Source organism: Ixodes scapularis, unplaced genomic scaffold (genome assembly GCF_016920785.2).
Source record: "Ixodes scapularis isolate PalLabHiFi unplaced genomic scaffold, ASM1692078v2 PGA_scaffold10__122_contigs__length_95168666, whole genome shotgun sequence".
Taxonomy (NCBI): Eukaryota; Metazoa; Arthropoda; class Arachnida; order Ixodida; family Ixodidae; genus Ixodes; species Ixodes scapularis.
Window position 1 is genome coordinate 43,425,925 of NW_024609836.1, and position 61,539 is coordinate 43,487,463.

The window sequence follows — 61,539 nt, forward strand, 5'->3', positions numbered from 1 at the left end:
TTCGCGCTGTTTCCTACGCTCTTATCAGTTTCGGTTTAAACATGGGATGGGTCGGCCGCGCGCCCTTTCGGGGAAAGGGCTGCGGAAGGAGCGGCGACGTACGCAGCAGCGCGAATGGGGCCGCAACCGCCGCAAAGCCGCTGTCGCCTGGACTTCCACTGCGCCGAGCGCTTCAGATTCCCTTGCCAAAGAAGAGCACATCGCTCGCCTGGAAAGCCTCCGCCGAGAACAGAACCAGCGATGTAAACGGCGCCGGCGGGCCAACGCCACGGACGACGGTCGTGCCGCGGATGCCAAGCGCAAGCGCGAGGCCCGGCGACGACTGCACTCCACGCTGGTTGAACAGTTCCCGGGCGCGACGGCGAGGTTCCGGGGGGAGTTTGTGAATTGCCCGTTTGGCGTCACGTGTGTTGCGTGCGTTTCATGGGACCAAGGAGGATAGAAGGGTAGGAGAGGGCATGACGTCGGCCGCGTAGCCTCCACAAGCAATGCTCCCTTGACGCGTCGCCTCTTTCTCATTTTCCCCCTTACTCTCCTCACTTACCGTGCCAACGTGACCACATCACGTGACCGTAGCTAGACTTCGTCTTGCTATGGGGTACTAGAATTCACCACAGTCTAGCCTTCGATCTGATAGAACCTACCGGACGGAGCGCGCGCAAGCCTGCAAGGAGTCCTTCTACAATCAACCATCCATCTCACACGTGACATGTCACGCGCACCAATCGCCAGAGAGATCTGCGGTCACGCTGGGCACAAAATCGTTTAAACTTTTTATGACTAGGCTTCACCAATATTGCAACGTGCCCCCTCCTAGTACTTATAACCTCCTTGCATGAGACTCTGGTTCACCAAAGACGTATCCATGATCGGCGGAGCGTCGGACAAGAGGAAACGGGGAACGGGTGCGTGCACGTTGCGGCAGTGTATCCAGAAAAAATAAGAAGAAATTTTTTTTCTAACAGACAGATGTGGAGTTGAACTTTTCCGTAACAAACTGCAAACACGCTCGTTCATTGCATTCATTCATTAGTTCACTTTATTTGATCTTATTTTATCTCGCGAGAGTACACAATCAGTGATTGAACCCCTAGCGATAAAAAAACATGGGTCCAAAAGTTGTTGCGGGTCAAAACGTTGTTGTGGGCTAATTGAACATTTTCCTTAATAAAACCAGAAGCTGGATGGAACAACAAAAACCGTTCCGACTTCTCTCCCGCCTCCTATGCTGCATATTTAATGCCCCAATGACCTGCAAGTTAATTTCACTTTAAAATGAGTGATACTTAGCTTGATGCGTGCGGACTGATGAATTTGTTTACTTCGTTATTTTCATAAACCAAATGCACCGTTTTGGTACAACTTGCTAGTAGATTGGTGTCGTAGAATGCGCAAAATAGTTTCTTAATTTATTTAAAATTGGTTAATTAATATGACAAGGGAGTGCAAGCAAACAACGACAAAAATCACGGTTATACTTACTGTCTGTCGGATGTTTCTCTGAATTTCGGTATAACAAACGAAAGAAAGAAAGGAAGAGAAGAAAATCGAATTTGGTTTGATGCAGAAAGACCTATCTCAAACAGTGGCAAGTTCACAACTTACTTATAATAAAACTACCATACGAGGTTTCATCTGAACCGATTTGGTGTCATCATACTGTAGAAAATGCCCGTCCTTCACTTTTGATAAAGAGCGATGTTGATGTGTAAAAGTTGTGCAAAAGTACATGCCATACAATCCCGAATAAACGCCCACTTCCAAAAAATCGCCCACCTCGTATTTTATCTTGATTTCTTCTATAATATTATTTTACCTCAATTTCCTCTATATTATATTATATTTTATTTTTCATATCTTCACCGTGGGTGGGCGTTCATACGGAATTTTACGGTACTCAAGAGAACATTCAATATTCTTTGTTCAGACGCCGATTACTTGTTCTTTTTTTTCGATTCCTTTTATTTTAAAATTTCCCGTTCAATAAAAAAAACAAAAAAAAATCTTTGTTTCAGCGTAAGTTTAGACGAGCCGATGCTACAAGAGCGAGCTCCGGGCTTTCAGCATCCCTGCCAAGCACGCGCGCTCGTGCGCTGCGAACACTGTTCATGGCCCCATTCTCGCGCTCGTAGCATTTGCTGCGTCTGGACTTAAACTGAAACGAAGAATTGACATCCAATATGAATTTTAATGCATTAATAAGAATTAAAGAAAATGTTAAACTGTATTGGCGACGTGACCGCTGGAAAGCGTCGCGGTGGTCGGCCCTCCACGATTGGCCGAACGCTGACTTTGACGTCAGCAAAGGATTCCTCATTGACGGAAATAAGAGTAAAATAAGAACTTCGATTTTGACGGTGTTGGCAGTATTGGTTTAAAAGCGCAATGATTTCCAACTTCCACCATGCTCATTACAGACACCGTCGACTTTGTTGTTCACAGGGTAATGACGTCACGAGAGGTAACCATAGAGGGCGCCACCCAAACAGAGTAAAAGGTGGCATTCCGTGTACCTCACATTCCCGCTAAATTTGGTGGGAAAGCGCTTCCACGCAAAAACTAGCTAAAAATATTCGATTGGTGTATAACTATAGACTTCTTGTTCCTGACGTAACTTTCGGTTAGCGTCAAAATCGAAACCAACATTGTCGTCTGCCGCCAGTGCCTTGACGCCATGTTGGGGGCGTTGGAGGCAACAGTAGTGGTACTGTGTGTGCATGGCTAAGCAAAAGCGAAAAAAAAAAGTGAAAGCCGTTTACAACTCCCTGTAACGCCGAATTGGAGCGCAGCTCTTGAGGAGGAGGAGGGAAGGGTACAGAGGGGAGGGTAGACCCCTCCTTCTCCTCCTCCTCCGCTCATTCTCAAATATGCTCCGGGGGGGGGGGGGGGGGGTCACCTGACCTCTGGGGGAGGGAGTCACGTGACCTCGGGGGTGTCATGTGACTTTGGGGGGAGGGGGGGTCACGTGATCTCGGGGAGGGGGCCACGTGACCTTGGGGGTTACGTGACCTTGGGGGGTCACGTGACCTTGAGGTGACCTTGAAAACATCGCTCCCCTGGCGTCTGCCTCGCCCGCGTTTGATGATAAAACAAATTGGTGGCGAGCAGCCGATGGAACACAGGTCAGAATAAGCGTTGTTCGTGTTGAACATCCTCGGACGGCACTTGAACTCCTAACAAGAATGCCGTCGGACGGCAAACAAATGCGACTGCTAATCATTTGCGGTGACTTTAAAAAAAAAATAGTGCCGCTATCTATACGCTAAATCATTGAGGGATATAGTGAAAAACTTGTCAGCACTGTAGCCGGCCCTTGCTACTTTTTTACTAGCTACACAGATGAAGACTGGAGCTGCCGCGCAAGTCATTTTGTCTACTTTACTTGTCCTGGTCAATAGAAAAGAGGTTCCTCACAGGACACGAGGGTCAGTCCACAAACGCTTAGTTGTCAGATAGTTTTTCTGTCGAGATAGCGCCAGCGTATCCGTCGGAGCCATTCATGACGCCGGCTAACCGATTGCTCGAGCGTCACCTTGTCCTGTTTCCAAATGATTGTCGGAACTCTAAAGAAAGAAGCAATACTGCTGGCCGTAGCTCTATTTTGTCGAGACTTTTACGGCTGGAACAATTAATTATGTCGCAACTGACCATTTTAAACCCCGATTGAGCGCACGAAATACAGCGCGAACACGGCCCCAAAGCCCACAAAACATAGCATAACAGGGACGAATGTCTCCAACATGGATTCCGGCGGGTTCCGGCGAGATTGCCGAACCGGAAGTAGCGTTGCATCCTGGTCTCGTGCAAGAGCCCTATACACCAATTCAAGTTTCCCATCTAAATCTAGCGAGTATATATACGTCTTACACTTTTGCGTTGCCCTTTTTGGATTTGTTTTATATGAAACTTTAGGTTTAAACACATGTGTAAAAACAAAAAAAAATTATCCATGGAGAACTTTTATGTAAAACATGGCGCACTAACCGAAGATGGGAATGGAAGTATTCGAAGCGCCGTGTCCAGTTCCGGGGCCGTGCCCACCTCCGGAGCCTGTAACCAAAGATATCCTCGCCATTTTGTGCTCGGAACAAGGTGTAAAATGTCCATCAGACCTTCGTCCTAAGGCTGATTCACAAATTTGTATTTCAGTGTACTAAAGTGCGTCGGGTTCCTTTGCCTATGACGAGAGAACGCACAGGCACGCTGGCGCCATCTATATGTCATGGTATTATCCTGGAAACACTTCCGATACCTTCATAAGTATAGACTGAAAGTTTTGCAGTAATGGCGCGATTAAATCTACGCACTATATATAAAAAATAGACGCTGATAACATAGTCAGATTTATTTCAAATTCATTGTTAAAGAACGGTGCTTCAAATATATGTATAAAAAATACACACGCAGGTCGGAAGAGTTCCAGTGCTATCCGATAGGTGGCGTCAGTGTGCCGGTCTGTTCTCTCGTCGATGGCGGTCGCAAAAAAACGCAAAAACAATCGAGCATACTCAAAAACAAATGTGTGAACCAGCTTATAGACTCCAGCAAAGCCAACTGGTCATTTTGCGTGTTAATCGAGTTTTTCGATCAGATCGATAGCTTGCCTTGTCGCAAATTGGAAAACAGCAAGTTTAACAACCTCCGAGGAAACGCTCGACGTAATCTTCCAGCTGTGCATTCAGTCGAGTTTTTTTTTTTTTTTTTTTTTTTTTACCAGTAAATATCATGTTTGTAAATACCTCTTTAAGAACTAAAAAGAGCACTAACATGATGAAGGACCAGAGAAGACGTACATGGACAGAGTGCTAACTTTCGGCTGACTTAATAAAAAATCACATGCATCGAAGTTAAAAAATAGGATAATTTTTCTTTCACCGAGTCAGCTATCAGTTGAAAGTCATCGTTCAGTCCGTGTACGTTTTCTCTTGTTTTTCGTCTTGTTTGTGTTGTTTTTAGTATTTAAAGGTGCATCTTTAGCTCGCCAAATTTTCTAGCATTTTTCAGTAAATATATCTTCTTTGATTATCGGCTTCTCTAAAGTCATTTTGTGTGCGTTTCTGGGCTCAAACTTTTCTTAAAACGAAAGTGTATGCAAAATATTATATTTTTTTTAGATAAGTATTTAGTACTATACGACTGCCGAGACTAGAACGAGAAACGTAGGACATACATGTGTTCAAATTTTGTTACATGGTACTCGTAATGATCCGCTTACATGTCAAAATGTGACGGAGTGTATTACCGACTCATTCGGTGCTGTGCGTGCGGGCACGTGTGTGTGGGTGTGTGTCCCACCGTGGCGTTCGTGCCAGATTACAAAGAATCCTCGCCTCGCGGCTATGGGAAGAAAAGAGGAAAAAGAGGAAAAAACAGCAAAAAAGGGCGGTTAGCCATCGCAAGCCTTCGGACGGAGAACGTCGTAGCAGTTGTCTGTGTCGCGAACTCAAGCCGAGTTTAGATAAAGTTATATGTGCCGGAGCTAGCGCTGGGTACTGTCTCTCCTCGACGTCGGGCCCCGACGACGGTGTGTATGCAGCTCCTAACCAGAGTCTTCACAAAAAGTACAATTTGTGTGATTTATCGAGCAAGGATGTTAAGGTTCATGGGAGCGAAATGCTGCAGGGTGTCAAGTAACTCACCCTTGGCATCTCCATTTGGGGGATGAGGTCCTGTAAAAGAGAAAAAAATCGCCTGGCCTTGGAAATTCTGTCAAATGCATCGAAAGTACGATAGATAGATAGATAGATATATACGTGCGAATATTCGAAATTTCGAATAGTAGTTTCGAATAATACACTATTCGATATTCGCTTCGAGAAGAACTGCACTATTCGCGCTTTTTGAAATGTTGATTGCGGCGAGCTAGCTTCGTTAAGTGCGCTTCTTACCAAGCACCGGTACACTGCGGAGAAGCAATACCCGCGGAAGCGAGCTCCGCGGGTGTTGCTTCTCTGCATTACATTGGTGCTCGGTAAGAATATCGTAATTGCGTGCTTGGAAGAAAAACATACATGGAAAGCGGGATGGTGCACGCGTGCCGGCTGTATTTGAAAATAAATGGAAACTTTGTGAATGTGTATATCTACATTGTAGTAAAAGTTTCAAAATTAAACTGACTGTTATGCAGGAGCATACTATGTTAGGCGGAGGTGCCCTTACAATCTGCGTTCATCATGCGCGATTCATTCTTTTTTGACTTGCGATTAAAGAAAGAATATTTTATATAGCAAAATTTGTAAATTCACTCAATGGGGTATAGTTGGCCCTTTCTATAGGATTCCTTTATGTCAAATCCGTCGTTTACTTACCATCCCAAGACATCAGACCTTCTGAGGTCACAGTACATAAATATCTATAGATTAAACTTAGCTTTTAAATGAACAAGCGGAACAACCTTCACAAGGTTAGCTGGGTTTTCGTCTAAGCGTTATGCATTGGTAGTGAAAGGCGGGAATAAACTGTTCGATATTGGAATCGAAAATATTCGGCCAAAACCACTATTCGCACAAGACTACTGTATATATATATATATATATATTATATATATGTATATATATATATATATATATATATATATATATATATATATATATATATATATATATATATATATTCTTTTTTTATTGCGAAAGCATAAACTTTTTTATAGAGCGGAGTTGGCGGCGTCTGTAACCGCGAAAAAACGCGAAAGAAATGCCCATTCTCCCATTGGCTGAACAAAACGGCTCCTAGATAGCCATTGGCAGCCGCCTCACGAGAGTGCGTGCTTGGCTGCCGCTCTCGTGTCAAGCGTTGCCGGAAGGGGGAAAGGGGGACGGGGGGGGGGGGGGGGGGGGGGCTGCGGCCATTTCTTCTCCTCTCGGCGCCGAGGAACATGGCGGCGACTGAGGCATTTATATCGTATGCGGCCGCAACCTCGGCAGGAGCGAGACGTGGCCGTCCACCCAAGTACACCGCAGACGAACTAAAGGAGCGAAAGAACGACTCTCATGCTTTTGCATTCACAACTGATAAGAAGTGCTTAGGTGTCCTCGGATTTGTTTTATCAATCACCACTTGCTATCGGAATAATGCGCAATGTGAAACGTGGCGAAGGAATTGCGAATGCATAAAGGTCTTCTTCCTTATCCATGCATCTATATATTCATTGGGGGCATGGCATCATTTTTCCAGGAATGCCACCGCGCATACAATAAAAATGCCTCCGTGCCTACTAAACAACACAGTTCTAACCCTACCCCGCAGCCTCCACAGAGAGGGGAGTGTTAGCACACTGGCTATACCCTTCCCCCTCACTTTCGACGCGACACTACGACATTCGAAACCCGCGCTACGATGCCGAACCACGGGTGAGTGAGTCAGCCATGGAAGAGCGTCAAACCATGGCAGAGGGCAACAGTAACGAAAGGTGCGCTCCGTTGTTGACATCCTCCGGTGGCTTTGTTTGTTGCCCGACCAAAGTGAGTACGGAAGGTATGTGTATACATGGGTTGCACGCGACGTCGTTCAAAGAGCACTCCGATGGACACCAGACAGGAGGGCAAGAAGGAGCTCCCGTCTTATCAGGACCCTCGTTTGCGCCTCCCGGATTTGCGCAGGCGTTGCTGTTCTATAGAAGATGACCCGTCACTCAAAATTCTTATAACACTAGCTTCCCTCTCCTTCTCTCACATGGTGGTCAAAAGTATGCGATGTGGCGTCAGTGTAACCCATGTATGGTTTCCATATACATGGATTGCACACGACGATATCCAAAGAGCTCTCTGACGGGAACTACCCTCCGGGCAGTCAAGTTTGGTGTGACACGTTGCGCCATCTAGCTCAAAATATTTGCAACACTGGGAAGGTCCTTTCGCCAGCCTGCTTGCTCGTGGGGCTGTTCACGCATCAATTTGAAAGTGTTGATTCAAGCGTTTTTTTTTTTTTCTTTTTTTTTTTTTTTTTAACATTTCTATCGAGTGTCGCAGAAGAGTAAACGCCGAAGCAGTAGGCACTGTTGCGTACCGGACTGTCGAAACCCTGGAAGCTTAGCAGGCGTGAAGCTCCGCAGGTTTCCGTCGGGCCGTGGAAAATACAACGCCGTCGGAAATGAATAATTACCATAAAACGTGTAAAATGAGCGGTAAAATAAGCGTTCCATTCACATTGCCTGACTTGAGATGGATTTCTGGAGGCGCTATTTGACTCGATATTTGGAATTAATGCGCTCGAAGCCCGGCATTGACTTTGGATTCGATGCGATGACTCTAGAATCAGATCAGTCATTTGGCTCTCTCATTGCTCTCTGCTCCGCGGACACATCTTCAACCAACGACGTTTTGTAAAGTTTGATCGTAGTTACCGAAAAGCGAAGTAATCGTTTCCTGCGCTTCGCCGATTTCAGAACGAACTGCCGTTTGCGCCTTTAACATGATTGCGCAGCTGTCCAAGATGGTTGCTCTATTTTGACTAGTGTCTATACGGTTTTAACTTCGTCCCCGCTGCGAGAGAAGTCTACCCAAGAAATAATGAAAAAAACGTACTAACCCCACGAGAAAAGGTTACAACTACGGCGTTTATTTGTGTTCGTGCAAAAGTGAACAGCATATTCAATGGACGAGAAAGAGCATCAGCTTGCACCAAGAAACTGCGTACAAACCCGTCCAAATTACAGACAGCTTGCACGAAAAACTTTCCTCGAACACGATAATCCTCTTTAAAAGAAAGAAAAAGAAAAAATATCTCTTAAGGCTTGTTTACACAGTTGCGACTGCTTACGACCGAGTGCGTTACGACCTTTTGTGATCTCTTACGACGAGAGAACACACTGGCGCCATCTATGGGGCAGCCGTGAAACATTTGCTAGCTCTGTACATTTTTGTTTTTGCAATTTTTTTTTATTTTTTTTACAGTAGATCTGAAAAGCGTTTGACAATGTTATAAACGACTATTTCTTATAAATGGCATGTACATTTGATCCCGCAAAATGCCACGAAACATTCGCTCTACAGGTCACATGGTATTCACGTCTCCAGCTCATTGCTCGCCCTGTCGCGGCAGAAACGGGGACCGCTCTATAGTGAGGGTCCGCCGGTTTTCCTGCTCAGCAGGCACGGCGGAACGACTCGCGATCATGGCTCGCGAAATGTCATTCCTGAATGCAAACAACACTCTCCACGGTTCCAATGTTCTGCTGCAGCCAGTATGGAATTTTGCCTTAGTAGCTAGAGAGTTTTAGTATTACATACTAAAGCAAACGCCGTACGTTTGCGTTAGAGTTCCGTGCTCCCCGCTTCGCATGCGCGCCGTCGCCATGCGCCAATCAAAGACCGCAATTTCGGGCTCCGCGCATGGGCAGTGTGAAACGCGCAACGTTAACGCAAGCAGATAGTGCTGGCGTTCGCTTGCGTACGCAATAATAAAACTCCCTATTGTTTTACCGGTCTTCCAACGCCAACGAAACGTGCTGCAGTGAGCAGACTTGCAAGCGGTTAGGCGTTCCTTCGAATTGGAAAGGCTGAGATTGGCACGACGGTTTGAGATTGACACGACGGTGCGTTAAAATTAAAGAAAATAGATGTTCTGAGAGGCTTTGTAATTACGAAAAAATAAAAGCAGAACTCCTCTTTTGTATTTTGGGGCATTTGGTTCGGGAGAATTGGCGGCGACTTTGGAAGTTCTGCCAATTGTCAAACGTCACTACCTTGATAGCACCATATGCTTTACTCACAATTATTGCCATTTTGTACGAATTTCTTTGAGTATCTGGAATTTTTTCCATTTATTTTAGACAATTTTATTTCTTTATAACTGATAAATGAAACTGCTGCAATTGGCGCCAGTGATGATAATTCTCCAACTTTGAATTGTCATAGTTGTCTGCGCGTTTGAAATTAGATCATAAGCAACAAATTATATTAGAGCTTGAAAAACTACGTATTGAAATATCTTAGCTGTATTATAATTATTACAACATGCGGTAATGTAGGCCACACCACAATCAAAATAATACGCTGTTTAGCCATAATAGTCTTTACAGAAAGGTCTCACTGCTTTCTTTTTAGCCTGTGAAAAACTCTGAAATAATTATTAAGATAGAAATTAATACAAAGCCCTATGCCTCACGCGTTGTCTTAAAAAGCGCATATTCACCTTTGTTCCCTAACTCGGATTCCGTTTTTAGGATTTTGTAGTGAAAACAGCGTTTCTTAATTTATACGTTTTGTGAACATATTTTAAACTCACCACCCTTGGCTTAGAATAAATTCTAAAGCAATTAATCATCTAAGTGCCCAAAAACCGATTAAAAAGTCCGCAGTTCATTATTTTACGTGACAATTACCTGAGTAAATAAAAAAAGCAGCAAGAACACAAATATTAGCGCTTCTTTTTTTAAACAAATACAACATTCTGATTCCTCTAAGGTGTATGAAAGACCTTCTCTTTAAAGGGACACTGAACTCTGCAAAATATTCTGAAGTGTCTCGATCGTACACGTATGGTGCAAAGTAGAGTTTCCGGGAACAACTAAGTCATATTTGGGGGTTTTACGTGCCAAACCAACGACGGGCATCTGGCACGCCCCAGCGGAGGACTGAGGATTTATTTGTACCACCTGGGGATCTTTTTACGTGCAACCGAAAGCTCGGTTACACGGCGCCTTCTCCGCAATAAGCCTCCGTCATATTGCGGGCACCTCGGTCGGGATTCGAACCCGCCACCTGGGGATCCGTAGGCCGGCGCTCTCGCCTCGGAGCCACCGAAGCGGCTTCCGGGAACAACTGATTTAACTAAATAATTACAATGTGAGATACATCTTGAGTTATGAAAGAATCCGAAATTAAGACGTATACGGAGAAATTAAATCCAAAATAGAGGTTGGTTTTGGTTTCGTTCCAGAATTAAAAACTGCCTCCCGGCATAAATATTATGCTAAACACCATTTTTGTTTTCAGGATAAAGAGGTGACCTGCAGGCCTAACAGCCTAGTTTCCTCGTATAAGCGGGCATAATTTGTGTCACTCAGTGAAGCCAGCACACTAGACAGGCTCAGCAACTGGTATACCAGCACGCCTCTCCGACCCTCGCTATACACGAACTCAACTCTCCTACGTCACGCCGCGGTGGTGGCGCGTCGGTCGCACTTCCGGTCTGCGGCGGTGGGCAGAAGTCGCCGTGCTAGACATGCATTCTTGGGTTCTTTTCGGATAAACCAGGCAAAAAACCTGCGTCCTCGTCAAAATGCTGCGACGGGGGCTGTAGCAAAAGAGTGTGGAAAGGTTTGAAAATCTGTTTGCATGTGTTTCTGTCCGCTCCGTTCGTCCGAGTACGTGGATAGTAGCCGTGACACGGGCAAACCAGACGCTGTCGAACTACGATTGTTTGTGCGGGCAACACTTTGTGGTCGCCAGATGTATTTGTTTTATTCCAACATGAACGAGAGAAAACCGTCAAGTTGCCCGGGCCACCCACGGGTCTCCCCCCCCCCCCCCCCAGTGCGTTTTCAAATTCACACGGCCGCATGATCGTTCGAACCTTCGTCTGCTCTTTCGAGCCTGCTTTTTGTCGTCTGCTCGTTCAAACAAAAGCGGCCCGTAGACCAAAATTTGACCGGGTGATTGCGACAAGAAGTAATTGCAGGCCTCAAAAGACTTATGTAGGCTCGGTGTAAACAGTAGATACAGGATGTTGATCATTGGTACTAGTGGCCATCACCGACTTTTTACGCTTGGTCTGTTCCCGCTTCCGAATTTCAGTATCGACGTCGATCATCGCTGCTACCTTCTACACTTTTGTAGCACGAGTGACGTCGCGACCGAAAATATCTAGAAGAATCTCATCATTGTTTTGGCGTCCATTCTTCGGCATTCACGCGAATGAATCGCCGCACGTCAAATTATTTACGCAAAGTTTAGAGGTGTGACGAGCCTTGATAATTTCGCTCAGATGATTAAAGTGATAAGACGTTGCTATGAGAACGTAGAATAGGCAATTCTAACGCGAAAAAGAGTATGCACACTCACACAGACGCCGACAATGTGACATTACAATGGTTTGTTGACGCGGGACGCGGTGCTTCTTGCCCGTACTCAATTCCGCAGGCGTTCGAACTGTCGTCTGCTCTTGCAAACTTGCCTGCTTTTTGTCGTCAGCTCGTTCAAACGACAGCGGCCCGTAAACCAAACGTTGACCCGGTAATTGCGATAAGAACTAAGTGCAGGCCTCAAAACACTCTTGAAGGTCGGTTGGGGTAAGTAGGCTAAGTGTAAACAGTAGATACAAAAAGATATTGATCATTGTTTCCAGTAACCATCACCGATTTGTAATGCCCGATTCTACTTGCGGTTTTCAGCATCGACGTCCACCATCTCAGCTACGGTCCACGCTTTTGCAGCCTGAGCGACGTCGCGACTGAAAATAGCGAGCAGAATCTCATCGTGCGAGTCAGGCTTTAGCGCCCATTCTGCGGCGTCCACGTGAAATGAATCGCCACAAGTCACATTACTCACGGACAGTTTTGCCTCAATAATTTTGCTGAAGCCGCTCAAATAGTCAGACATTGTTAGAAGGACGTAGAATCAACAATTCCAACGCGAAAAAGAGCACGGAGACTCCCACCGACGACGAAAACAACGTAATTCAATGGTTTGTTTATGGGCGACGGCGGGCTTCTTGCCCACCATCCACCGCGCATGCGCGGCGCCGGTGGCGTCCACTAGGGGCGCTTCGGTTTGTTTGTAAACATGAGTTGGTGTTAACCGCCATTTTAGAAAACGAGTGGCGCCACCTGTAGACAGTTGGAGTCGCGAATACAAGGCGCCAACGTCCCAGTGTGTCTTCTAGAGAGCCTAGGTTGTGGAGAGGGTTCAACTCAAACCGCGGGCAGCGCTTGCAATTTGATGGCGGACGCCTCCTGCGATCATTGGTTTAGAGCGCGCATGAGCTGCGTTGTAGCATGGCGAGGAGGAAAGCAGACGGAAAGGCGGAGACGTTTGCAGACAATCAAGGCTTTCGTCACCTCCTCGCAGCTCGTATTACAAATGCAACCCATAAACTACGTGACCCGATCAAGCAGTTGGTAGCTCTCTGTAATACAGGCTCTCTATACTCTATACGCTCCGTGCGGGGGCGCTTTGCAAAACGCGCGTAGCGCCGCTAGCGGAGGAGCTGGCGTTCGACAATGAGGCGCGTTCAATAGCCTGCGGCGCCTTTTCACATGGGAAGCTGTGGCGGCGGAAGCGCACGGACGAATCTTTCGCTTTTTGAGCCGATACGTTGAGGCTGACGTAGCATGGGTGTTGGGGCAAATTTAAGAAGGGCATCTAGCTGTGCTCCACTTCTTATATATAGAGTTTGAGTCGTTATTATGGGTAATTGCTTTAGTTGCGGCCGAAAAAGGGGTTGGAGCAATTTTCCGAAAAGCAAGACGGCCGCCACTATAATTGCTCTGAGTGGGAAATTTGTTTCGCTCGTCACTGTAAACGGGACTGCTGGAACGGTGATATTTGGAGGTGAGTGAGATGTTCACTAAGTTTGTGCACGAAGTGTGCCAAGTTTCATTAACAGGTGTGAAAGTTATGTTTCTAACGAATAAAGAAATAAAGCTGTACGGGATACCCAATATTGAACCCAAAATGTTGTGTTATAACCGGGCTGTGCGAAGTGCATATTTGGGCACAAAGGTGCTTGTACTTTACAGTAACATGATGCAGCACTTTTTTTATTATACAAAAAATAGGTGGCGTAGGGGAACCAGGTGGAAATTTGGTTTGGGCGGCGTAACTCAATGGTAACCGGTTTTGACCATGAAATGACTGTCAAGAAAATACCACTCGTCGTGGGAGGTGGAGACTTTACAGGTAGGAAGGGACTAGTGGGGCTGTACTCCCAATTGAAACAACTTTACGAAAGGTGGTTTTAAAGCCGAGAAAACAGAGTTGTCGGCCAACACACGGTTTGACCGTCAAAGGCTTTTGCGGTCAGCTGTTGTGCAATAACCTGTGGCGCGAGGTGCTGATTTTCAGGAAACAGGTACTTTGACATGACCGTAACTTGACACAACACTTGTTCTACCAAAAGAGGTGGCATAGCGAAACCAAGTGGAAATTTAGTTTGGGCGGCGTAACTAAATGGGAACCAGTGTTGACCGTCAAAGGCTGTGAGATAATACCACTCATCGTGGGAGGTGCACACTTTACAGGTAGGAAGGGACCAGTGGACGGTACTTCCAGTTCGAACAACTTTGTGATAGGTGGCTCTAAAGCCGAGAAATAAAATTGTTGTCTACAGAACTCGGGGTGTCAGCGTTTCCACATCCAAAAGGAGGCTGATCAAAAAAGAAAGCACACTACATAAACTTCCATACTCAATCGTCGATTCTCCAGTGATTCCGAGTTTTATTGTAGTTTTCCTGAAATTCATATTTGTCACTTTTTTTTTTCTTTTTCTTGTTCGAATCTTTCTAAATGAAGTACAGATTGCGTGCCATACTAGTCCGGAGATATCATCGACACGTACGATGGGGACGAAACGTCTTTGGAGGGCATTCCTCGAACGAAATTGGCACTGCATACCCGCGAGTGTGGGGTGACATTTCAGTTCGTCCCATCGGCGCTATAACATGTAGGCGTCACTGGTACGAAAACAAACGCAGAGCGCAAAGCGGCAGTGTAGAATACGTCAGCCGTGCCGACACAGTGGCAGATATGATCGGGAGACTAAATGTTTCGCGTCGTACGGCACGGGTCCATCGTTGTCGCTCTCCCACAAAACATTGGCGAGGTGAAAAACTGTGAAACTTTGTCCCCACGAGATACGACGCATAACTATTGAAGTATTTAACGACGCAGCACCGGCAGCACGTCATGCTGTGAACCCAGCGCAACCGCACCGCTTAGACTTCAATGTGTACCAACGTACGTGGCGTGGTTTCGGTTTCGTTTTCTCTGGGGTTCTCACTGCCTACCTTCGGTAACGGCCGCGCGGCGGCGCGCCAGTCGCGTCGCACGGAGTGTATACAGTGTTCACTCGTCTTAAGTCCGCCACATAAGATGCCTCTAGTCAATTAAGCTTTCTTAGTCTTTTCTGTTAATAAACGTATTCTAATAGTGCTCGTCGTAGCATATCATAAGAAGTCGTAAATCGTCCGGTCGTAAGCAGGCGCAAGTACGCGAACCAACTTTTAAAATCAGAGCTTTGTCATCATATGCAAGTGCCAGATTTTAGTAATTTAACGACATCGTCATAGACGCTTCTGCAGATCAAGGAGCACTCCTCACGTTCGTGTCGCTGGACGGTCCAGGACAGCAAGATGGCAGACGCCACCAGCACCAGCATCAAAGCGAGCAGGAAGCAGATGACGGTCACCTCCGGTATAATGGCGACCACCTTGGTTGACCTTGACACGCTGTCAGACAGTGTACGAGACTTGTCAGTTCCTCGTTTTTTCGTGCATTGTTCAAACTAAAGCCACTAAGTAAGCTACGTCTAGACTACCGGCACTCCGGTTACCCGATCGTGTTGTGGGCGCCTTGAAAGTGGCGCAACAAAAAAACCCATCAAAGGAATCATATAAAAAATAGGACAACGTTTAGAAAAATTAACAATCTCGTTGGGACTATCGCTCACTTGCTTGTGGTCTCAATTGAAGATCTTCGCTTCGTGTCCTCAACAGCATCCGGCCTGAAGATACCACCGCCAGCGAAAAACGCACCACCACCGCCGTCGCCAGATGATGCCAGATCCTGCGAACCGCTGTCGAGTTCCATGGACCCCGATCCCATGGCCAGTGCCCCGCCCATGTGCTCCTCATAGTATGACTCTGTATTCACTCCTGCGGACTCTTGCCCCGATGTCCCGGGAGACACCCCCGGTGACCCTTCTGTCGGCCCTCGAAAAATGTCCCCGATCAGTTCTATCCGCTGCTCAACCACGCGTTCCTCTTGCCATTTGTTCACCAAGCGAGATGACGCAGAGTAGGGCAGTGGGGACAGCGCAGAGGGACTCAAACGATCCTGCCCGGTCTGGAACATTTGGACCAGGTGGCAACAAGGGTAGATCTCTGGAGATGCCCGTACTCCGGCGGGATAAGATGGCATTTGCCATGGTGCACCCGGTGGTTGGGACCATGGACCCGGTGACGGGTATCTGTCGGGCTCTGAGATGGAGTCGCCGAAGACGCCTTCTGTGGGTAGTTGACCGTAGTGTCCTGATACTGGACCTGCAAACGAGCGTGAATACTGGAGTGCTTTGCAACAGACCCTTTTCAAAACTCCATCAAGCAACGTCGGCGGGCGTCATTTTTGAACGCAGCTCTTAGGCGCCCGTTTCCAGTTTGAGAGGCGTCACCGTCGTCGTCAGCGTAACCGCGCGTTGCATTATGGGACGGTACCCATAACTAAATCTTGCTCAAAGCATTTCTACTCTCTAACCCCCCCCCCCCCCCCCCCCCCCGAGATAACCAAACCCAGATAATGTCAGAGCTAATGTATGACAAATAACGTAATATCTTATTCACATGTAAAACAAGTGGTCGGCATTGAACACGAATGCACCATTTTCCCACCTTAAGTTTTGTGTGTTTTTTCTGGGTAATGTTGCGTGAGCGTGGCACACGCGAGTGCAAAAGTTCCTTGGGGCGACGAAGCAGAGGTGGCAAAATAACTTTCAAGAAGTAATTAAATTACACTGCTTACTTTTTGAGAAACTGCGAAAATGCAATTAAATTACATTACAAGTTACCCCAGACTACAAATAATGACATGACATTACAATTACTTTAACGTTACTTGTCAAATACCTTGAGGCAGAAATTGGTGCTTATTTTATTTATAGAATAGGTACTAAAACTTGAACTTCCTGTTTACACCGTAGCAGCCCCATACGCCTCGAATTTAACCATACTGAACAGTCGTTCCGCTGGCTCCCACGACGGAAGTGTTAAACATGATGAATGGCTTTTGTAGATGCGACTCAAGGACAGTCGACGCACCGGTATCGCTCTTCATTCAACGGTGAAGGATTCCGTCTTCCTGGTTTTGAAGGGGTTATAGTCCGTGTCAGTAACTTTAGTCCTGCCACGGGAGCTCATTCCTACGAGAAGTCGTCATGTGAAACGTTTTCCTTCCGACTCGGGCGCAGTCTAATCCGACGCATACTCGCGCATCCTCTCGAGGATTATTGTTCCAAGACACCCGAAGAGCCCCAGTTCTTGCGCGTTGTCAGACAAGGGGCTGGGCGTTGGATGGGTAGAAGCGTCGCCAGTCGTGGAAAGGGATGGCGCGAGCTTCCGACAATCTGTACTTATCCAACAAACGGGTGGCGATATTCTCTCGTTTGCTTATTCCCGACTGAACTCCCCCAAGGAAAGGCAGGGGCGCATACCACGAGAGGCACCAGCTTTGCTCGCTTCCCGTCTTTTCAGACCAAAAGCATCTTCAGTTACCAAGGCTAAGGCTACGCACAAAACATTCTGAGGCCTTGACAAGGCATTTGGGTATTTATTCCGGTGCTTTTTGTTTACGATGGTTGAATCTTACGGTTTGACCTTGTTCTCCTCTTCACGTAACCACGCTCTCGTTTTATACCCACGCGCACAGAAGGGGTCAGGGGATGAAAAGAAGGTGGTTGATTGATTCCTGTGAGCCCGTTGCTTCGACCGCACTGTCAGCTTAAGGGTGCACGAAGCACGTCGTGATGACGTGGCGCCGTGGATCTGTCTTGACTAAAGTTCGTAAGTGGCTTTCCAGAGTTTTCTTCCCACGAAAGCTTTTCTCCATCTCCTTCGACTCTCGAGCCCGCCGTTGTGCGTCTGACCTGTACAGAGCGCGACACTGTTAGCGCGAACAAGCGATCGCCGGTTTTTGCAGTTTTTCTCTTTGAAACCAAGGGATGTCATCCAAGTTATTATTGCTACGGAAAGAGCTAATTTAGTTCTATATTGTAAGCGATAAAATTTCGCGCTCGCTTAAACTAAATGTCAAGTGCGAAAATGCGCCGATGTCGTGTTCGCGCTAACAGTGTAGCGATGTGTATCTCGTACGAGGCTTTGCTCTCAGATGACCGTCGTTTATTTGAGCTGATGTCTGTTTCATGACATTTCGCTATGGAAAATAATGTTGGTATTTTCCTCTCTTAAGGCTTGCAAACTAACTGTTTCATTTGGAAGAAAACGCAATTTGAAAAGTAATGAGAAATTTTCTCGAAATCACTGCCTGAAAGTAATTCATTACATTACTAAATTACCAACCTAGAAATGAAATTCATTGCATTACTCATTACTACAGAAAGTAATGCCATTACTGCCATCTCTGAGACGTAGCTAGGTCCTGTAAGCTCCATTTAGCCACTGTGACCTAGACTGAACTCCCGAAGCATCGCTTCTCTGGCCATTGTTGCTTATCTTTCACCCCTTAGTTGGTACGAAGAAGTGGTGCCCTTCATATCCTTCATGTTCCCTAATGGTGCCCTTCATGTCCGCAAGTTTTCTACCATGGAATCATTTAACCAAGTCTCCAACAGGGATATATCGTCTACCAAAAGGGGTGGATTAAAAATATGAGTAGCTTGTCATCCTGTGATTATAACCCAATATTAGTAGGTATTCACTGGACGTAATATTTGAGGGCAATGGTTTAGAGCGCATGCTCAAAACGAGCTCAGATAAGAATGCCGGTCCTAAGGCCGGCATTCTCGATAGTGCGAAATGCACGTTTCAAAATAACTGTGGAAGCTCGCCGTGAGCACGGGCTCACGAGTCACCAGTCGTGCACACAGCTATGGCCGCCAGTGAATACTCGCTAAAAACAGTACAAAAGGCTTGCTTTCAACCCGGCAGAAAAATCTGCAGTTTTGGAAATTTGAAATGATCGAGAAAATAATGGTTACTTTTTCAAGTAATGGCAAATGACTTTTTCTCTCAAGGAATCATAGTAAAAGACTCAAGAGGACGCTTAAGACTCTTTACGTGTAGGAATGCGAAAGCATTCCTACACGCAGCGCATTCCTACAAGCAGCTCGCCACGTCTTCCTTTTTTTCACACAGCGCTTTGGCGGTGGCATCGCGCCCCCCCATTGCGCAGACGCCGCGAAACCCCACGGTCTCCACGGCTTCCGTGACGATGCATCTGCGTTGCTGCGCTTTTCTGTGTGTTTTATTTCTGAGGCGCGTCCGCTTTGACCTTGAGCGGCCCCGCCGTCTTCGTGACAATCCATCGCGTTGCTGTGCTTATCTTTGTAATATTTTTTTAGACGCGTTTGTTTTGATTTTGAGCGGCCTCGCCGGATTACGCGACTAAGCATCCGCGTTGCTGTGCCTTTGTCCAATGGGAATTTAACTGCGGTTGCGCTGGCCAATGGGAATTTAAGGGACCTTTTCCGAGAAGCGTTCTGCGCAGGCGCGAGCGCCCGATGCCAAGCGGCGGAAGTCGGAACGAAAAATCGAGGAAATTCGGAAGGAGACTGTATATCAGCGAGTAGAACACGTAACTGCAGCATATATATAATTCTGTTACACAAAAAAAGAACGTGGACGGAAAGGAAAGCACGACGCTTGGGTGAACGCCACGGATGCCCCTCTTTCAAGTCGCGTTGGGCAGGCGCCGCTGCTCAGAGAGCGAAGAAACTGGTAGCGTAGCTCCCATTATCGACTGGTAGCGCAGGTAGGTTACTTCCTCTATTTTTAGTTCGTACAGCCACCGCCTGGTGCCGTCGGTATGTGGAAATGGTCCATTGCCGTTTCGCTGCTACAGATGGTTACAGACAACACCGGCTTCGCTCCATGGGACAGTTGATTCTTTCGCATTAATAATTTCTAACAAAGAGTAATTGTAATTGTAATCGTAACCGATTTTATTTCTTTTTAAGTAACGTGTACGAGACCGGATTTTGAGCATAAAGGTCGCTGTCAATTATTTGAGTGTGGGCCAACCACACTGCCCCAAGGCTTGGTTTACCTCCTGTCCCCTTACCTGTCTTCCACGGAGTGTGCACCGGAAGCGCCCACGGTTCCGCCGGAGGTGTGTGACCGAAGATCAAAGAAAACGGTGCTAAACCAACATCCGTCTGCAACGCCGCATCTTTCGTCGGAGTCGTCTTTGGCAGGACATCCCTCAGGAGGCCCGGCTCAAAAGATGATGAAGGTGACACGGTCGAAATGGGAGGCAACGGAGAACGCACTTGCCCCCTAGTATCCCCGTCAGCGAGAATTTGAGAAGCTGCGTTTTTTGTCTGAGTCCCCATTGAGACGCTGATCTGACAGCCGCCCCTCGTCGCGTACTGCTGCTGCCATACGTCTTTCTTTGAACTAATTGCTGCGCAAGGTTGCGGTGACCCTTCCTGTCGCACAGCACCCATCAAGAACGTGGGTGACGTCGGGCGCTGCTCCGGGGTCTCTGGACGTCCAAAACGTCCTGGTATAGTCGCCTGGGTGGTCGAAGTCATCATGGTTGGAGACGGAGAACGACGCTCCAGACGATCCAGACGCTCCAAGATAGTGGCGGCCTGCATGGTGATGTTCAACAGTGAGGGAAAGATGGCACTCCTTGGGCGATCCTGATGGCACGAAATTCCAGTCGGCATTGCCAGATCCTGCATAGCAGTATGCCCTAAACCACGCTCCAAACCAGTCTGCCGCTCCAATACAGAACCTTGCACGGTGACGTCAGCCCCCGTACGATCAACCGTAAGTCGCGACTGGGATCTACACGCAGGATGTCGAGGAGGACCCCGGGGATCCCCAACCGAGATGTTCAACATTTTTGGCATTGCAGACGACGCGACGACAGGCCGAATTTGTTTGGAGTCGTGAATAGAAGCAAAGACGCCATCATACTGGGTACTGTGGCTTTCAGCATACTGAGTTTCAGTTTGGTTGACCGCTCTTGTTGACCATTGATTGTTGTCACACGCAACGTCCATCTTTTGTGATACAGCTAACAGGTGTGGGAGAGCATCGCCCTCACATAGCATTCCTGTGTCACCTACGAGCGTAGCTTCCCACGGTGGCTGCTGCTGCGGCCGTTTACTACCATCCCTTCCTGCAGATGTCTGCAAACCACGGCATGGCCAGGAAGCTTGTGTCAATGACCCTGCGCTTGATGATTCAGCTATAATTGTCATTTGAGTTGTCCCGGCTCTGTCACTCACTTTGGGAGCACTGGAGGCGTCAATCGATTGAGTAGCTCGAGTCATCTGAGACGCTTTAGACGTTTGGGTTTGACTATGGCACACGCTGTCATGGGACGGAGGTAGGGTAGAAAAGCCAACTTGAAGGGATTCTTTTCGGCTACTGTTTTCTTTGATGTCAAGATGCACAACCGGTACTGTTTCCGTGATGCCAGACGGTGCGGAAGCGCCCTGTGCTACGCCATGTAAGGAACAGGTCCTGCGGACAGACCCGGAACGGGGATCAAGCAAGACAAACTCAGCCCGGACAGAAGAGTGTTGTACATCAGTAGTGTTGTCGTCGGAATCGAATTTTTTTGCTCCTGGTGTTTCAACTGAATACCGTCCACGCGGATGCGACTGTATAAAACCTTCTTGCCCGTACAACTCCTCCTGAGTCTGCCACACCTGAGGGAGAGGTATCGTAGACTGCATCATGGTCTGCTGTTGCCAAGTGTCTTGTGGAGAGTCGGGATGATAACTTTGGTACTGGTACTGTTGCGCCTGAGGCTGTGAAACTGGCATAAGCGGTGGCATAAGCCACCGTTGCCCGTAAGACGACGGTGAAGGCACCTGCTGTGGCACTTGATCCCACGTGTACGGTTTCTGACCCTCGGGGGGTAACTGCATTCTTATCGTCACCTCTTGTTCGAACATCGCTCGCACAGGTTCCTGTTGATCCTCTTGTCCCTGCTTAGGAACTTCAGGTTCCGTTTTTTCTTCCGCGACATCGCCCTGCATCTGAACGAAGGTCGGCAGGTAGGTACCTTCGGGTAAGATTTTGAAAACACCAGCGACGGCAATTTTCTCCTCCATTTGCTCCGCGTTGCGGGGGGTGCTGCTGCTGGACTCTTCCTCGGTAACAGCGTCGGGCATCCAACAGGTTGCCGGCGTGGAAGACGCGCTTACGGGAGCGTTGAAGCCCGGTATCTGGATGCCGTGACCTGTGAACACCACGGGCACGGTGCGTCCCACGGGCATGTAGAAATTGAACCCAGGTGGCGGCTGCTGGCCGTACATCGGGCCCGCCTGTGGCACCGACTGCACAAAATCGATCTGGATGTCGGAGGTCGACTTGCAGGTGACCTGCACGCACAAATGATACAATGCGGTTATTCACGCTTTCAAGAACAACGACAACGATTAGGGGGATCGGTGGTCGTGTGTGCTAAAGACCGACGACCAGTTCGCGCTTTCCACTTTTCCCTCTCTTCTTCCTCTCCCCCCTTCTACCCTGTTCACCGTTGTTTGTTTCCTCCTCTCCCATGGTGAGGAGGATCTTCTGCCTTGCAAAATCTCGAGTCTGGTCGTCGGCCTTTAACGCATCGCAGCTTAGAACAAGTGCAGCGAAGGCTCGCGCTTCAAAACACAGGGATCCTGGGTTCAATCCTTACCCCTGCCCATTTCGATCTGAATTAGCATCGTATCGGCGTGCGGTCGTGCGCATCAATACTGCATGAGACACGTAGAAGACCCCAGGCTAATAGTGGTACTGCGCTGGCTAGATTTCTCATACAACGGTAACACCAGGACACCAGGAGCCCATGGGGCTGGCTATAACTTCGCCGCTTAAGCATACACTCAACACAATTATTGCAAGAACGGTTAGAGGACTGGCCCGAGCTCATAGCACTGGAGCATGGTGTAAGATATACATAAGTCTAGACACTGCTCGCGCCATCTATAGGCCTTTCCAGCGGCAGTTTCGAACGAAGCGATTTCCAGCGCGCGTCCCTGGTTCTGAGAGGGTACGTCAGTGTTGCCCGACTGCGCTGGGCTGTGGGTTTTCTCGTCAGTAGACTGTGGCAGCCTGCGTAGGCGCAATTCCGAAAGCTGGTAGCGGCAGAATCGCCTCTTTTTTTTTTCTGTTTGTTTTTTTGTTGTTTTGTGTTCTATGGCGAAGAGAACTTCTCGAAGTTTTTAAGAAAGCATTGCATTATTTTTGGTAACAAAAACAAACAAATGAAAGCTATTTTCGGCGAGTCCGTGCGGAACAGAACAAATGCAACTGGAATGTTTGTTTCATTTTATGCTGATCTTTTTAACGGCACCATACAGTCAGCCGTGTCGATCTACAAAGATCTTAGCTGCCTAAAATATTTGACCACACCAGAGGATAGCCGAACTGCGTGGGTATTCCCCGCTCAATATATGAAATTCAACAAGTCCCGCCAATCGAACAACGTATACTGTACGTACCCCACGGTGCCGCGTTATCCGAGCAGGATTTGAGATAGGTCTCAAATAACACAGCATATCAAATGTACAGTGTCGACGATAGTCACTTTACGACGATCGGACGGAATCTGGCTTGTCTTGGGGTACGTTTTGCAGAGTGATGTTTTTTTACACAGCACTAAGGCAAATGAACGAACGTGTCTATTCAGTTCCCCCCCGCACCCTATCAGCTACTTCTCGCCAAGACCGTCAACATAGTAGGGAAGGCTTTTCGGAGATTATCTCAACGGAAATAATCCTCGGAGAATGTCGAATGGCCCGCGTCGCTGGCTACTTGACGTTCGCTTTCTTCGTTCGTCTCCTGCGAAGGTCGAGCAGGCTACGAGCCCTGGTATTCCCTAATTCTCACAGTGGATGATAACACAAAACACGCATGCATCCTGAACTGGCAAATAAAGCAAACACTTTCAAGGAAAGCCGGCGAACTCTAAATGCACAATGCAGGTGGGGAGTCACGCTGACTGGGTTTCCACAGCTCAGGCGGGTGGCGCGAAATTTTTGGCAGGTAGGGGTCGCTCGAGTTGCAAGATGGCGGCGGCCAGCGAGCTCTTCTTGCAAAGGTCTATAGCTAACGTCCTCTCCTCGCCTTGGTTTCAAGCGGCGCCACCATTTGACTCTTCGATGATCTGCCAGCGGCAGCATGCCCCGGACCCGGTTTCCCACGATTCTCTATACGACATGCTTGTTTTTTCAGTAGTTTTCTGTGTGTGCCGCGTCATGCACAACTCAGCACTGGCACTACGCGTGTTGCTTTGACACAGCTTCGTTATTGACCCTAGTTCCGTGCCTCAGCGGCGGCAAGAACAGTTTTACACGCGTAACGAAGCCGAGAGATCTCTGGAGCGGTGTTCAGGTCAGCGTCCGTCTGTCGAGGTCAGGGCAGACGCGCCGAGCTGAAAGCGCACGCGCAAAAATGCCATGGCAAATATACTTTTTTGGGGGGCTTATTTAGTTGCGCCGTTTGGCCGGCGGAGACGCTGTCGGAATAGGCTACTGGGGCGCACTCCAAAAAGACTTTATCTGGTTGATCGCATCGCAACGTTTTTACACCGGGCACAGAAGGCAATGCTCACCTTGTGGCAGCTGCTTTCGTCGTCTTCTGACGTCGTGGTCTGCGGCATGTTCTTGCTGACGTTGAACATTGTTGTCGAAGTGCTGCTCGGCGTGCTAGACGATGACGTCGACGATGTCGTTGTCATGTTTGGATCTTGCCGGCGGTTGAACGGAGTCGACGAAGCCATGTCCGACGTGCAATCGGGCCAGCGGGTAATCCCAGCTGGGAGACCACGGGCACGTCTCTACTGCATCCGGCCGCACGCACCCTGGTCTGAGCCGGCATTCGTGGTGACGCCGCACTTCGTCGAACCGTCGGGGGACATCGGTTTCTTCTGGGAAGCGAAGCACTTTGTTGTAGACAGAGGTCAAAGACGCGGCCGAGAGCGAATCGAAAGTGCGTGCCAGACAATTTTCGTCGTCATCGCTTTTGTCTTAGGGGGCGCGAACAGCTTGCTGACAATCTCAGCCATTTTCCGAACCACCATTGTTTACGTGTCTACGAAGTGCACGCGCTTTGGCATGTATCGGCGCGAGCATGTACTTTGGTTATAATCTGACAGAACTTTCTGTGGCATTTCCAAATAGAGGAGGAGTGCACGTGCCCGACTTTAACCTGCGTTCAAGTATCAGCGCTCTTGCGCCTTTGACTCAACGCTTGTAGATCACTCTGCAATCCTAATCTATAAACGTCGCACAGACAGTCCCCGAGTTTACTGCTTCTATGCCCCGAGGTTCATTTGTATTCAACTTACAAACGAACCTCGGGACACAGGTCCCGACTGCTAGAATTCGTCCTGTAACCCAAAAACCCTTGCTTGTTTGTTTGATTGTGTGTTTGTTTGTTTGTGTGTTTGTTTGCTTGTTTTATTAAAAATATCTAAACTTTTTCTCTTTTTTTTTTTTTTGAGTCAGTGGCAGAATATGCTAACGCTTCGCAGCTCGGAGCACGTGGAGCGAAAGTTCGCACTGCAGAGCTGGCAGAACCTGCAGGGATCTTGGGTTCCCCTGGCCGTTTTTATCTGTGTGAGCATTGTACCGGCATGCGGTCGTGTATCAGCGGTGTTGGGAACTTGGAAGTACTTTAAGTATATTGTGCTTATAGCGCTACTTCAAGTAAGTTTCTCGTACTTTACTTGAAGTACACATCGCGACACTGTTAGCGGGAACACGACATCGACGCAGTTTCGCATTTTACTTCTAAATCGTATTAGCGCGCACGAAATTTTATCGCTCCTTGATTCACCCAGTAGTCGCAGAGACCCGAGTCAAAATAAAAGGGAGCTTTGTGACCTTTCAACGCACGCGCGGCGGGCCACGCGTGTGTGGCGATGAAAACCTTGGCCACCGCGAGGGGCGCAGCAGTTTTTAGGCGAGTCGTTTTCACAAGGAGGCTAGAAGGGTAGAGGAGGGCATGACGCCAGCCGCGTAGCCTCCACAAGCCATGCTCCCTTGACGCCTCGCCTCTTTCTCATTTTCCTCCTTACTCTCCTCACTTACCAGGCCAACGTGACCACATCACGTGACCGTAGCTAGCCTTCGTCTAGCTATGGCATGGATAATAGAAGGGTAGGAGAGGGCATGACGTTAGCCGCGTAGCCTCCACAAGCCATGCTCACTTGACGCCTCGCCTCTTTCTCATTTTCCTCCTTACTCTCCTCACTTACCAGGCCTACGTGACCACATCACGTGACCGTAGCTAGCCTTCGTCTAGCTATGGCATGGAGAATAGAAGGGTAGGAGGGCATGACGTCAGCCGCGTAGCCTCCACAAGCCATGCTCCCTTGACGTTTCGCCTCTTTCTCATTTTCCTCCTTACTCTCCTCACTTACCAGGCCTACGTGACCACATCACGTGACCTTAGCTAGCCTTCGTCTAGCTATAGCATGGAGAATAGAAGGGTAGGAGAGGGCATGACGTCAGCCACGTAGCCTCCACAAGCCATGCTCCCTTGACGCCTCGCCTCTTTCTCCTTCTCCTCCTTACTCTCCTCACTTACCAGGCCTACGCGACCACATCACGTGACCGTAGCTAGCCTTCGTCTAGCTATGGCATGGAGAATAGAAGGGTAGGAGGGCATGACGTCAGCCGCATAGCCTCCACAAGCCATGCTCCCTTGACGCCTCGCCTCTTTCTCATTCTCCTCCTTACTCTCCTCACTTACCAGGCCAACGTGAGCACATCACGTGACCGTAGCTAGCCTTCGTCTAGCTATGGCATGGAGAATAGAAGCGTAGGAGACGGCATGACGTCAGCCGCGTAGCCTCCACAAGCCATGCTCCCTTGACGCCTCGCCTCTTTCTCATTTTCCTTCTTACTTTCCTCACTTACCAGGCCTACGTGACCACATCACGTGACCGTAGCTAGCCTTCGTCTAGCTATGGCATGGAGAATAGAAGGGCAGGAGAGGGCATGACGTCAGCCACGTAGCCTCCACAATCCATGCTCCCTTGACGCCTCGCCTCTTTCTTATTTTCCTCCTTACTCTCCTCACTTACCAGGCCAACGTGACCACATCACGTGAGCGTAGCTAGCCTTCGTCTAGCTATGGCATGGAGAATAGAAGCGTAGGAGAGGGCATGACGTCAGCCGCGTAGCCTCCACAAGCCATGCTCCCTTGACGACTCGCCTCTTTCTCATTTTCCTCCTTACTCTCCTCACTTACCAGGCCAGCGTGACCACATCACGTGACCGTAGCTAGCCTTCGTCTAGCTATGGCATGGAGAATAGAAGGGTAGGAGAGGGCATGACGTCAGCCGCGTAGCCTCCACAAGCCATGCTCCTTTGACGCCTCGCCTCTTTCTCATTTTCCTCCTTACTCTCCTCACTTTCCAGGCCAACGTGACCACATCACGCGACCGTAGCTAGCCTTCGTCTAGCTATGGCATGGAGAATAGAAGCGTAGGAGAGGGCATGACGTCAGCCGCGTAGCCTCCACAATCCATGCTCCCTTGACGCCTCGCCTCTCTCATTTTCCTTCTTACTCTCCTCACTTATGAGCCCAACATGACCACATCACGTGACCGTCGCTAGACTTCGTCTTGCCTTCGATCTGATAAAACCTACCGGACGGACGCGAGCAAGCCTGCAAGGAATCCTCCTACAATTAAAATCCATCTCGCACGTGACATGTCACGAGCACCAATCGCCAGAGAGATCTGCGGTCACGCTCGGCACAAAATCGGTTAAACTTTTTATGACTATGCTTCACCACTATTGCAACGTGCCCCCTTCTATACTCTGTTTCACGTTGTGTTGTACCGCAGGAAGGGCTACAAGCGCGAGCTCCTTGCTCTATGGCACATCTCCGCGGCACAAGATCTCGTGCACCAAGGGCAACAGCCAACGCTATGAGCTCGCGCATCTAGCCTTCGCTGCGGTACAACATAAGGTGAAACGGAGTATAGTACTTTTAACCTACTTGAGCTATGGGGTACTAGAGTACACCACAGTGTACCCTTCGATCTGATAAAACCTACCGGACGGAGCGCGCACGAGCCTGCAAGGAATCCTTCTACAATCAACCATCCAACTCACACGTGACATGTCACGCGCACCAATTGCCAGAGAGATCTACGGTCCCGTTGGCCATAACATCATTTAAGTTTTTTGTGACTAGGCTTCACCAATATTGCAACGTGCCCCCTCCTAGTACTTCTAACCTCCTTGCGTTTTCATCGCAACTCTGTGCAGCTATAGTGTAGCCTTTCGCTCCCGCCCGTCACACTTCCCCTTCCAGCCGCCATAGCGAAAGGCACCGAGCGCATGCTGGAGGCGGTGGCGCCCTCTTGCGGATTTTCTCCGTGACGTCACGACCATGATTTGCCTCGTCATGACGCCACGAGTTGTGATTCTGGCTACTTATCATCAGTTGCGAACTACAAGTTAGATGACGTTGTTGTTGTTTTTAGAGCGCAGCTCTTAGGGGCCCGTTCCCGGCTTGAGCGGCGTCGGCGTCGCCGTTGGCGTCGCCGTCAGCGTCGCCGTCGGCGTAACCAAGGTCACCCCAAGGTCACGCGACCCTCCAAGGTCATCCCAAGGTCACGTGACCCCAAGGTCACCCCAAGGTCACGTGACCCCAATGATGATGGATAAACCTTTATTTATCGAGCATCAAGTGCAGATGTTAGGGCACCCGCCCGGTGGAGGGCATCCTTAGTCCGGGATACCCTGGCTACGGCTGGCTATCCGGGCCCTTGTCACCAAGTCTTGCTGGATCCCAGGGTCCGGGCTGGTCAGACAGGCCATCCACTGCTCGTAGGATGGGGTGGGTTTGGAAGTGAGGTCTGGGGTTTGTTGGCATTCCCATACCTGATGGTAAAGGTTGCCATTTTTGCCTTTTTTTTGTAATTTTTGTCCTTCCCCCGGCAACGTGACCCCCAAGGTCACGTGACACCCAAAGTCACGCGACCCCCCCCCCCGTCATGTGACACCCCCGAGGTCACGTGACCCCCCCCCCGAAGTCACGTGACACCCCCCCCCCCGAGGTCACGTGACCTCCCCGATGACGTCATCGTCACTGATGACGTCACCGGCATCCGCATCATCACTGATGACGTCATCAGTGACGTCACAGATGACCTCACCGGCATCCGCATCGTCATCGTCATCATCACTGATGACGTCATCAGTGATGTCAATGATGACGTCACCGGCATCCGCATCGTCATCATCACGGATGACGTCATCAGTGACGTCACTGATGACGTCAGCGACATCCGCATCGTCATCGTTATCATCGCTGATGACATCATCGCAGTCCGCATCGTCATTGTCACTGATGACATCATCGGCATCGTCACGTGACCCGCAAGGTCACGACCCCCCAAGGTCACTTCACCCCCCCCCCCCCAGTACCCTTCCCTCCTCCTCCTCAAGAGCTGCGCTCTAATCCGGTGTTACAGGGAGTTGTAAACGGCTTTCACTTTTTGTTGTTTTTTTTAATTTAAATTTCGGTTCATTATTCCTTTTGGGACTAGTTTCCCCAGGATCGTGTCCCCCGCAAATAAATGTCGCCTCAAACCTCTGGACAGCTACCGCCATCTGAATACGAATATCCGCATGATTGCGGATATTCGTATCGCCCCGGAAGTTGTTCGAGAATCTCTGTAGTGACACTGAGAACAAAATGCGAGTCATATCGCAAAGCTTGGAAGTGCCCCACCTGCCGAGCTTCGAAACTGAAAGGCGAAGCGTCCAATAAGCAAACACCCCATGACGGCATATGGACAATGTTGGCGTCCATGAACTCAAAACTAGATAACCTACTAGATCTGAAGGAAACAGTTGGAAACATTGAAGCGTCGGTCAACATGATGTCGGCACAATACGATGAGGTACTGAAAACCGTCACGGAACATAAGAAAGAAATTAAAATTCTCAAATCTAGAGTTGAAGAAATCGAGAAGTGAGACGAAACGAGGGAACTCAGCCAGTTAAAGTTGGAGCTCCATGACCTTGAATGGAGAAGTCGGCAGCATAATTTGGAATTCCACGGTATTCCAAAAACTAAAAACGAATATCTAATGAGCAAAGTGAATGAGGTTGCGCCCGCGCTAGAAATGCCTGAGCTGACTGGAACTGACATCACAGCAATCCACCGACTGCCGTCAAAGCCCGACAAAATCCTAGGTATTATTGTCAGGTTTGCCTCTCAGACAACAAGAGACGCGTGGTGGGACCGTAAAAAAAGGCTAAGAGCCAGTGGAAAGAAAGTGTACATCAACGAGAACCTGACAAAACAAAATCGAGAACTGCTTGTCAAGGCTGAGGACTGGGCAAAAGGAAAAGGTTTCTTGTATGTGTGGCACAAAAATGGTAAAATCCTTGTTAGGCGCAGAGATGGTGACGATGCCTTTGTGGTCAGGAGTGATGATTTGCCAAACATTCCGTCATAGTTGTATATTGATGATGCTTAGATTATTTTTCCCCAATAAACTTAAAATGGCTTTTCCAATGACAGAGAGTACTTCTTTTCAGCCACTACTTCCTGATGAAGTAACGGCTCTCCTCGAGAAAAAATGTAGTTCACATTTAAAGTGTTTTTCATTTAAAAGCGCAGTCCGCAGTTAACAAAAAAGCAGACCTTGAATTGCTTTTTGATCAGTTCGGTGTTCTTTTTGATATAGTAATGCTTACCGAGACCTGGTATAAAGATGACTCAGATATTTTTAGTTTACCATCCCATGATACGCATGTTTTAAATCGCACTTTAAAGCGAGGCGGAGGATTGGCCATCTTGACTAGAAAGGGTATTGAATGTGAACTACTAAGTGATTATTCTCTTATCACAAAAGATGTGGAAGCATTGTGCTTACGCAATAATCAGAATATTTTCGCGGTTTTTTATCGCCCACCGGACAGTAGCATGTCATCTTTTTTTTGCATTTCTTGAGTCTTTTTTGATGTTCACAAATGAAAGTCAATATAACGTCATTTGTAGAGGGTGATTTTAATATCTTCTGACAATGTTTCTAAAAGAGAAATGGAGAACGTAGTTAGCATGTATGGATGTGTCAACACGATAGTCGATCCTACAAGAGTTACCTTACAGTCCAAAACCATTTTAGATTTGTTTATAACCAATTTTCATACAGATCGACTGAACAGTGGAGTTACAAGTTGTGACTTGAGTGACCATCTTCCCATTTTCTTGTGTTGAGCTTAATATATCTCGAAAGCGAACGAAATGCGAACCTGCGATTTTCCAAAGTATTGATAAAAATAGTCTCGATGCTTTTAGACGAGATATCGCAGCTGTAGATTGGAATACGGTGCTTACGCAAGAAACGGTTGATTATGCCTATAACTTATTTTTAGAACAATTTCTAAAGCTGTATAAACTTCACTTTCCATATAAATCCGTAAAAATATCAAAAAAGATTCGTAAACTGTGGGTAACGTCCAGATTGATAACAAAAAATTCGTAAGAAAGATATACTATACAAACGGTTCGTTAAGACACGCAACCCAGATGCTCTTAAGGAATTTAAGTCTTATCGAAACAGCTTAACTATGGAGCTAAGGAATGCCAAAAAAATGTTATTATTCTTCCCTTTTCTCGTCGGCAAATGGTCGCACTGACGTAATATGCAAACATCTTGGTTCTATGGTTAAGGGGTTTCCTGTATCAAACATTATTGAAACATTGCAGTACAAGGGTGTAAGTTTAACCGGCCAGGATTTGGCAAATGTGTTTAATGAATATTTTGTAAATAAATCTAGTATTGCCGACACTAATGACTCGTGTAAATATATTTGTCAAAGAAACTGTAATATTTTTAGAGCCAATTGCTAGTTCAGAAATAACTAATGTGATTATGCACTTAAAAAATAGCGGTAGCTGCGACGCTGATGGAATGCAAATTCGCCCAATTAAGTATGTTGCCGACCTAATTGCTCCCGTGTTAACTAACATTTTTAATCTTTCTTTGGAGTCTTGTATGTTTCCCAGAAGAATGCAAGTAGCGAATGTGTCTGTACTGTATAAAAAAAGGCGATAAAAATGACTTGGGCATTTATAGACCTATTTCTATATTGCCCGTATTTTCGAAGGTTTTGGAAAAGGTACTCTATCACCGCTTAGTAGACTTCTCGAATAAATGTGACCTCATAAGTTCCTCGCAATATGGTTTCAGAAAAAACTGTTCAACAGCTCTACTTAATCAAAAAGAATTTATTTTAGAAAATTTTGAAGTAAAAAATTAGTTTTAGGAGTCTTCCTAGGTTTTATAAAAGCTTTTGACTGTCTTAGTCACGAAGTATTATTCAAAAAGCTTGAAATTTATGGCATTCGTGGACATGTAAAAGCCTTACAGCTTTTAAAATCGTACCTACGACATCGTCAGCAATATGTTAACATAAACGGTCATTGTTCCACTGTAAGATCTATTACGTCAGGCGTTCCACAAGGAAGCATATTGGGACCATTTCTTTTTAATTTATACATTAATGATATAATCAACGTAAATACTAAGGCGAAATTTCTAATTTATGCCGATGACACTACCATTTTGTTTTCTGCCGAAACCTGTGACGAATTAATTGATATTGCGAACTTTACTCTATTAAATTTAAAAGGCTGGGGGGATAGCAACTCACTGAAAATTAATATTAATAAGACAAAAGCCGTCATATTTCGACCAAAAAATAAGTCTCTGGTTATATCGAAGGTTCTCCGCTTTGATTCGTCTGCAATCGAAATCGTTAGTTGTTTCAAAACACTTGGAGTGTTTTTTAGTGAGACAATGGACTGGGATAATCATATAAACTATATTGTTCCAAAGCTTGCTCGGGTAGTTGGAATTGTAAATCGCTACCGATCTGTTTCAGCAACGAACGTTAAATTGTTGCTCTTATAAATCACTATTATATTCCTATTTAACGTAATGTCTTCTAGTTCTGGGCACATCCACAATGACTAATATAGAAAAACTGTTTTTGCTGCAGAAGAAAATATTGAGGAATATGTAATGTGCCATATGACTTTCATTCTGCCGATTTATTTAAGACTTGTAAAATAATTAACATTTCTAAATTATATCAGTACAGACTCTCTAGAAGTTTTGAAAGTGAAAAGAAAAGGGGATTGTGTTTTCTGGAAAGACTTTTATGGCTATCAAATGTTAAATTTCAAACTCCCACATTTACTAAATAGTCTTAGCACTGATAATATTGACTTTGATAGTTTAACTTTCAAAGACCTGCGCTTATATTTTTGTATCTGATTTTTGTTTTCATTCTATGTTTCGTACTTGGGTGAACCTTGGCTTTTAGAAATGTCAACTGTAGATGTGCAATGGTTTCGCTATATACTTTGCCTTTTTTTTTCCGCCTGCTTGCTGCTGATTAATGTAAAGGGCTGATTAATGTAAAGGCCCGAGGACCAGTCAAGCTGCCTACGGCAGCTTTTTTAATTTGGGCCCCCCATCATTTGATGGAAATAAAGTTATTATTATTATCTATGAGCGACGGCGGCAACCAGATAATCGGCTTGCCGGCCTTGCCGGCCCCATGGCGACCTTTCCAGCCTTTCCACTCTGGTTTTCACCAGAGTGGAAAGGCTGAATTTCTCTAAGCGTCGTCCTAGATGTCGTCCTCGAGATTGTTCCAGAAGTCATCCTTGAAGTCGTCCTAGAAGTTATCTTCGAAATTGTCTTCGAAGTCATCCTTGAGGTGGTCCTAGACTTCGTCCCCGAGGTCGTTCTAGGCGTCATCCCAGAGATCCTCCTCTAGGCGTCATCTTTGAGGTCGTCTTAGACATCGTCCTTGAAGTCGTCTGACCATAGTACAGCTTCGCTGGTCTTCCTTCACCAGAGTGGAAAGGCTGAAAGTTTTCTGTGCGATTTCATACCTGTAATGACCGAATCATGCGCTTTGCTGCTTTCCTCACCAAGTTGCTTCAAAACGACCTTTCGCAAAGGCACGTTTGGGTGTCAGGCGCGAGAGGTCATGATGAATGCTTACTTTCACATTCGGCAGGAGACTCCGGCCGCATCGTACTGCAAAGTTGTTAACTGAACCGGGCCACTACATTTACCGATACGCGGCAAAATCAGGGCACCCCTTTACCTGCCGATCACATTGAACGCCGAGAAGCTGGTGGAAAGGACCGAGCCTCGAGCCTTGGTATATCCAGACAATACAAGGAAACATCAACAGCCGGGTCATCGAGACCTTCCAACGTGTACTTGCATCTCGAAACTATGCCGAACAGGTGGAAAGCTCAGACACAGACACCAACAGCCAGCCTACGTACTGATATCCCCGTGACTAAATTTCAAAACGTGAAAGGGCACTTTTCAAGCCTGTAGCCGACGATACCGTTGAAACACACATTGCAGACGAAATACTCGGCGAGCGTGGGCGGTGCGGACAACCAGCGGAGTGATACAGAAGTGCAGGCATGATCGCACAACCTATTGCTGGCGTGTGATTGGCTCCGGCTACGCGTAGCTTTGACTGCGCTCGGACGGAAGCTGAAACGAAGTATAGCTCGCTTGCCTCTTTGCGTTATCATAACATTAAAATGCAAGCCGTTCACACTGATAAAACCCGTTTGCTCCACTGACGTCCAACTCCTGGTTAGCTCAATTGGTAGAGCACTCCACTGGAAATGGAGAGGTCACTGGTTTGATACCAGGACCAGGCGGATTTTTTCAGTCGCACACCAGCCACCTAGCTGTGTTTGGAGATTTGTGTTTGTCCTTTGTCCCACTTCTCCAGGGATTATTAATTCTTGTCTAGCTCACTTGCACCTTTGCATTAATTGCATTATCAATCATAGCAAACATCTGACCAATCGTGAATGCAGACCCCAGCGAGCCAGAGTTGCGTGCCCTTTCGATCAACTGCTCCACTGGAACTACCTTGAATACCTTATTTAAATTTAAGTTGTTCTCGATTTCTTTTCGTTTTTCCTTTTTAGGCAAAGCAAAATATTCAAAACCTAATGTCACCGCGTCAGTCGCTTAAAATGCAAAGCGGTGAAGGCTGAAGCGCTGCAGTGCGAGGGCATACGTGTTCGGCAGACATAGTAACAAAGCAATATCCTCAGGACTGGGATCCTGACTCTTTGCTATCACAGCAGCTACCATCCAGCCATTTTTCTCATTTTTCTGCGACATTTAGCTTTGTGGCATTGCAGACATGGCAACGTAGTCTGGAACTTCAGACCACGCTGCTTAGATGACCGTGGCCAGCGCAATTGTCAAGCAAATTTTGGCCAAGGCGAGTAGACGCCGAGGAATAAATGCACCAATATCCTACCCTTAAAACAGCGCATTGTGGCAAGACAGAGTAGACCTGCGTCCCTGGCATAGCGCTCGCAGTTCAAGGGATGGCCACCGAATGACACTCTGCTGCATTTGGTTGTGTCGTGGAATACGAGCAATTCATGCTGCTCTCGAGGTACTGGTTTCGCCGTAACTGGCAGTCTTGTTTCAACACAACAAAACAACTGTGTGAACATGTTTTACCTTTAGGAGTAACCAGTTACGAGTTCAGGGTAAGCTCCTCTTACTCCTTTAGTAGAGGTAGCCTCCTAGTGGTGCAAAATTATCGATAGTATCGATAGTCGCCAGAAATCTGACTATCGATAGTGAAAAAAACTATCGATAGTCGACTATCGAAAAACTATCGATAGTACTATCGATAGTCGACTATCGAAAAACTATCGATAGTACTATAGATAGTCGACTATCGAAAAACTATCGATAGTACTATAGATAGTCGACTATCGAAAAACTATCGATAATCGACTATCAGAAAACTATCGTTAATCGACTATCGGAAAACTATCGATAGTCGACTATCATAAACCTATCAATAGTACTGTCGACAGTTTACTATGGATAGTTTTGCGACACTAGTAGTTTGCGTCGCTCCCTCTTGTCTATTTATCGCTTTAATTTTTTTTTTCAAACGGGGCACCAACTAGCCCAGGCACTTACCATCCCAACTTTGGTTCAGCTTTCAGTGATGACGAAGATGGGGGTTTGGGCGAAAAAAGAAGAAGGGGGAGGCGAGCGTTAGGGCGAGAGCAAGACGGGCCGGAGAGGAGGAAGCAGACGAACCGCTGAAGAGAGGGGGAACCTCCTCCTCTCTTTAGCGTTTCGTCTGCTTCCTCCTCCCCGGCCCATCTTACCCTCGACCTATCTTCTTGAGTTGTAACGGACTATAGTGGTGCAAGACTATCGATAGCACTAGCGATAGTATCGTTAGTCGCCAGTATAGTAAAAAACCATCGATAGTCGACTATCGAAAAACTATCGATAGCACTATCGATAGTCGACTATCGAAAAAATATCGATAGTCGACTATCGAATAACTATCGATAGTACTAAAGATAGACGACTATCGATAGTTTTGCATCACTATAGCCTCCACTCCCGCATTCGCCCCGCTAAAGTGGAACAGGGTGGGAGGAGATAGCCCGAATTTGTGATCCGCTACTGACTACAGGCTCTATGTACAGATAATTCTTTGGCGAATACGTTGGGTAAGTACTTGCAGTACCGACAATTTTTTGGCGAATCTATTTACCTTCACCAGCCAGCATGGGTGCAGAAAAGTGCAACATACTTCCACACTGCTCTATTGAATTTAAAGGCTGCACTTTTAAATCGAATAGAGCAGTGTGAAAATGCAGTAAATTACATAGCACATCAACTTTCATGGTCTTTCAGAAATGAATTGCGTGGGAAGTGCTGATCAATGCAAAAGCTCGAGGAAAGAAAACAAGTGTTGACGTTGTGAACTTTGCACCTATTGTATACACCAACTCATGTTTACAAACAAATCGGAGCGCCCCTAGCAGACGCCACCGGCGCCACGCATGCGCGATGGGAGTGTAAGCAAGGAGCTCGCAGTCGCCCATAAACAAACCATTAAAATGCAATGTTGTCGACATCGGTGCGAGTCTTCCTAGTGATGTCAGACTACTTGAGCGGCGCCAGCGAAGTTACCAAGGCTTGTTACACCGCAAATCTTAGCATTAATAATGTGACGTGGCGATTCATTCCGCATGGATGCCGCAGTATGTATGCTAAAGACAGATTCACATGACGAAATTTCGCTCGCAATTTTCAGTCGAGACGCCGCTCTGGCTGCAAAAGCGTGAACCGTAGCTGAGATGGTCGACGTCGATACTGAAAATCGCAAGCAGAATCGGACCAAGTGAATTAGGCAGAACAAGTCGGTGATAGCCACTGGTAACCATGATCAACATCTCCTTGTATCTACTGCGTACATCGAGCCTGCTTACCAACCTTCAAACTTAAGACTTTTGAGGCCTACACTTACTTCTTGTCGCAAGTACCGGGCCAACATTTGGTCTACGGGCCGGCAACGAGCAGAAACGTTTCAAAGAGCAGACGACGGTTCGAACGATCAGGCAGCCGTTTGAACTTGAAGACTCACTGAATGTAGCCCGCACAACTTGACGGCTTTCTGGCTGTCATGTTGGAAAACAAATGAATCTGATGACCACAAATAGTATCTGTGAATTCAACCCAAAGTGCTTCCCGCCCAAGCAATCATTGTCCAACGGTGTCTGCTTTTCCCTTTTCACGGCACTTATCCAGATTCTCGGATCAACCGAGGACGTGAATACTGACCTTCAAACCGTTCTACTCTTTTGGCACGGCCCCAGTCGCAGTGTTTTAACGAGAAGGCAGGTTTTCGTCAGTTTCCTTTCAAAACAACGCAGGAATACACGTCTGGAATGGGGACTTCTGCCCACAGCCCCAGACCGGAAATGCACCCGACACGCCGTGATGACACAGAGTTGAGTTTGTGAATACCGAGTCATATTTTGTGCGATTGTCAAGACTAGCATAGCTTTGGCACTGGTTCAATGCAATTGGTTACTTGCACAAGGTGCAGCTTTGCTCGAAGCCTCCCTTCGACAAGCATTTGACGCAGACCTGCACTCTTGCCAGTGCTGGGCTGCATCTAGGTAGTGAAGCCCCACAGCACGACACCAGGTAACCGGGTCTCTATCCTAGTAAGCAAGCCTGCCAAAGTCGTCTTCACAGATACGCTACACAAACTTGCACACGTGAGGCACCTGCCTAGACGACATGCTCGCAATTCTGTATAGTAAACGGATACAGGGCATGCCTATATCTGTTCACTAATCATCGTACACTACAGTGAAACCCGTTTAGAACGAACCCACATACAGCAAATTATTGTCGATATCGAACTCGCAGAAAATTTAAATAAAAATGCACGTAAAAAGTACTTTTTATAACGAACAACAAATTGGCTTTATCAAACTTTTTCCCCCAGGAAGGCTTCCAAAAACGCACAAACAATCCCTTCTAGCCTGTCTTTTCCCCCAAGAAAGAAGTAGCAAAGAAAGAAAATTTCAAAAGCTCAAGTTGCGAACAAAATTGAGCAAGGAGGAGCAATTCAGAAGGGGAGAAAGCTAAAAAAAAATTGGACGCACGCACAGAAAAAAAAACTTAATCCCAAAGGGTCTGCTCACGAAGATAAACGATTCAAACGGGAAGATAAGCTAAACAAAAAAAAAAAATGCACGCATGCAGAAAAAAACAAAAAAGAAAAACAAACTTCACAGAGCGGTGTTACAAGGCGGAGGTGAAGATATGAAAAAGAGAAGCTCTTGCCTTAAAACGAACGGATTGTGCAAGTTCGTTGTAAATGGTTTTTGCTATATCGAACCACTTGCTATATCGAACTGATCGTAGAGTTTCCTGCTGTTCGTTATAAACGGGTTTGACTGTAGTACCTCACTAGCATCGAAAAGGGAAAGACAAATCCCTTTACTTCGATCTTGGATACCACATGCACCAAGCTTTCCGGCGAACCTCTTCGGAAATAAAGACACCAGACAGGCAACGATCCAGACAAAAAAAAAAGGGTCTCTTTATTTGTAATAGCAAAATTTCAAAATTTAAAAAAAAAAAACCCGAGAAGAAAAAAAAAATTGGGGTAGTAAACTGGGCCTCGGTAATGTGGTATACATTTTTCGATTTTTTTTTTATAAGAGCATTTTGCGTTTTTTTTCTGACATTTTCTCACCATCTGGTTTTCCCTCCCCCCTTGATTCCCGGTGGGACGGGTTCACGTGGTCGGGTGGGCGGCAGGCAGGGTCGGTCACTCCTTCTTGAGCGAGCCCACCACCACCGTCTCCTTGGCCTGGTGGGCTTGCAGCACCGCCACTGCTTCCTCCACCTGGAAGGGAAGGGCAGACGTTGAGAGACGCACGGGGCATTCTGTTTCCACTTCGGCTGACTTGTTCGCCGTCCTACCTTCCCTACCCCCGCACGTGCAACGACGCGCTAATAAATACATTGTTAAGAATGAAAACTAGATGCCGTGCACGAGTACAAATGATCCAAAGGAGACATTTTTAAGTCCAGACATTAAGCCAAAAGGTGGAACTTGTGAATGTGACAATAAGAGACCAAAAACGGCTTCAAACGCAGCGGGACGCACTGCCCAAAACAGAAAGGTGGACGCCGGCACCATCCTTCGGTTTGGAGTCTTTTTCATAGTCCTGTCTCACACAAACGAGGAAAGCGTCCAGTATTTCCCTACTAAAGTATCTGCCCCAACCTAGGGGGTGCTCACCGGGCATTGAAGAGGATAGTTTCACGTGCCATACTTCAGACTTGAAATCTTACTGGATGCCGTGAAATGGCGAACTACGTCGCTCTACGAGCGCAGGCAGTGTTTGTCAGATTGTTCGAGATCTTTCGCGTCGCACTAGATTGTGCTAGTCGGAGCACTCGGGAACATAAGAGCACCGGCTGCTACTCAATTTATATATGCAACCTGCAACGTTGTGTGGTTTGGCGCTATCTAGCGACCGAAGCACGAACCATTGGGTATGCCTAGGAGAGGCATACCTAATCATTGATCAAATGTGAGTTTTTACTCTGGTGGCACCGCTTAGCCTTGTGTCTAAGGCAAGAAATACTGGGTAGGCCAGGACAGCGTGATCGAATAACATGCCAGTATGGTGAAAGATACGACCCTGGTGGTCCAAGTGGAGCGTGACTATGTATCATCAGAGTGCATTTGTACTGCGAAGTATCAGGCTTTTCGCTGCATCATGCTCCAATATGTGTGCATTGAGCTCGCATATTGAAACTGTCAGCACGCAATATGGGGCCTATCGTTCACCCTTTGCAAAGTTATGAGACGGGCCATAACCGTGGGCTCTCACTCTGCTGGCGCCGACTGGCTGTTACCGGCTGACAATACACACTGGACTTTGCTTTGGCTTAAAGGGAAGCAGAAGTACTTTTGACAAATCAGAGTCAGGAACAAACTTCTAGAGCTTGTTGTCCCAAAAATTCAATCATCCCACTTAAAAAAAAAAAAAAAAAAGTTTAGTTGATTTTGAATACAATTTTTTTTTTTAAGTTAAGACTCCCGGAGTTTCATTATTAAAGGAATTTCATTAGCGTCCTCAGAATACTTATCTGGTTATCAACTATTTTTGGTACGCCAGTGACAGCACGTGCGCAAATTGTTGCACTATAGACCGACACGCGGAGCGGCTCTGTTTACCAACATTGCCGGAAGGCCGCGCATGTGCGGTAGCTATGTGGGCAAAAGCAGCCCGGCTCTCGGTGTTTTCGCCATTGCGTTCTAAAGCGTGCGCTCGTTGTTGACATTGTAGGGACGCTTGTATCTTTATTTGTGCGTTGTATTTCCTCACAAGGTATGTCGTATGCTATGGCCGACTATTTCAGCGGCCATAGCATACGCTGTTTCGATACGCTGAACGGCAGCGGTATCGAAACAAACGTGGTGGTCAGGCTCTCCTTGTTTTCGCCATTGCGTTGTGTGGCGTGCGCTCGCTGGTGACGTTGTAGGGATGCTTTTAGCTTTATTTCTGCGTCGTATTTCCTGACAACGTATCGTGTGCTATGCCCGACTATTTGAGCTCACTACCCGAGCCTGAACGGCAGCGGTATCGAAACAAACTGCGCATGGACGGCGTTGCTTTCGAGGATCCGTACGCCGTAAACAAGGCCTGCTGGGCTTCCGACGTACAGTTGCTGCCAAGGAAGTCGACGGCTCACGTCGTCATACATTTAGTTTTTTTCGCCAAGCCAGTTCACGGTCGACACGCTGCAGGCATACAAGTCTCTCGAGGTCTACGATTACTTCGAGTAGGTTTCCGCACTGCCGGCGGGATCAGCAGACTCTGGGTCTGCGGAAGTGTGTGTATTCATTAATTGATTAAATGCACACAGCGTCTTCAAGTCAAGGTATGACATTTTTCCTACCATCATGACCACAAGGCATGACAAGCAGTAACGGTTTGTCCGTTCTGCAGTCTTGGCCGTAACAGGTTACAAGTAACGGCGTTGTTGGTAACGCATTACTTTTTTCAGTAACGTAGTAACCTACTCGTTACGTTTTCGACACAGTAACGGGTAACGTACTTATGTTACTCTTTCAAGTAACATAGCTACGTTAGTCGTTACTACTTCCCAAGTCTTGAAGAAATTACACTTAAATTTTTTCCGTGTTTTAGGCGTCAAGCCATGTTTTTCTATGCGTTTTTTTCTCGTAAGTATTTAGGTGAAACCGTAAAAAGAGATAAAGTAATTATGTTCAGTTTCTGCATGTACATAATGTTCCTTGATATATGACCTGTATCGCCAAAACCATAAAATATGTTAAATTATAATTTTAAAAAGTAACGCAGAAGTATTGTGCATTACTTTTTATAGGTAGCGGTAACACGTTCCTTTTATTTTTAGGTAACGTAGCTGAGTAACGCGTACCTTTTATTTGCAAGTAACGAGTGACATATTTCGTTACTTTTTTTCGGTAACGCCTACAAAACTGCCGTTCTGTCGCCGATCCCCTTCTGCTGGATAGCACGGTCGTAGGGAGCCTCCGACCAGCCCTTGGCCGGTGCTTTGTGCGCGAACACCATGGGAACAAAATCCGGGTGGTCTCGATCAGACAACGGTTTCCTTGCACATAACCAAGCCTTGGGACGGAGATTAAAATGGAAGCCGTACTTGCATTCAAGAAAGTGTTTGACGCACTAACGGTCGTTCGCGCAAGGCGACCATTTTTTTCGATCCACGGATATTATCCACCTTCTATGCCTTTCAGAGTCTGCCGGGAACTTGTGGAAACTCACTCCGCTTCTTTTCTTGTACATTTCGGTGCAATTAACAGCAACCCAGCTTCGCGGCATGCTGAAATGCCATGACGCCCATGCAAAACGTGCGCGCTTTTGCCCACACCCCCCGGCTTCGGCGCGATCGCAGCGCCGCCGCAGCACCGTGACGTCAAGCCCGCGTGTCGGTCTATACCTAGCGAGAAGGTTGTACCCTCGCAAGCACCTATTGGCCCCCACACGTCGTGTGCCCACTAACTATGCTGGCTCGCTTGGCGTACAGTTTTCATTTAGAAGCGTACTTCGCTGCTCTGTCAGTCTCTAGTTTTCTTCGTGAGCGTTTACAGCGGAGCTGTTAAGGGCTAGTTTCCCTAGGATTGTATCGCCCGCAAAGAAATGAAGACACCGAACTCTGGACACCTATCGCCATCTATGAGCGACGGCGGCAAGCCACGTATCTGGTTGCCACCGTCGCTCATAGATGGCAGCAGCCTTTCCACTCTGGCTTGCCGACTTGCGGCCGGAAATTGCTTTCCATCGTACAGCTCCGCTGGTCTTCCTTCTTCGTAAGAGTGGAAAAGCTGACATTTTTTTCGGTCATCGTTTCAAGGACGCTTGTAGCGAAGTTCAGCTGTGCAAGAGAGCTTTGGCCGCCGCTCGCAATTCAGGATATTGCGAGGACGGAGTGGCCAAAGATGATTTTGTGCTAGAGCCTTTGCCCATTCCATTGGATCCTGCAGCAGCGGCATCAGTACCCGAGAGTGCTACACTGCGCGACTTGAACACGCTTACCACTTTTGAGCGGAATAGTTTTCTGGAGGCAAGCGAAAACGACAGGAGCACTCAAGATGCCAGGCGTCTCGAGGGGCTCTGAGGCGACAGGCAGCAGACTACAGTCTGGTGGACATGCCTTGTTTACGGAGTGAGAAGCGCCGCTCTGGCCCGACTTGACGCACTTGTGATTTGGAACTCAAAGAAAGTGATGCCGGACCTGACCCAACGTTTATTGTCGAGTGCTCCGCCTGTGAAGTTGTAGTTTCGAAGCTGCTCTCATTGACGCAACGAAACAGACCAAACTTGCTGCACAGCTCGGAATCGTCTCGCACAACTGCGGCGTTGGCTTTACGAAGCTAATCGGTTTGTTGATTCAACTGCATGCCCTCCTGTCAATGCACCTCAAATCATATTGGGAGGTCGCAACAAAAGTGCACAATGCAGCTACAAGAGCGTCTGCTAATGCAATGGCACAGGCGGCGTGGATGCCGTGGAAGACGACGGGAACATAGAATGGCAACGAGCAGGTGATACAGGATGTCTGCATCAGTTACGACGGAATGTGGCACAAGCGATGCCACACCTTATTTCAACGTTGGCGTCGTCATTGAATTGGACAGGGGCGTAGTGCTGGATTATGAAGTCGCAAACAACTACTGCAACGGTTATAGCCTTGGGCCAAAAGAGTGCTGAAAAGGATATGAACAGTTGCAAGGCCACGAGCCTAAATGCCGAAAGAATTTCGACGGCTCGGCCAACGTTACGGAGATACGCACAGCAAGGAAGATCATCCAGTCGGTGGAACTCCGCAAGCTCCAATGTGCGATCGTCTGCGACAGTGGCTTGAAAGTTTTCAACAGCGTTGCTGCGCCACGGCTCTACAACAAATATGTCGGCAAAGAAGACTGCGCAAACCATGTTGCGAGGAGTCTACGCAGGAATGGACAAATTGGAAAAAGCAAAAAAAGGACCCGGGGGGCCGAAAAAAACTGCCAAATGTCATTACGAAAAAAAAAAAAAGACAAATTACTATTTAAGCACAGTAAAAAACAAAGCACCAAATGTAACCACAATGCAGAGCGGAGTCCACGCAACCTCGCTGACCATGTATTCCACAAACGCAGAACCTCGACACAATGCAAGCCCGGAGGGAGAGGGTGTCGAGGCATCATCACAACAGCCACCTCAACTCTGCTTTTTCCAAAGTGGCCCAAAAAGCTTGTGCCACTGTATAACCGCCCGACACGCAGAAGGACTGGTTGGCGAGGTGCTCACACACGAAGACACAACGCCCAATGAGACCTTCGATGAAGAGGTGTACGAAAACAGAACTTCTGTCCCTCCAGACCGTTGAAACTGCAGTGGCTCTAGCAGATCAGGAGTACAATCTGGGACTCGGGGGCTTCGAGAGGGCACTGCTCAAAATAAAGGTGGAGGCCGGAGCACATCAGCAGTACCAGGAGGAAAGGGCAACTCGGCACCAACTTGTCCTGAGGCAGTGCATTGCTGTTGTCTGAAGCAGACTTGGGAAGTAATTCGTTAAAAAAAAAAACGGATCGCTTGTAATCGGTTACTTTTTCAAGTAATTCTGAAATTGCCTTGTTACTTTTTTCCGGCAGTAATTTGTAGCGTTAACAATCTTGGTACAAATTACATTACTCATTACTTTCATAAAATGTGAACGCAATACAGAAACTGGAGCAATGAGTGTACCACCACCTGCTCAATGAAAACTAAAAAACGAGCGCTCACGCCCATGCACTTCTTAGTACTGCATACAACTACTATACTCCGGTCATGCATAAGCTGGCAGTGCATCAAAGCAACAGGCACGAGAGTACAGCTTCGAGACATTGGGCTCACACTTTAAAAGGATATACAGCCCCGAAATTCTATTTTTTTCCGAAAAATAGCATTTTTAAAAAATATACAGTGCAGACCGCATATAATGTATGTCGCGGGAGTCGCGAAAATCCGCCCTATAAGCGGTACCACGTTATAACCAAAACATCAATTTTTCAGGCCAAAATACATGCCACGAGACAACCTACCTTTGTAAAAGAATTTATTTTATGTTAGATGAAAAATAAAGCTTAGTTTGAGGAAAGTCTATTTCACCAGACTAGTACACATCTCTCTCAAGTGTGTCACACATTTTGAAAGAAATAAGCGGCTTTTGCCTGGCGCAACCTTTTAACGGCGTCGCGGGTTGCGGACGAACGTTGCGAGGGTTCAGGATTGCTAACCCTAATCACTTTTCTCCGGAGATGAAAACGCGTGAAAATTTTTATCCTTCATACGGTACCCGCCAGTAATACCTTGAACTTGAGCACAGGCATGAAATGCTCCAAATAAGAAATCCGGACGATGTTCAAAAACACAAATGCTTAGAAAGCACCACTTTAGCCGAAGTAAACAAACACGACCACACGGGCGTTTCTGCAGTTTTGAGAGCGCCGCCACATCGCCGCACGAGTAGGTGGATCTTCCCTTCTAGTACGTGCTGGGTTATCATAGCGACACACAACGAAAATTTACTGTCAAGGATAGCGTTTTTACGTGGAACGATGAGATGAACGCCACAACCGACGCCATGTTTGCGGACAGAAGCCGCCGGCCCGCGATTGGCATGCAACGCGCGCGAACACTTTTCGACCTGCGATTGGTCTGTCGTTTCGGTTGTTTGTTTCCAACGCAGCGGAGGGATGCACGCACATGAACGACACGTGCGTGCATCCTTCCGTCGCTATGGCAAATGAAGCCTCTCTCTTCGCTTCTTCGAGCAACCTCCTTGCCCCGCGAGTGCCGTTTGCGGCTCGCGCCGTTATCTAGTGTCGCACAGGGAAGCGTGCTCGCTGCTCTGGTCGTCGGCGCGGTCGGCGGGCTGTGCCAGAAACCGCACTATAACCGGTATTTCCCTTCGCGCGCCTGCATTTTAAGCGGTATGTAATTACATGGAGTTCTATGGGAGGCAAACCGGTGGTTTAAAAAAAACGCGTTATACCCGGTCCTGCACTATAAGCGGTTACGTTGTAAGTGGTCTATACTGTATTTGGGTTCACTATATTCTGAAGCATAGTTTCAGAAAGTTTCACTTATAAATAGGCAGTATTTATTTCGCAAGAAGAGATTTTCGGCAAGCTTGCAGCCGCGCGCGGCGACGTGCCGAGCAAGCAGACAGCGAAGTTCGGTATTGTCAAATTAGGCCTACTCCGCGCTCGTTCGACACAGCCGGGATATCTTACCCTTGTTGGAAGCGCCATTTCTTCTAGTTTCTGCCCATAGAAGCTTGCTACGTTGGAGGCTATCTGTGGCCCGCGAGAACCCCGTACATACAAGCAGAAAAAACGTGGGAACTATGATACCAGCGATCTCATTGGTTGCGACCCGAAACGGGGCTCACGATTGGCCGCCTTCGGTGACGTAGCTCCTTGTTCGCCTCATGCGCGGCGCACACTTTCGGCAGATTCTTTCGCTTCTGATTGTATCACTAGTCTGCTGCTGTTTAAATTCGTTTTCCCTCTTTGTTCCAGGCAGTTTTTCTGCCAAGGAATGCCCACTTCCAAAGTTAGCACTCGCAGTAGCTTTGGCCAGTGTTCTCGACGGCGAAAACAAAGGGGTCAATCAGCAGGACTCCTTGCAAGAGACGGGGACCTGTCTCCGCCGACACCATCGTCGCCGTCGTCACTATCTTCAAGCTCAACTTGTGCTTGGCGGACATCAGAGCCTACAGCTTCATCTCCGAATGCTGATTGGCTTCATGCATACCTGCCAACATGTGAACTTTCAAAATCGTAAAACTCCACGCGGCCGCTTGGGGGGGGGGGGGGGGGGGGGGGGGACGCGAAGAGATGTGCAGTTTTATGTCCCCCTTGCCACCGTGCAAAACGCTTACATCACACGTGCAAGTGCTACAGAATCCAAACTTCTCTCCCTTTTTGGACGGCACGAAGCACGGGACTTCAGGAACACCTGAAAGTACCTTCTTCTGAGGTTTGGACTTCGCCATTGCGCAGCGAAGCCATCGCGACATGCTACGATTACACGTGCAACAAGCACACACCGACGCCGCACTGCACGCCTTGAAACTGGTCGAATCAGAGATGCCGAACCACGTCTGAACACGCTGAACCAAGGCTTTGGGCTTTGGATTGGTTTTGGATCCGTGGCCACCAGATAGACGGATAGTAAAAACTACGATGCTGCCGTGGACGGTACCCATCGCCCTCTTGTGGCACTGCAAAGTACCGCCGGCAACAACTTTACAAAAACAAATGTTAAAAAAAATAATATAATTTGAAGCAAGATTTGTAAAATCGTAAAATTAGTCTCAATTCATACATTTTACGAAAAACTCTGAAGAGTTGGCAGGTATGTTCATGTCTCTTCCAAATCGGATGTGCTGACCACGTCGAGAGGAAGCGCGGCCTGCTCGATTTCGACGCAGGGACCACAGACGACCCAGAGCCGACAGAGGCTCCCGTTGAAAAGCCCGTGGACGGCTATTGGCTCCTCAATGTATCCGCCGTGCAAACTCTTGTTGCGATTTTACTCTGCCCCAAGTACCACGGAGAACTACCGAGCTTGCGAGAAGAAGGAATTGGCATCAATCTTCGGTTTGTTGTTAGCTGCTCGACTTGCGGAGACATTGTCGCGACACAGCACTCACCATCAATCGGCAAGTCTTGACAGAACGAACTCGCGGTGAGTCTCCGCATCGTTGTAAGGGACTGTGGCATCAGTTTCACAAAGCTCATTAATCTTTTCGGGGGCCTCATTGCTCTGCCCCTGATGCTCATGTAGTTGAAGGTGCCACCAATAACTTGGGTAGATCTCAAAATTCTGGCATCATCCGAAAGTAAAAAAAAAAAAAACAGAAGTTGAAACTTCAAACACATTTTTCTCGGTTTCACTTTTTGGCAGGAAGTGCGAGAACCGTAGCATACTGTAAAGCTGACCAATAATGCTAAAACTTTGCAGATTATTCTTCCTCATAGTGCTTAAGGGGGCACTTGGGTTTGTAGGCTAACTTCAAAAGTTCTAAAGCTAGGCTAATGAAATTTACAGCACTTTCTTGCTTTGTTAAGAAGGTAAACTGTAGAAATTTTGGAGCCTTTCTGATCATTAGTTTGTCAAATATGTTAATATGCATATTGATGGTTTGTGCAGGCTCCACAAATCTAATAACATTCTGCATCATGATGAATTTTTGTGTCTACCACCCCAAGACATGACTCCAGGGGGTGAAACTATTGGCATATTTTTCAGGTGCATAGAAAAAAATTTTTGTCATGAAAGAAATATTAGCACTGTACTCTCGAATTTCACCAAAAGTTTGTACAACTATGGTAAAAGCTAGAGGTCGTAAACTAATTATCTAATAGTTTCACCCCCTGCACATTTTATTTAGGAACAAATCACAGTAAACAGAACTAAATTCGAATCAATAGTTTTCGAGATATCCCATGCACAAGCGAACCAGGTGGCGGAAAAACGCGTGTCGAGAAAAACGACAAAGAAGACGAAAGTCTACAGTTTAGAGTCAAATCATGTAATATTGCCTTAAAATTTATTCTGGTTGTTTAACAGTCATATTTACAGAAGGAGAGAATAGTAGAAGTTATTTAGGCACATTAAAAAATATTTTAAAAAGTTTGTTTCTGTGCAAGTTTTGCCATTGAAAGTAAAAAATATATAATTTTCTTTTGAAAAAAAAAAAAAAAAAAAAGAAGACAATTGACCACAAATTCAGGCTAGCTTCGTATTAGGAGACAGGTCCTAGAAATTCTCCGCAGAAAACAATAAAATTGGACGAGCAGTGTTCAAGTTGACAAACACCAAATTGTGAAAAAGTGTGTCTCGAGAAAACAAAATTTGAAGATCCAAGCCCCACATTTCTCACTTCCACCTCAGAAGCCCCCTGGGCAATAGTCTCGACTGTCTGCTCTGGCTGCATTCTTCCTGGTACCTGTTTGCAGCGATCTCTTTCTTTTTTGTGCGTTCTTCAGCCTTAGTCTGTCTTTCTCTTGGGCCCTTTGCATAGTAAGTTTACCTCGCTTGAGATCCAGCTCCTCAGACAGTTCCTGTGCACTTCTCGCACAACCAGTGTTGAAGCGGCAAACAGCGTCTGCGACTCCGGTTTCCACTGTGAACAGCGATGCATGTTCTTCTTTTTCGAGGAGCGACCAGATTACTGAATGAAGAGATTCTGCCGAGTTTTGGGTCTTGGCTCCTGTGCATCTTTGCAGCAGTTCAGGATCGGACAGTCTCCTGTAAACAGGGAACATAGCTGTGGTCACATGTGGAGGGAGCTTGTACTTGTGCGGTGGAGGTGCTTTTCCTTCAGCTTCAGCCCTGCGGTGTGCACACCAAGAGTCCTTGCCAGAAGGGCAAAGGTCATGCTGAGGGTCCTCGTCGGTTGATGCGACGTGGTGGAAGGTAGCCATAATTGCTTGCTGCATGTCTTCCACTTTGCTTGCATTGCTTTTCAAGGCCCAAGAATAATAGTTAGTCAGGCGCTTGATCAGGTCTTGTGTGAGACGCCCTTTTCCACCCATTGGTTGTTGAGTTTTGTTCTTTTCCACAAGCCCCCGGAGTGCTGAACCCATGCGCTTAGCAACATGGTTCACACATTCCTCTTTGGTGATTGGGAACAACCCGTACACGTTGTCCTGGCAAAGAGCCTGGTGCGTTCTGCAATCCCCATCCGAGACGATCGTCGTGTATCTCAGCTCGTGGAGACTGAGAGACCTCCGGAAGAGAAGCAGTGCGGCTTCTACCTCCATTCTTCCGGACTTCACGGTGGTGTTCTGTTGACACTCATGTTCCTCCTTCCAATCTTGGTATGTAGCGTCACCAGGCTTGGGGCCAGTCTCGCACCCAAGACAGAAGTTTGAAAGAACGGCAGAGTCAAGTACGAGACCTGTGTAATACTCTATAACAGTTCCCACACCAATACGAGAAGAGTGCCCTCGCTTCTTCCACGACCCATCATAAACAACAGTAATGTTCCCAGTGAAGGTAGGATCAAGCTCCTTGTACACGTCCTTCACAATGGCAGCAGCTTCTGCACAGATGGTTGCCGACATGGCCTTTGCTGCCTGCAGAAAATACTTCTTGAGGTGCTCTTGATAGGTTTTTTGATGCAGCCCCCTGTGTGAAACGTTCAGTGTGGCGAAGAAATCATTTAGAGCAGTTTGGCCTTTGCCAATTCCCTTGATCGCTTGCATGGCTCTAATGTTGACATCAAACGCTTTTGAACTTTCCAGCCGGGGTGAGGACCAGAAAGAATTGCTTTCTCCACATGCAGAGCAGCTAACAATAAACTTCACAGCCAGGCCGTGCTCTGTTGACGTTTTTATAGTTAGGCCGGCTTCCTTGCATTGGCTACAGACAGACGCAGTCGCAAGCATGCTGCTAATTGTGTCCACATCTGTGACTACATACCGAGATGCAGTCTCATTAGTGACGGACACCTCGTCGTGTTTGGAAGTCAGTGAAAACTTGCGCTCGGTGGCCGCCGTTGTCGTCAGCTTTTCGCGGCCTTTCGCGACTCGGTCAGCAATTGCCCGCGCCTCATCTGGCTCCATGTAGCTCGTTTGCAAATGGGCAATCACTGTTCCACCTCCCACTCTGTCGCAAGAGGTGCTACATCCACTCTCTTGAGTCGAAATCACGTCTTGCGAAGGCAGAATCGCTGAACTCGGCGCACTTTCGGTGGTTTCAGATTGGCCGCTGTTGCACAAAGAGTTTCGTTTTTGAAGATCGGCGTTCCACCATTTCCGTTTTTTCGAGCCGAATTGTTCACGCGTTTTGCGTTTCTTCTTGAAAGGTCGGTTCGGCATGGCGAAAAATCACCTGCGAGCCCACGAATGAGATCGCACAAACTTTTCACAGCCGCGGTAACGCAAACGAAAGTGTGAAACAAGCGCGCGCGACGGCAGACGACAACAGGAGCGGCGAGCGGCGGAGGAGCGCACGCGGCGCGCGCGCCGAAGCGGCGGGCGAGAGGGAGCCGGTTGCCGTGGCAACGGCCAACGGAGGCGCGTTCTATTGTCACGTGCTCAAACGAGCCAATGAGCGCGGGTGCAAGGCGTCGCGCATTTCGACACTTCGTACTCTTCCCAGACAACCCAGGATCACCGGAGTGACTCCGCCGGAAAGCGAAGAATGCGCTCTTTCGAACGCGCCCAAGATGGAGGCGATCAGTCGCGCCGTTCGCGCTCGAGCGTTTTTTTAAATTTGCGCATTTTTCCGTGATTTTCATGCTCACCCAGTAAGTTTATTGTTAATTTTACATTACTTAGCGACTTTGTGAAGCCATGAAACTTTTGTACTGGTTTCATAACACCGAAAATGATATGAAAAAAATACTTTTACAAAATCGATAATTTGCCGATTTTTTGGTCCCCCAAACCCGCGTGCCCCCTTAAATAACCCTCAAAATTTGAACCAAATCGGATGAAGGGTTCAAAAGCTGACCCTCCCAGGCCATAACTCCCCCCCAAGGCCCGCTTCAAAAGGGAGATTTTGTAGAACTGTTATCCTCATCTCCTAGCAGAAATAGACGCTACTATTGAGCATGTGCACCCCTAGCTTTGTCCGCAGAATTCCAGGGATCATTTCTGGTTGTTCGCAGAATTCCAGGGATCATTTCTGGTCGCTGTAAGCTAGCGGGATGGCAAGTGTGGCTGCAGCTCTCACTACCTGGTCACATGCCGTAGTAAAGTAGTGATTTGAGCCAGCTGATAATTTGACACGGTAAAACAATGCACAGAACACGGAGAAAAAAAGGACAGGTAGAACGAAGGAGCGCCGACTCCCAACTGATGTACCCCGAAAGAGGAGAAAAAAGAAGCTTCAGAAATTAACTCGTGAAAGCAAAGGAGTAAAGGAAAAAGTTAACAAAGGCTAGGCATGACAGATTTGAGTGAGAAAGGGAAGAATCCCTAGAAAGAGGATAACCGCCTGCCCCAGGGGTGTCTGCCATTGCATTACACACTCCCTCCAGAGTCAGAGTTTCTCCTCTTCTCCTGTCTTGGCTCTCTACACGCGACGAGCAAGGGGTCCTCACCTTAGCCTTGAGCGACTCGTGGTGCTCGAGCATGTGGAGCAGTTCCGAGTTGTCGATTTCCAGCAGCATGCCGGTGATCTTGCCGGCCAGGTCTGGGTACATGCGGTGGATGAGGGGGAACAGCCGCTCCCCGAGCATCTGCTTCTGGTCGTGGGGGGTGGCCTCGGCGAGCATTGAGGCCGTCAGGGGCTCCTGGCCCTGGATGTGCACCGCCGCCTGCTGGGAGGCCTGCTGTTGGGCCGCCGCCTGGGCCGCCGCCACCTGGTGCTGCTGTTGCTGCTGCTGGGCCGCAACCTGCCAAGGAACGGGCAGAGGTTGGCTCTCGCGCTTGCCGGAGCCCAAGCTGCTCAAACCACAAACCTCGGACGGGCAACTTGCCGGTCCGGAAACTTCGGCAATTTCCGCCCCAGTAAACTTTGTCACCGTCGGCGGCGTCTCTCCGTGTAGGAGCGAAACAAATTTGACAATTCTTTTAGATCACCGTTCACCCTAACCTAGTGCGGCGGAAGCTATTCTCTCGCCAAACCAATCGACAGCCTTCCTTTCACTACCTGACCTCCGCATGTGCGTATGGGCAGGATCGTGATCATGAGGTGGAAGGCAGATGTTCTGGTCCAACGTACGACCGGTCTACCACGCTGTCGGCTTGGGGTTCTACGGAGCACTACACTTTGCATGGCATTTAAATCCTTCCGAAATAGTATTGCTTCTATCAATCCGAGCCAGGTTAAGAATTTTGGGGGAAGCTCCTTTTACTTCTTTCCACCTTAGCAGAGTGAAAGTGGAAAGAGGTGGGAGGAGCTTTCCCCGATCTCTATGTAGATCATCCATCTTTTCAACAAATCCACAGGGCTGTTTTTACGGAAGGGTAGACAGATCTAGCGACTTTCTCCATGGTCGCTACTCCAAACCAACACCCACCCACTCAATATAGCTATCTTTCGGTTGACTACAAATGTCGGCAGATCTGGTGCTTCTATTTGTCCAGAGGGAAATTTTCCCCATAGCATGTCAAAAAGATTGTAGATCTAGGCGCATCAAAAAGTGACCTACGTAACTAAGGCTAAGCATCTAAATCCTGATGCGACATAAAAAAGACATGAGAATTGTATGCCAACAGCAACTAGGAATGTACACCCAGATTCTTAAGGCAGCAAAACACTGAAAAGGCTGGTTTTAAGAACTGCAACAATCATGCAATACTCTCCATTTAAACAACTTTACAGGGGTAGAGAAAGTCTGCTCTATTGGAGAGAAGGCAGCATTGACAGATGTGTAACCAATGGAAAGTCAAAAACAATGTTAGTGCCGCGCAAATCACTACCTCACATAACACTATGGCATGCTTACGTCAATTTCTTCTTCCTGGAAAGAAACAAAGGCATCCCAACGTCTAAAAACACTCAGAAACTGCCTCAATCGTTTGTACTCAAGCAATAATGGCACCCTACAAACTTGCAGCTTATTGCCTGCATCAAACAACCAGAAGTAAGTTCATTTGGAGGTGAAGAAAACTCTTCTGTACTGAATCCCAAATAGACCAGAGCCTTCGCATGTAGCGATTGTATAAGAAATAAGGAGTTGAAACAGAACTTCCAAAAATAACATTTGCCCATAGATTTGTGCTGCCCTCCAGACCCCATCTCTGCTATGGTTGCCAATCATGGCGCTCGAAGCTGAAGGCACCGACAGGAATTCATCCTGCCAGCTGCCACTAAATAAATATTAGCAGGTGGCAGCAAATCATGAATTCTTTGGTCCAGTGCTATCAGCAGTAGCCATTCTTGTGACCCCACTGGCATCAAGCTCACATCAAAGGAATACCAATCAGATATGTTGCTGCTTTGAACTAACCTCAACAAACCGCAACGTAAAAATGCTAGCTAAGTATTGCAAACCACCGCCTATTCAAAAGGCTCAGCCCATAAGCATCTATCCACCCTCACGACACCCACCTGGAAAGGTGCGGCCACCGGCGCAGACACGGCCGTCACCTGGGGCGGGTTCCGCATGGCCTGGGTGTACTTGTAGGTTGGGCGGGGCCCCGCAGCCGCCTGGGATGCCATTCCCGTCGGCCTTGGACCCATCACCCTCGGCGGCGCCTGTTGTGGTCCCCCGGCCCCCTGCTGCTGCTGGGGTGGGGCCTGCTGTCCCCCCGTGATGGGCCTCGCTGCCCCCAAGGAGCCCCTCTGGGGCTGCGCGGCCAGGGACGGGCGCGGCTGCCGCTGGTAGGGCATGGCCGTCGGGAAGCCCGCCCCCTGGGGTTGGGCCCCCGCACCCGCCCCCTGCGGGCCCGCTCCCCGCAGCTGGGGCTGCTGGCCTGTCCAGCGGGGGGTGGCTCGCATCTGGGCGGGTCCGAGCGCGGCCGGGAAGTAGCTGCGCTGGCCCGTCTGGTGGTGGGGCATGGTGGGCACGAAGTAGTTGGCCACACCGGTGCCGCCCGGCGGGAACATCTGTCCCATCTGCATGCGCATGCCCGCGATGCGGTGCATGTACTGCGACGCCAGGTGGGCCTTGCGGTCCTCCTTGCGCTGGGCCAGCGCCACGTAGAGCGGCTTGGACACCACGATGCGGCCATTCATCTCAGTCACCGCCTTGGTCGCCTCCTCGGGGGAGCTGAAGCAGACGAAGCCGAAGCCCTTGGACCGGCCGTTGGCGTCTGTCATCACCTTGGCGCTCGTGATGTTGCCGAAGGGCCCGAACTCCTTGCGGAGCCGTTCGTCGTCCAGGGCGTCGTCCAGGTTCTTGACGTAGAGGTTGACCCCCTGGTAGCGGTTCAGGCGCTCTTGCTTGAGCTGCTCAAAGTGCCGCTTCAGCTCCGACTGCCGCTCCGCCTTCTTCTGGGCGCGCCCCACGTACAGTGGCCGGCCTCCCATGTCCTTGCCGTTGAGCTCCTCCACGGCCCGTTCGGCGCTGTCGGGCTCCTCGAACGAGACGAACCCGAAGCCGCGGTTCTTGCCACTGTCGTCAGTCATAACCTTGGCGCTCGTGATCTTGCCATACTTCTCGAAGATCACCAGCAGCTTGTCGTCGTCAAGCTCGTCACCAAAGTTCTTGATGTAGACATTGGTGAAGCAGCGCGCCTTGTCGCCCAGCATCTTCTCGCGCTCCTTGCGAGGGATGAACTTGCCCACGTACACCTTCTTGTTGTTGAGCAGCATGCCGTTCACCTTGCTGATGGCCTTGTTGGCCGCCTCCTCAGTCTCGAAGTGCACGAAGCCGTAGCCCTTGGACGCCGCCTCCTCGTCAGTCGCCACGCGACACGACAAGATGTTGCCGAAGGCCGAGAACGTGTCGTACATTGCCTTGTTGTCGATGGTCTTGTCCAGGTTCTTGATGAACACGTTGCCCACGCCGGATTTGCGCAGCGACGGGTCCCGCTGGGACCACATGATGCGGATCGGCTTGTTCTTGATGGCATCGAAGTTCATCGTGTCCAGGGCACGTTCAGCTGCACAGACGGTAGAGCAACATGTTACACCAGGACCTAGAGGTCAGTTGGGACTCAAGTTAAAGGGGTACAGAAGCGAAATTTTAGTACTCATTTCTTTGTGTACAAGTGGTCCCATAAACAGCACCTCAGAAACACCAGTGTTTCGCTCGTAAACGCTAGAAAAGCAATTTGAAAATGAATAAAACGATTTCGCAATACCAACTGGTAGTCGACGGGCCGAGCTTTGTTGGAATGTCCCGGAACAAGCTGTGCTTGGCACACTTCTCAGTTCTAGTGCACCATGTCTCGGGTGTTCCCACTTAGTGGGATTGTAACGCGTTGACGACAAAGCTGGTGCCCGCAGGTGACAATGATCATAATTACGGTACCCTGGGCCGTTGATTGGTTCGTAATGTGCGAGCGCGGCGTTGCAGGCAAATATCCCAAGACGCATTGCGCCACCTCTATGGCAGATTTTGAAGCACTTGCCGGAATCAGTCGATTGGAACAAAATAGGGAGGCTCTAGTCAGGGTGGGCACAACTAAAATCCTGGAGAACGTTTGCAATTTAATGGCGGCACTTGAGAGAAAGAATTGGGTAAGGATATGCGCCAATGCTGCCTGCACGAGAGCAGACTCCCGCTCTGTTGCAACTCTGTTGTCCCATGCGCCTTTCCTCCTCTCGCCTCCCATTGCAAGCAACGAACGCCTTGGTGCAGCCTTTCTCGCTTTGGGGATGGCAAACGTCGAAAGAAGAAAGCAGGGTTGCCAGACAAGCAGCAGCGTTTAAGATGGTGGAATTTACCATTTTCCGCGTTAAAAAAATACTTAACCTATCAGAACAAAATTGGTAGCTATAGAAAAGTACTCATATATAGCTTGCGTAAATTATTCATGCACATTAATGGGCTCTTATGACGTGAGTTGGGAAATAAAACAACCCTTTGCCCCGTAGACTCCCAGGAAAATTTAACAATTAAATGGTGTCCATATCCCATGATCCCAGATCTAGCACTTGCGACCACCCTCACTAGAGCCTTTCTAAACGAAAATATAGCCACAAGCTAAAAATACAAGCATCTGATTATCATTTACAGATATCATGAATCCTATTTCACTTGTTTCAAGGATATTTCAAGTTTCGATTCTGTACCAGTTTAAAGATGTCAGCTAGGACATTGAGAAGTCCTAGCTAACCCAGTCATCAGGAGACTACAATAGTTCATTACCATAGACACCAAAAGCAGCCACCATTGACGTTGGCTACTTTCGAGACTGAGGCTGAAGAGGTGAGCTGGGACATCACAGAGGCTGGCCCAGTCCTGAGCAGTAGCTATGTCAGCACACTGGCTTAGCAAGACTTGATGATGAGCTAGCTGAGGAAACTTGTAGGTACAGACAGACACAAAGGCGACAAAAATATAAGTAGTACTTGTCTCGGTCCATTCTTCACGCTTGTCTCTTTTTGCACTCGCAATTTTCCTGGACGGCGCAGTGCCTCAGAAAGACAACGTTGCATCATCGGGTGTAAACAAAAATTATCAGCTAACTAGAAATGACCACCATACATGCCTTGTAGATGAAGTCAATCTCACCATTCTAATGGTCATTCCTACTTTGACCTTGCTGAGAAAAACAAGATCAGTGGGCAAAAACCTTGCGCTGAGAAAGGTGTGCGCTCAGCAGCAAGAACATCGCAATGGCAGCTGATGCAACATCAATGCAAGCCATGTATGGATATGCCTGAAGCACAGGCGTTGGAACCTCTGCTGCTAAGAATGAAACATTGTCATGCCCATTCAAGCCTCATTTTAACTGGCTTGTCATTGCACAGAACCTGGGCAACTAGAACTCTAAAATTGTTTTACGCAGGAGTTACACATAAAGGATGGACCACGAACAGCCCATCTTCCAGCTTTCAACACACACATTTGCCACAGGCAGCGGACCTCTAAACTATCAGCCGGGATGGGAGAAGGAGGGCTTCCCCCCCCCCCCCCCCTTCCTTCCTTTCCCCATCCCAGCCGCAAATTTGGAGGACCGCTGCCTGTGGAAAATGAATATACATGTTGAAAATCTGGAGATGTGCCAACCTTGTTCCGTCCTTTATGTGTAACTCTTTCGTAAAAAATGTATGCAATACCAACGTGCTGCCTAAAAGCAGGACTTTCAGATTTAATTCGAGACATGAAAGACACTTGAAAATTCTGAAACAGAGCCAACAGTGTGGCTATGCCAAAGCAATCAATCCTGTAGAGTTTGAAGAGTAAGGCTATACGCACGACGTCGTGCACCTTGACCGGAAATGGCTATGCGCACGACACGGAGAGATCGTGCCATTCAGGTCACCCTTTTCAAACGATGCGTATGCACGTGAGCGTGTTAATCCACCCCCTTGTGGCAACAGTCTGCAGCTGCTCATTCATTACAAAACTATTAACCCACTTGGACCACCCCCCCCTCATACATGCCGCTTCGCGAACCAAGCCCCGCTGTGATAGATTAAAGCCACTGAGATAGATTAAAGCAACTAGCAGAACTGGGGGCAGGGAGGACAGAGAGGACAGAGAAAAATTTGGGACTCCCTCCCCCGCAGCTCCAGCCCGAAGTCTCAGCCCTGTCTCCCAGAGGGTCTGGTTTGGGAGTACCGCCAAATAGGTTGACTAACGGAAAATTGGCCGATTTTCTTGCCGAGAGGTGAAGGCGGGGGTATGTTTTCTATTTTTCTTTTTCCCGTTTTGCCCGATCACTCCAAGGTCAGCCTGGTGGTTATTTACACCGGCCCGGTGATGGTTGCAGAAATACAGAGGAAAGGAAATTGAAGAGAAAAGGGGAGGGGCTATAAAGATAGTTTAGGCTAGGTGGTGCAAGCTACTGCCCGATACAAAGGGTAGAGCCAACGTCCATCCATTGCACCACTGGAAAGGGAGTCCCATACTTTTTTAGATCAGCGAAGTTTCATCGACAACATTCCTTTTTTTCAGTGATAATTGTAAGAAAGAAATGTAAATATTGCGACATTGCACACCAGTCATCTAACTGTGTTTTGAGATTGGAGTTTGTCCTTTGTCCCTCTAGTTTCCCTTCTCCAGCAATTATTTTCGTCATTCTTCTCCACTTGCATTTACCTGCATTATAATCACAAAATAATAAGTAAGCCCTCTTTCTGGATTGAACCTGGGTCCGCTCTGTACGAAGCGGACACTTTTCCAATAAGCTACGCTACAACCTGAGATGTTTGTTTTTACTTGTTTAATACGAGACCCAATTAGTTTCGCGTCGTGCGTATAGCCATTTCCGGTCAAGGTGCACGACGTCGTGCGTATAACATTTTTGTGAACTATCAAGCTTCACGCAGTCACATTTGAACTGACAAACAAAACAGCCCATTTGGTGTCAGTTCCTTCACCCATGAAGCCAATGGCATATGTCAGAATAACCACTTTGGAAATTTATGCAAGACAAGTAGAAACGGATCTGTACTCCTGCGGAACCCTTTCCGCGGCGCGATTCCACCAGAGACGTCTATTTTTCCCTCCAACATTAACGAAAGCTTCCACAGGTGACAATATGGCAGAATGACGTCACACACGAAAAAAAAAAAAAAATTATAATATCGATTTGAGCGCAGCAAAGCAATTGCTGCGTGGATCCAATACGACAAGGCCTGCAACGAAGCGCCATATGACAACTTTCATCAGCTCTGTTCGAAATCTACGAACCCCAGACGAGGACACATGGGTCTGACAAGTAGTCCTACCAAACCCTCCCCCCCCCCCCCCCCCCTTTTTTTTTTTTTTTTTGTCTAAGTGCTTTTGTGGGGAGTTTTTAGACTAGCCAGCGAACTTGTTAAAATTGCATCATGCAACCACGATCTGACATGAGCCCCACTGGCAAATTAGGTCAACTCCAATGGAATGGCGCGCGCGAAGCGCACATGCGGATGTCAGTTCCATATGGAGTTGGCCGTCCGCCGACGTTTATTTCAGAGGCAATCACGGTCGACTTACCGTCTGCCGGCTGCTGGAAGTTAACGTAGGCGTAGCCCAGGGATCGGCGAGTGATCATGTCCCTGCAGACCCGGATCGAGAGAACGGGTCCGGCCGTCGAGAATTTTTCGAACAGCATTGCCTCGGTGACCTCCGGATGCAGGTCTCCGACGTACAGGGAAGCCATCGGGTAGTTGGGGCCGCTGGGGTTCATCTTTTTCCAGGTTTTGGCCGATGTGGTACAGGAAACTTACTCGTCGTCGTCCGCTGGTGGCGAAGTCTCACTCAAGGAAGGCCGAACTAACCCTAACTCTGTCGCCCGTCGCTGCTGGTTGTGGTTGCGGAATTTTTTCGACTGAACCTAGACAAGTTCAGGGTTTTTTCTCCTAGAAGTTTTGCACTTTTTTTGTACGTTTTAAGGTTTTATAGATTTTTTTTGTATTTTTTTGTACTTACGCGTAGCGTACACAAAATTTAACTATTTTCCCCCACGTGAACGTCCTTCCATGAATCATGCGGGAAAAGAAATGGCGGAGATCGTGGGGGCGAGTTATATGACTGCGTGTTTGGTGTTCGTGCGCGAACCAATTTTGCATATATGCAAAGGTTCGTGGCTGAAACTGTCGTATTAATTTCTTAAATGTAATGTACAATGCTTTATTTGCATATATATTTGCGTTAAAATATTCCCTTTGCGATTCGATAACATTCTTTGCGCACTATTTTCATCGCGGAAGGTTCGAACGTATAAACAGATACGTCATCAAATTTGGGGCTCGAGTTTGTGGCTGCACGGAATTCTACGAATCCGCTACATTAGTTAGCGCTGCAATCGGTCGCGATATCGGTGATGCTACAAATTCGAAAACTTCATCGGTAACCTTACGATTTGGCTTTGTGCACGTCGGAGGTCATATGCTGTTCAAGACATAGCTATATAAAGCTGTATAATACTGGGTGTCTCAGGGAGCGGCCAGGCTCTTTAAATCGACCCTGCAATCATATTTAAGCGTCTACCTTTTTTGCGGTTTCCACGTCTCTTGGGGTTCGGGCACGGAGAGAGTAACTAAATATCAGTGAGTCATATTTTAACCGGACGACGCGGAAACCTCCACCTACGAGGGCGACCCGCGTTGCCGAAAACGCGCAATATGTGACGTCTTTGGTCCTGGGCATACTACTGGTGAGAGCCGCTAAAAGCTTTTTTTTAGTCGAAATACAAAATATAAGTGTCGCGAACCGTTTCAATTATGTATGAATGTAGTTTTTATTTTTGTGCGGTATTTTAGATCAGAAAAGAAACAAATGCAGTTTATAAAGTACGGAAACAAGAAAAGACCTGTCGACAAACATGCCACCAAGCGGCAGAAAAAACGGCGCATACTAGAAAAGGCTAATGGGATGAGGCTTCAACGAACAGCGAGCGTAGAAAGGTCCCGGATATATGCGGCGGCGCTGCGGATGTATACCGGCTCTATGATCCGACCGGTTTCGAGCGTTCCGAAGGCTTTTGGCACGGGCTTGGCTGGCGATTTTGCCATTTGGCGGTATGGCAGCGCGAAGTGGCTCCCGTTCTGAACTGATCTTTACCCCGTGTTTGCTGTCATTTGTGGCCAATGAAGTGTTATGCCGAATTAGACTTTAATCGCTCAGCAAATGCAATGCGAGCCACCCTGGCCACCCGCTTCATACAGCCTATCCAACACGTGCTTTAGTGGCGCCCTCTCGAGCCGTCGACACGGAGTGCGGCAGCCGTGAGCGCTCGATGAGCTCACTACTCCTCCTCTAGTTCTCACTCAAGTCTAGCCTAGGGTGCCTCAATGTCCTTCTGTTTAGGGTGATGCCACCCTTTGTAGTACCCGATGCCGACAGCACGCGCTCGCAGGGAAAATAGAAAGAAATCGCAGGAAACAAAATGTCGCCGTAGCACAGTCAGCGCCATGAGCGCGTGCAGGGACACGCCCTTTCACGAGCTTAAGAACAAAAAATAAAAACAAACGTTAGAAACAAAATGGCCAGATGTCATCACCCCAAGCAAAGCGCACATGAAGCCACCCTAGTCTAGCCACTCAAGCCAGGACATACGACGTCATGAAGGAGGTTATTTTTTGCTTGTTTTTTGTAATTCTAATTTGCCTATAACTTTTAAAATAAAGCGAAATTTGAGGAAAGAAAAGTTTCTTTAAGTTGCTACGTTCAGTGCGCTCAGGTTCGGTGC

The 61,539-nt window shown here is 47.8% G+C and overlaps 1 protein-coding gene across 1 annotated transcript; it reads right to left on the reverse strand.

Annotated features, from left to right (window-relative positions):
• Positions 1-38,799: 38,799 nt before the first annotated feature.
• Positions 38,800-60,102, reverse strand: LOC8041606 (polyadenylate-binding protein 4-like). The gene is made up of 4 exons (XM_002414815.5): positions 59,343-60,102; positions 53,855-55,350; positions 51,900-52,193; positions 38,800-39,132 (listed from the first exon to the last, which is right to left on the reverse strand). Exons 1-4 carry the CDS (start codon positions 59,533-59,535, stop codon positions 39,055-39,057), a joined length of 2,061 nt encoding a protein of 686 aa, XP_002414860.1. The 5' UTR covers positions 59,536-60,102; the 3' UTR covers positions 38,800-39,054.
• Positions 60,103-61,539: the final 1,437 nt, after the last annotated feature.

Coding starts and splice junctions, on each gene's coding strand:
- LOC8041606 (XM_002414815.5), bottom strand. CDS start 59,535: ATGAACCCCAGCGGCCCCAACTACCCGATGGCTTCCCTGTACGTCGGA. Junction 55,351..59,342: donor CTTCCAGCAGCCGGCAGACG/GTAAGTCGACCG, acceptor CCGTCTGTGCAG/CTGAACGTGCCCTGGACACG. Junction 52,194..53,854: donor CGGTGGCCGCACCTTTCCAG/GTGGGTGTCGTG, acceptor GTTCCTTGGCAG/GTTGCGGCCCAGCAGCAGCA.